Below are 72,089 nucleotides of genomic sequence, written 5' to 3' on the forward strand. Positions count from 1 at the left end.
AACTTCTTTTGATTTTGTTTTATTCATAGTTTTGCCACTTTATTTTGGTTTGATCCGTGAGTACGTATGCGAAATACTGAAATAGATGCTACTTGTGTTGCTGTGTTTTAATATTTTTATATTCTGGTCACATTTACAGGTTCAATATGTCCAACGGATACATACTCTATATGTAAGCAGTGCGGCAGATATATACTCAGATATGTACTCAGATTTGTAAGCAGTGTAGCAGATATGTACTCAGATTTATAAGCAGTGTGGCAGATATGTACTCAAATTTGTAAGCAGTGTGGCAGATATGTAATCAAATTTGTAAGCAATGTAGCAGATATGTACTCAAATTTGTGGTCCTTTATATGTTTTAGTTAAATTTGGACCTCCAGATAAATAAAATCTCGATTCGGTAGAAGTATGTTATTTCACACGTATTTAAACATTAGGGTATATTAGTCATTTCCATGTTTTCAAAGAACTTTGGACCCTAGGATAAGGGTAAAATCTGGTTGGAACCTATTATAAATAACCTTATGGGCCTAGGACCAAACAAGAAATTTTCCATGACAAAAATGATTGACAGACCGACAAATAAAAAACCGGCTCTTACAAAGCTTACGAAAGATGGACCCTTCGCTGGTCCATGTGGGTGGGGAGTGGGATCTCGGTTTATTATTTTGTTGGTCTGTATATAAGCGCTCAACAAATAAGTTTTTGATTTTTTTTAATAAGAAAAAAGAATTTATTAATAACTTTTAAGAAATGTTTACACTCAGTTCATCTCTAAGAAGGGATTTCAGCCAAGTTGGAAATGTTGTATGCCAACATTCATCATTCCTAGAAATTCTAGCCCTTTTAGATAGGCTATTAGCCACTTCATTAGATTCTCTATGCACAAATGTGCATCTCCAATCTCTAAAACTGACTAAAAGATTTCTACAATCTTGAATTACAGTATTATTAGTCCATCAGACAGTTCCTACTCTGCCATTTATGGCATTAACTACGTTGATGCAATCTCCTTCTAGGTGTAACTTGTCAACAACTGAAGCTTTTGCCCGCTTTATGGCTTCCAGTGCTGCTAGAGCTTCCGCATGTTCCTCTTCTTGAGCTATCCCCGAGATTGACTGCGCACCTCCACAATGCCCTGCATCAGAGAACAACATTAATCCTATACCCATGTGTTTGTTAACTTTCAAAAACGAAGCATCAAAATTTATTTTGTGAAACTCATTTTCTGGCAATTGCCAGGGAATCATAGTTCTATTCTGTCTAGGGCCAATCCTTCCACTCCTAGACTTCATAGAATTTAAGTTCCATTCATTTAGCTCCTTAGTCATAATTGCTACAAGTTGAGAAATTTGAACGGATGCATTATCAAATACAACTGAACACCTAAGCTTCCATATGTGCCAAATGGCAAAACTAGCAAACTTTAAAAACTTCTCTTGTTCAACTTCAGAATCATTTCTACTTTGAAACCAACTTTCTATCCACTCCTGCAGATTAGCATTAACAATTTTGCCTGCAATGTTAGTATCAAGAGCAAACCATATTCTTTTAGTAACTTCACAGTCAATGAACAGACGATTGATTGCTTCAGTTTCATGTTCACATAAAATAACTCCTGATTTCCTTAAATTAATTTCCTAAAATAACTAAAACGTGAAATATGGTGATTTATTTTAATCCCTAAACTAACTCCCTAAAATAACTCTTGACTTCATTTTAATCCCTAAATTAACTCTGTAAAATAACACTTTACTTCTTGTAGCCGAAAACAAATATAAAAACTCAATTATCACCATGGGAGATTTATGAAAACTAAAACAAGAAAATGATTATCACCATTTGAAATTTTGGAAATTTCTAGGTTTCACGTGCAATATTTGTAAAAATTTAAGTTTTCAGTAAATATTCCAATTTTCACCGGTAAATTTCAAATTTTCTCCCGTAATTAACAATATGAGATTCGTGAAAATTCCAGTTTTCACCCGTCATTATATGGGTGAAAATCGCACTTTTCATTATGTGTTGGTGAAAATTGCACTTTTCATTGAGTGGTGATCAGTGATAATCACATACTTATTGAGTTCACATGCCTAGCAAGTTTTCTCCTCACAGTAACACAATCATTCATACATTTCCAAAGAAGATGTTTAATCTTTTGTGCAATGTCTAATTTCCATAATGACTTCCAGGGAAAACTACTAGTTTCACCACTATAGAGTTCATGCATAATACATCTATAAGCAGATTTAACACTAAATTGTCCATTATAGGTTGGAGACCATCTTAAGACATCCTTACCAGAGAGAGGGATTCTGACATTACATATGTTCCTAACAGTAGTTGTGTCAAAAAGAGAATTTAAAGTATCAACATTCCACTTACCTGTTTCCTGCACAATCAGTTGGTTAACAGTTTTCATCTTACTGGAAGCAAAAGAAGCATCAAGAAGAGAATTCCTATTTGGTAACCATTTGTCTTTCCAAATATCAATAGCATTACCATCCCAAACTTCCCAACAATAGTACTTTCTAACCAGTTCTAAACCCCTACAAATGCCTTTCCAGATCCAAGACATTGACTCATTGCACTCTGCATGAATAGGATTAGTATTTAGAAAATACTTATGTTTAAGAATTTGCACCCACAAAGCATCAGGCTCATTCAACATCCTCCAAGCTAACTTAGCCAAGAGAACAATGTTGAGATGTTCAGTTTTCCTTATGTTTAAACCGCCTAGTTCTATAGATTTATTCACAGTGTCCCAGCTCCTAGGATGGTACCCCCTGCCAGAACCCTTTTTATTCCAAAAGAATTTTCTCTGAATAACATATAATATATCAGTTATTTTTTTATGGCATAAGGAAAACAGAGAGATGATGAGCAACAAGAGTCCCTAAAGTAGATTTAATTAAAACAGTTCTACCTGGTTGATTAAGGTATTTACCTTGCCAAGTTTCTAGTCTACTTTCACAAGAATCCTCAAGATGCTTAAAAGTTGCCATTTTATCTCTCTGAAGCATCAAAGTCACACCTAAATACTTATCAGCTAATCCTAAATTTTTAATTTTAAGAATAACAAGTATTTGAGACTTAATTCTAGGTTCAGTTTTGGGGCTAAAAGCAATTCATGACTTATCAAAATTTATGACTTGACCAGAAAACTTACTGAACTTCTCAAGCATCAACTCTAAATTCTTAGCTCCTTGGACTGAGGCCCTAATAAACACAAGACAATCATCATCAAAAAATAGGTGACTCACAGATGGGCTAGTTGTAGTTAAATATTATTTTTATGTCCAGCATCAATGAGCAGTTTAGATAACACATCCATACAGATAATGAAAAGGTAGGGGGACAAGGGGTCTCCCTGCCTAAGACCCCTTGTATGATAGTAAACATCTCCAGGTGCACCATTCAGTAAAATATAAGTTGAGACAGTAGAAACACATTGCTCGATAAGTTTACACCAATATTCATGGAAACCTATCTTTTTTAAAATATCAATTAAGAAATTCCATTCTATCCTATCAAAGGCCTTAGACATGTCCAGTTTAATGACCATTAACCCAGATTTAGTTCTGTTTTTCCTCGTTGTATCTACCAGTTCATGAGCTATAACAATGTTGTATGTTATTTGCCTAGAAGAAAGAAAAACATCTTGATAAGGACTAATGAGCTTATCCATTACAGTTTTAAGTCTACTAGCTAAGAGTTTAGAGATTATTTTATAACTCACATTACTTAAACTTATAGGCCTAAAATCTGCAGGTGTTTTAGGAGCATTGTTTTTAGGAATCAAAGACACAAAATTGTGATTCATCTGTTTTAGAAGATAACCAGAGTGGAAAAATCTCTTAACCATATTTGTAGTATCAACACCAACTGTATCCCACATTTGCTGGTAGAAACCAGGTGGGTAGCCATTTGGCCCTGGACTAGTCCAGGGTTGCATTTGCCAAGCTATGACTTTTATCTCTTCATCAGTAGGAGGGTGAATCAAAAAATCATCCTCAGTTGTGGTAATGCATGGCTCTAAGATATCAAGGAAACTATTGTCCCTAGGAGGATTTGTAGTTCTACTAATCTTACTAAAATGGTCTTTTAATTCATTAGCTATCATGCATTTGTCAGTCAACCAAATGCCAATGCTACTTTTCAGACAATCAATTTGAGTTCTCTTTTTCCTAAATTTAACTTTATCATGAAAATATTTTATTTTTATCATCAAAAGTCAGCACATTTTCTTTAGCTCTTTGCATATAATAGTCCTGTCTCACACTATATCAGTACTTTAAGGATTCCTCTAAGCTAGCTTTGAGGCTTACACTAGTAGAGTCTAACATGTTACTAGAGACATCTTCTATTTGTTTCTGTATTTCATTTATGTTGGACTGAAAATTACCAAAAGAATTCAGGTTCCAATTTCTAAGTGCCACCTTAACATTAGACAGACACTTGGTATGTCTGTAAGCATTAGACCCATTTTCATTGGTTTTCCAATTTGCATTTATAACATCTTTGCAAGTATCATTACTAAACCAACATCTACTGAATATAAGGGGTCTTCTAGTATCATTATCTTCCTTAGAGGTAACAAGTAAGATGGGAGCATGGTCACTAGCAACACAAGCAAGATGGTACAAAATAACATGAGAAAAAAATCAAGCCAAGCAGCATTAGCAAGAGCCCTGTCAAGTCTTTATATAATCAAAGAATTACCACTCCTATGGTTACTCCAAGTGAAAGGATTCCCTATAAAGTTCAGATCAAAAACACCTAGAGAGTCTAAGTGATCTTTAACTTCATTAAGTTGCCTTTGGGGAATTAGGTTTCCACCAACTTTCTCTTCCTGCCTAATTATAAAATTCAAATCACTTCAAATAACCCAAGGGAAATTATATCTATCAACAAGATTATCAAGGTAGTTCCACTGCCTTTCCCATCCTAGGTCATCAAGAGCACCATACATACAATTTAGCAGTGTATGACCACTTCTAGCATGCATATTAACTAGAACAGAAATGAAATTGAAATTCAAGTCAACTAATTCAATATGAATCCCATATTTCCAAAGAATAAAGAGACCACCAGAAGCACCATCTGGGTTAAAATAACGATAGTTCATGTAATTGTAAGAGTCAGTGAGTTTCTTCATTTTCACATTCATGGTTTTGGTTTCACACAAATAGATGATATCTGGGTCATTGGCTCTAATTAACTCTCCTGGATGTTGCCTAGTATATTTTTTACCAAACCCCTGGACATTCCAGGACAATATCTTCATTTTATGAAAACCAGAGTAGCAAAAGTTTCCTAAGACTGTAGACAACTCCAATGTATCAACTCTATTAGGGTTTAGACTACCAATATACCAAATAGAGTCCAAAGTATTAAAATAAAACAGATCAGAAAAATGAAGTTTTTTTGAGAAGATAATGAATAAAACCTGATTTGCGGTATTTTTTTGAGTCCCAGCAGCAGGGAGGCTGACATTTTGTTCAATTTGTTCCCATTCGTCCATCTCTGAATCCATCATGCTCATGTCTTGATCACCAGTAGTTGTGGTATGATTCTCCATAGGAATAACTTCACCAATTTCTTGACCTAGGTTTTCCTGTCTCTGGTTTTCTCTAAACAAAGGGTTATTGAATTGGGAATTTTGTTCGATAAAGGTAAGGTTATCTTTAACACCGTCATCTGTGGACCTCTTAGACCTCCTTGGGTCAAGCCCATCATCTTCAGAAAATTCAGGCCCATCATTAGAACTTTCACCCGCTGCACCCCTTTGCATAACTTCAACTTTATGTGCGTTAGCAGCACGCAAGTCTTGAAAATCTTTCTCCAGCATTCTGATAATCCACAGGTTAAAAGCAATCTCTTCGCACTTATCCTTATCATGATCTAGGACAAAGCAACTTGGACAAATATTTCTTGGTTGCTTCTTGAAATGATATTTGATCCATACTTTTTGTCTAGCAGCTGTCAAAAGCCAGTTCCCTCTTTTTAACTGTTTTCTTAAATCTACTTCAATCTTTGCATTCACCACTCTCCCCCTAACTGTGAAATTCTTGTTTTCTTCATTTGGTATATCTCTACCAATATCCAAGCACAGTTTTTTAATGATTCCTACATCAATATGCTCCAGCTTGAGCCCTCTGAACAACACCGAAAAAACTTGATGGTTGAAATCATATTCATGCAGATCAATCCTTGAGTCATAGTCACGTAAAACCACTAGAGATTTGCTCATAATCCAGGGGACCTTATTGAGACCTTCATCATGATCTTCCTTGGATTTAAACTGGAACACAAACAGGTTTCTTCCCATGGTATGAATACCCACTTTTCTATAGCTTCTCCAGACGATGTTAACCTCTCTTTGAACAACTTCATAAGTGACTTCATCAGGATCAACTATTTTTCCAATCAACGAGTTACTCCATTTGTCTGCAGCTTTGTCGATTTCCTCTATAGAAGCCAAACTTGATCTGGAACTCTCATCGATTAATGATGTTTCTCTCATCCTTTTGGTTATAGTAGCTAATTGGATTTGATTTAGTTGAGACATTTTTTCTCAAACTTAGAACTGTCGCACTGAAGGTTTATGAAAAACCAGAATGAATTAACATGTACTAATATAGTACTAGGATTTCCCTGAAGACCCGAGAACTTTCCCAACTTACTGATATTTTGTTGACTCATTCTTATGTAATCCCTAGTATTTTTAGGAGATTTGTACCACTGTAATTTAGGTAAGTAAGGATTCAAATTTTGAAAATCCTTAAAGTCCGCCTTTTTATTGTAAGAATTACCCGAATTGCCCCCACTAGTTTTGGCGAGTTTGAATGTAGATTGAAGGTAATGGTGATTGTTTTGTTTTTGGTATTGATGATTAATGAAATTGGTATAAAACACCTCTGCTTAGATTGTAGTATGAATTGAGATCATGGTAAAAAGTACCAGTGCTAAATACCTTCCACAACTACCGGTTGATTTTTCCATGGAACTTGATGATAGATAAACACCACTGTTGAGACTAGGATATTAGATCAAACTTGCACTACTGCTCCCAACCACCACTGGATCTCTACTGTTCAAACAAAGAAATACCACAAATCATACGATTAGTGAATCATATCAAAAACAACTTTCTCAAAAATATATATAAGAGATGAAATGTAAAAGAAAACCCGAATTAAGAAAATTCTGAAAAGAAAACTAAATCAGATGTAAAAATATAAACATGAATCCAAATGTAATCAAATGAATCTAAACATGAATCTAAATTAAATCAGAGTGATTAAGAAAATGGAAGATTGGATCAAAAACAACTCATGATGAAGATGAGATGAAAACAGATTGCACGCGGATTGATGTTCAGGTCGGCAGCTAGAGATACCTCATTGTTATAGGACAATCTTCAGTAACAGTGATGGGAAATGGGGATTTTTCTGCTTAAATAAATTTTTGATGACTTGTCATAAGGCTATCAATAGGTACACGATTACACAGAATTAAACTGGAACAAGGTGATTTGCGTGTATTTTGGGTCCTAACGTTAGACTCCTTAACAACTTTTGTACCTTATGGATATGGCATTTAATTGTTAAAAAAATGGTTTAGCATTGTATGAACAACAGAAAAGCAGAAACAACGACAAATAAGCAAAAAAGTAGACTAGCTATCAGCTAATTGATAGATAAAGGACGAATGGATTGGAGAAGTCCACCATGTATGAGACCCATGACGTAGTAAATATTTTGCGAGATTGTGATCTATTGAATTGGCATCTCGTTCAACATATGAGTAGATTGTCGATCAAACATCATATTTTTTTAAGGAGTGACCGACATTTCATACTTCAAAATAGTTATCAACTGGAGATACCCACCTACTATAATAATGTGCTTGAATTGCATTCTATGAGCCAATTTTAGGGCTAATATGACCCCTCGACTTTTAGCAATAAGGGGATCGTTTTGGTTAAAAATATACGAAGTTGCAGCTTGAAACATAGCAGCTGAATCCCTTGCAATGATTGCTAAGGAGGACTTAGTTATTCTTATAACTCAAAATAGAGTTGTTACATTCCAAATTTAAAATACCACAATTGATATCATTAAAAAACAAATAATATTGTTGTTGGTTTGAGGGTGAAAGGAATGTAACAAAAAAAAATGATTAGATAAGTGTAACTAGTTAACTTAACTTAGAGTTCCCATTAAATAAAAGTTCGCTTAAACGAAAAAAAACCTAAAACGAAAAGCTAAACTATTAATTAAAAACTATTCTATTGATTAGTACACATTATAATTTCAAATCGTCAAAATTTTTTCTACTAATAAGGATGATGATCTTTTTGGTTGTAAGGATAAGTGTAATATTGTGGCAGTTCAGGTGTTAAGGTGCTCGTTGTCTTTGTACTTGAGCCAAATCCCACTTTTGTAATATATCTTATAGTCTTCTTTCGTAGTAAGATTCAATTCCTGTGGGTACAAGTTAAAATATCCTTATAGATCTTATCCATCTTGAATTTTACGAATTTGTTTTTGTTGTATTTTTTATCATAGCTTGAAAAATCTGGCGTTGTGCTTGTTTATGGAGTGTATCCTCTTTTCAATATGTAATAAGTTTAGAATTGATCACTTACCTCAGGACTGATTCTTGCAGCGATGGTGTAGTGGGTGTGCTTGGTTGTTTTGTATCTCTTCGATACTCTTTTCTTATCCCAAGTGAGTTTTCAGTTTTCGGTCAAAATCATGTGGTTTTTTTAATATTGAGGGATCAACGAACAAGCTTTAGGGGTTTGAAAGAGATGTGGGATTTGTAGAAATTCATAAAATGGGGGTTATAAGAGGATCAGCTGATTGGATATTAGAGGCGAACCAAATGTCAAAGTTATTTGAAATTGCCTTCCAATTGGAGGAGTAGTATTATGAGGAGATGAATTTTAGTTAGAGATAGGGACTTGGGTTGTTATTGGGGTTGAAATTCCATTCCCTCTATAGCTGCATGTTCCTAAATTACATTGTCATTGTTTCTTTGCATTTCAAGTTTAACATTGTGGAGAAAAACTTAGTTGTATTTTTTTGAATATACGTTTTTATCCATTAGAACATGTTAGAGCGAATGCTTGGTTGAACCCACAGGCATTGGTATGTCAAGTATGTTGTCAAATTTTGGCGCCAAAACTTTCTTGATTTATAGCCTATTGAAATCAGCTTCGGTCTAGATTAAATTAGGCAGTGGAAGTCTTAGGATTATCCAAGTTACTTTCGTGGATTGAGGATCACACGAAGATATCCTTTTGAAGAACTTCATCAAAAATTAGTAACAAAGACTGATTTTCCTGTCTATCTATTTATCGTCGCAAACTTAAAGAATTAAGATTAATCAAATTTCAAAGAAAGTTGTAATCACACATTAACTTCTTGGCTAAATGTCCCGTGATGTTTCGATGATAAGAAAACTTTTTGAAACTAGGAACTGAGTAAATATTCTCTCATGAGTTTTGAACGTATAAGTTCGTGAACCTACTTGCAAAGTGTGCAAACCTATTCAAGTAATTTTCTTCAAATTTCAATTTTGTTTTCATTGATTTCTGAAACTAAGTATTGAGTTCGTGAACTCATAAAAGAGCGAAAGGTTCTTGAACTTAGGCTTTTCCTTGAGGTCGTGAACCTAGAGAAGAGAAAAAGTTTTTTGAACCTAAAAACTTACTTGAGTTCGTGAACCTAATGGAAAGAGAATGATTCCTGAACCCCAAACTTAGTTGAGTTCGTGAACCTAACTTATTGAGTCATAAACCTAACTATAATGAACAGATTCAATAACTTGGTTTTGGTTCATTTCTTCTTCTTTGTTTTTGTAGAAAATGTTTTGTACATTAAAGGTTGATATTTTTTATATTTTTCGTTCATCATATGTTATTTTTCTTTCCAAAAATTGATCTAACTAGTGAACTAGTTTCCGGATCTTGATTTCGGTAGTTGCCAAAAAGTATTCACATTGTTTATTTTTTGAAGTTTAAATTTGTTTTCCGAAGTAATTTTCTAACGGGAATTAGTTGATACTAAATTAATCTAATATCTCAAATTGTGGAAAGAACCTCAATGCAATTCAAGTTCTAACAAAAAAAATAATTTGTTTGTATCTAATTAGGAAAGAACCTAGACTTAGAATTTTGAGAATTACTTAGGTTGCAAGAAATTATTACTAACATCTTAATTAACCTGGAGATAGATGCCAAAATATAGTATCTATCAAATACTGACAACTATAAGGCCATAGAGATAAGTGTTGAGATATATCCCAGGTTGAGATCTAGTAAACGAGTTTCAAGTACGTAAATACCTGAAGGTTACCACATAATCACTATCTGACCTGAGACTAATGAAAATGAGAGGGTACCAAGTACACCACCAACTTTTTCGTTCGACAACCGGTATGGACAAAACATAATACAGTTGCAAGTGGATTTAAATCAAGATCCTTGAACAATATATATAGAGAGAGTTTTTCTCTTTCGCTTCCACAATTGATATGTTTAGACTGATAAGGCCATGAACCTAATTGTGTATAAGAGTTCTAAGACGATCTCACAAATCAATATAATCGTATCCAAATCAAGAGGATCTGAATTCTGACAAGTATGAAACTTTATTAGAGCATTGCTCGGTGGAACTCGCAAGCGTTGCTGTCTCAAGTTTGTTTGTCAATTTTAGTTGATCCAAACTATATACTTGATTTCTAGTCTACTTATAGTTATGTCTCGGATTAGGATAGAATGTGTAGTTGAGCTTTAGACTTCACGACGTTCACCAATTAAAGACGAATATCTACTGAGGAGCTTGGAGGAACTTCATCAACAAAAGGTATGTGGAGACTAATACATTGTGGTGTTCAAAGCTGGACTAGGTCCTGGGGTTTTATGCATTTGCGGTTTCCTCGTTAACAAAATTTCTCGTGTTTGTGTTATTTCTTTTCCGTATTATATTTTTTTATATAATTGAAATATCACAGGTTGTGTCAGTTGATAAATCCGATCTTGTTTGTTGGTGTTGATGGTGGATTTTCATTTAAGTCTAAAATTGTAAAAAGCCAAAAAATTATGCGCCGACATCCTGCAAAGGATAGAGCCACTGATAAGTGATGAATACTTCTCCACTTTACTAATTCATCCAGGTTGGAGCATGTAGCAACAATCTCTTATACCCTGTGAATTTATAGCGTTATCAATTAATACATGACTAGCCTTGTATTTCCTGTTCCGCTGAACTCTCATTATTAGTGCGGCATGACGACTGAGTGTTGCTCTCAGCAGAGTAACATGAATCTCAAAACGTTGATAATGAGGTATGCACAAAATACTCGTCCAAGCTACATCTCTCGGTGTGTTATACTAGCCCGATTAAACATATTTGAATCTGGACTGTCCATATCAGTCTCAGAAACAATCACGGCCACACAAGTCGTCCGCACGATTTAACCAGCCTAGACGATCCTCAGCAGGAGCAGGCTACTACATTAATGACCACCAGCAGGCCCACTTATGCTCTGGTCGGTCGAATACCTACCATGCCTCCCAAACTACCACCGAACACCATCCTGAAGTTGGATGTCCAGACTGGTATGGAGCAGCTTGGAGGAATCGTACAAACAAAGGCCGCTTATGGCAGTATCAAGTTCATCATTTCCGTCCAACTTCACCGACGTGGTTGGACGGCGTGGATCAGCCCAAAGCCGGTCGAACAAGCGCCGTGGTGTACACCGGCGGAACTTCTTCCTACCTGCATGACCGACTCTTCCTTAACCTGACCAGATTGCAATATACGTTTGTCCGAATTTGTGTCAGCGTGAAGAATTGAGGGTCGCAGGAAATTCCACTAAAGGTCCCAAATTGATCACGACCATCCAATTTCACCGGCATGATTGGATGGCTTAGATCGGAACCATACCCACCAGGCAGGTATTGGCGCGTTCACCACCGGCCCAACGTGGGCCCCACATGGTCGGCCTCCCCAAAAGAGAAGCGTGTCTTGCCAATTCGTCCAGCCAAAGCAGCGTGGACGTGAAACACTAATTAGGGTTTGCAACACATCACATGTGTTGCAAATCAGTCTCAACCATCCATCTTCGCAGGCATAGATGGAGGGTGTAGATGTAGATTCAAAGGGCCCATAGCATGTCAACACAATCACCGTGGGCCCTCCTACATACATGACTAGTCGGTCAAGACCAACTATGGTTGGTTGTCTCGATTCGTGCGCCCAAACTAGGCATGGCTACGCGTTTTCAACTGCAAATCGATCTCGACCACTCAACTTTTCCGGACAAATTGAGTGGCTTAGATCACATCTTCACAAGACAGTAAGGTACGGACGTGTACACTGGCCTGCCGACTGCACGCCTGACTGATCGGCCAAGACCGACCATGGTTGGTCGTCTCGAAACGCACGCCCGAAGTAGGAACGACGTGAAGTCTTCAATTCCTTTGTGGCATGGGATTTCTGTCGCAAATCAATCTCAGCCGCTCCTCTTTGCCAGACAAATTGAGTGGCTTAGATCGCATCTCCATGGGACAGTGAGGTACAGACACCTACACCAGCATGTCGTCTACACGCATGCCTAATCGTCCCTGCCAAAAACGTGTCCCATGCTTGGATTCGACCAAGCTAAAGGTTGGTGTTCTAGCACCTCTTAAACTCTTATCCGACGGTCGCAAATGTGGGTCGCAAGCCATCTCGTCCGTCCAACTTCACCAGCTTGGACGGTAAGCCTAAGACAGGAGTTAGGCAACCAGTGAGGCATCACCACAATCACCGTCCACCACTCTTCCACACAAAGTGATCGGCCAAGTCAGGACTTACCTGTACAACCTCCAAACGATCACTCGAAGATGGCTGGACGTGATGCTATTTTAAGATGCTTAATCCGCGACTTATTCCGTTAAGCCTTAAAACAACGATACTTCACACATGGTGAATATATTAGATGCATTACCTGCATAAAATACACACGATACTTCACAAGTATCGACTTCCTAAATAACTTAGTTATTTAATCTAGCATCACATGCTACTTTTTGTGGGTCCCACGATCCACACATTCGAGACATCAAACATGTCACAAACTGGGGGATACTTACTGGGGTATTGGTCTGGCGGTTTACAGCGTGCAGCGCACAACACGCCATCAAAAGAACGTGTCAGAAAGACATGGACGGTTAGTGATGATGAGAGAAGTGGGCAAGATTGATCGTGTGACACTAACACACGAAACTCCACTACTCCATCACTCCACTTTCTCCACTTCCCATGAGAGACGTGGGTTAGGATCAATGACTTGTATAAATAGGTTCTCCTCCTTATTTCCAAGACAGAACAAGACAACAGAAACCAAGTGTTGATACAACCGTATCCAAACACCAGAACTGATAGCTTACATTCTGCAAGCCAGTTCAGCTTTCTGATACAAGTCATACACAACCAACACCTCCACAATATCAACACCTTCTTCGCTTCCCTCCCTAAGATCAACCCCATCTCCTTCACTTTGTGACCGAAGCAAGTCTGGAACGGCCATTTCTTGGTTTAGGCCGGAGTTGTACAGATTGATTTCTCGAATCACAAGCACTCCCGTGCAGTGCATTTGTTTAGGGTTTAGATTCATTTCTTATCCACACACCCCAAATTACCAAAACCAGCAGAAATAGTTTCCACCCATAAACAGTTGGATATAACTTGATTGAGACTTGGGAATTGGTCTTTGGTACCGTCCAAGTTATTTCTCATATCAATCAGGCTCACAGATTTCTATCTGTTCGATTTGCTGACTGTGTTGATAAAAAGAGATAACGCTATTTGATATATTTCTTGATTAAGTCTCACTTTTAAGTTGGTGGTCTCAGAATTATATTGGAGTTTAGTCCATATAGATTGCCGAACGAATTATTGGGTGTGGTTGTTATACCCCCGCTTTTTCAATTGGTATCAGAGTCGGCAAACACACTAAGACCTAATAAGTCTATGTTTGACGCAATCTGATTTTTATGGACGAGTCTATCTCTAATAACGTACTAGTTTAGAAATTACCAGATGTTTTTCAAAGCTTAAATTCATCTGAGAGAACTGTCACATCTAGGTGAATATCTAAACATCCTCGTGATGTAGAAACTGTTGATAACTGGGAAACGCGCTAGAAGAACAGTTGGATGAACTTTCTGACAAAGGTGACACAAATATTGATAGAGATTTTGATGAGGAAATCTTAGAGTAGGTTAAGTTATTGAAACCGGTGGAAAATTTGACGACTTCTTCTACCACTCCTTTTCTAACCCATATCTGTTGAGAAAATAAGAAATTGAGAATGAAAAGCGAGGGTACCCAAATATACCTCAAGCTAAAACTTTTCCTTCCTATAAGTCCTTTCTCCGAAAGTGATTTTCTATGGACTGAATCGAGACAATACAACTAATCGGTTCACACTTCGTGTGATCGTCTATGGATACGAGATCGAGACAATACAACAACGAAGTATGTTTACTTGATACAAGGGTTCAGACTTAACCAAACACAATAGGATTTCTTATCAAGTAAATAGGAATTAACGTTTGTGTAATTTACTTTAATTATAATAAAACAATTATAATCCGGAAGATAAAAGTAAATGACACAACAAGATTTTGTTGACGAGGAAAACCGCAAATGCAGAAAAACCCCGGGACCTTGTCCAGAATTGAATACTCGCAGGATTAAGCCGCTATACAAAATAAACCAACTTCGTGTAGTTGAGACCAAGCAACTAAACCTATAGTTCACCTAGTTCCGTCTGTATTCCCACGGCTCCAACTTATAAATAAGTCACGTACTTCGAATAATTCCTTTGGTTCGTATTCCAAACAGTTAAGGAACAACAAATTTGTTTGGTATCAACTCTCTTCAACCAAGTGATATGAGTCGGACAAAGGCTCTTCTGTTTATCTTAACATAAACTCCTTCGTCAGGTTCTTAGATCTATCTTATGTTCAATTACCCAAAGTAATCATAAGATTTTGCAATCAATACCTTTAATCCCAAGGAACCTTATTGATTCCGTTCTACTCAACTATTCTATCCAATCTACCACAAGGATAAACCGATTATAGTGAGATCCTCTTTTTACCAAAACAAGTATTGTGCACGCACAAATATTTATATAACCAAGTCAAAAATCTTCTGTCTCTTCTTTGTCTTCAAATCTTCTTAGATCTTAAATAAACACCTGTGCACAACTACTTGAATCTCTTGTGATCAGTCACACACAAAACGGAGTCTGTTAACAATGGATTATCACAAGATCTTCTTTTGAACTAACAACAGTCTAAAGATCCCTGTCGAAACTTGTCATGTACCGGTATTGGAAGGAGGTTCCCTTATCACATTTGAGTTAGTTATTAGTTGTTATTAGTTTTTTTTGCTTTTATCAATTATAAGGGTGCTTATAACACTTGTGATCTTGACCTAGCTATATAAGGCTAGTAAGTCTTTGTAAGGGAATTATCCAATTTATGAATTAATGAAATAGAATTTAGTTTAGATCTCTTCTCCCTCTTAGGCTGGTTCTCTGAATCAGATTTCTCTATTCTTCAAAAAGGGGTTTATATCAAATCATGGATCCAACCTTGTCATGTATAACTAGGTACATGACAATTGATATCAAGATCTGTTTCGATCCATGAGGGATTCGATGGCAAGGTTCGAGGAAATCACATCAAAATTGGAAGAATTGAATACGAAATTGGTAGAAGTGCAGAAGCAACGTGATGATTTAGCATCAACGATGCTTACCAAAGAAGGTTTTTATTCAACAATGGAGAAATATTTTGGTAAGAAAAACTGCAGTCATGAAGATCCCGTAGGAGCTTCAAAGATTACTTCGAAGTCATCGGATGAAGAAGATCCTACTAAATCAATTGGAATCGAAGACCTAATTCCTTCTTATGTTGCTCTACCCTGTGATTCTGAAGACTTCAGTGTTGTTACATCGGAAGAAGCAAAATCAATTCCTAATTCTGTTTAGCTCAATTCTTCTTCTCAAGTCCTCAATAGGGTTGAATCTCAGAAATTTAACTCAATTTCCGCTGGCGTTGTTAAAGAAAATGATGGTTCATTCGATTGTGTGAATTGTCCATTTAGTGAAACTGCAAAAACAGATGTTAAGGACTCCACATTGATAAATCAAACCTCAATTGGTGAGTGTTTAAACATTATTCTCAATTCTTCTTGTGTCATATTCGATCGTGGAAAAGAGTTTAAAATATGACAGGGACTTCTCGTTTTGCTATGTGTGATTCTTTGTTTTGGTATGTTTTGGATGAATTCTTTGAAGAAGATGTTCAGGAGTCGAATTTTGAACTTGGGTACTGGTCATATTCATGGTTTAGAGATCGAATTGCTTCTATGTTAGATAATGGTGGAGTTGCTCGTACTGCTTGGCAGATATTTGTTAAAATTCTTCAAAGGGATATTTTGTGTTTGAAGAGCGAAAATGTTGTCAGCCACCAATTGTGTAGTAAGAAATATTTTTACTCTTGTTTCAACTTTCCTAGCAGAGTATTTGATCGTGGAAAATACAAGGATGGTTCATTTGATAGTGTGAATTCTCTATTTAATGAAGCTACGAAGGCCACTGCGAATGCTTTCATCAAGATAAGTCAGGTTAAAATTATTGAGGTTAGTTGTGAGGAACTTAAAATCTTAAAGGAGTGTATCATCATTATTCACAACAAATTACTTGGTAAGGAATGTTTTACCCTTATTTTTATCTATGTTTGAATTTTATTTGATCGTTGCAAGGAAAATGAAACAAATGAGGGGTGTTATTTTTATGATAGATATAATTCTAAATTCTGCCTTACTTGTTGTTCGGTTGTTCGTAAGGGGTTGTTATTCATGGATGCTTACTGTGATGAATTAGTTTATGAGCTAATTCCGAAGCTTGGATATACTGCTTAGATTTGCTAATTGAGTATTCAACTGTGTGTTTGCTTGTTCAAAATGGTGATAATCTGTTTTCCAATTACAATGGAAAGTGTGTTATTGCACTTACTTTCAAACTGGGATACCCGTTAAAGCTGCTACGGAAGAGCTCGATTACATTCATGCTGGTTACATGGGTTGAGACTGGTGTTGTTTGTAAGTTGTTATATAAAATACTACAACAGGGTACAGTTTTATGGTCCAGATTGATACTTCATGTGACAGGTAATAAAGAAGCTAGTATTGTAAGGGAATTCTTTGATCAACTACATCACCATAAATGGAGTTTTTGTGATTCTCTAATCTTACAGTTGGGAGGTGGTTCACAAATATCTTTGACGGTCTGTGTTGTTGTGAAGCAGTATAATGATGTATCACAGATCCTCTCAAAGAGACTTACCTGTAAGTCTGTGTTTCTTCTCTTAATGCCAACAAATTTTGCCATGAGTTTTTGCAGTTTGTGATCAAATTATGCTTGCTTAATCTCAGGTTGTGCAGTATAGCAAGTGACATTGTTTTTACTTTGTTTTTCACCGAGATACCAGAAGAACTTAGCTCTATAGTTTGTGGTAGTAATGATGGTTTTTCTGGCTGGGACGAGTTTCTTGTAAAGGTGGTGAATATCACAGAACTGCTCGTCATGGTTGATGGTGGTGTGCACATTTATGGATACTTGAGGTGGAAATTCAGATTGTTTATACCTGAGTTATGGAGTGTGCGAAGTGTTACAATGAAAACTCACTTCTCACTTTTCAGCTTTGACGAAAAATTGACTGCTCATTCTATGAGCCCCGTGGTTACTCTGGTTTACATAGAAGTTGGTTGGAACAGTGGTGATAATAATACTCGTGCACCTGGAAGTGAGAATTTTTCCAGCATAGGGTTGTTGTCTTTGTGTTATGCTCGCCTTATATCCTGGTGCCCCTATCATCCTTTATCGCGGGTATATCCACCACCAAGGGGTTGTATCCAGTTGGGATTTTACAAGGGTTGGGGAGCATTCAGTTCAGGCTCATGGTGTTTATAGCTCTAACTGTGCTTATGTTTGGGTTATTCTTGCAATGGAAACATGAAGCAATTGGCGGTATTGATCTCCGTTATGTGATGATCAGCATTCCCAGTCAAGTTGGAGATGTTAACGAGTCTGCACCAATATTATATCTCACTGCAGCTGCGACTTTCATGTTTCTCATTGTATTCAACTATGTGCGGAGGATCCAAACTGAAGTTTTCAAGCACCCTAAAGTTTACTGTAGCTTTACTTCCATGTGTGTTATTCCTTGTCAAATTTTTGTAGCTACAAAGCTAAGGGGGCAACTAAAACATTTCTTGACATACAAAGTCGAGATGGACGCTGCAAGTGGTGTTTCTATTGGCGCCTACTCAACAGGGAGTTACGAGAATAAAGGGCACATTCACCTTGGGAAAATGAACAGACAAGAATCAACTCTATTGGTTCACCTTGAGGGAATAATTTCAACTATCAGACTCAAAGGTCAACCAAGAGGGCAGTGGGCAGCTGGGCCTGTTATACATGTGTTTATGGGCCTCACATGGATTTTCAGTGGTATTGTAGATTCTGGCCTTCTAGTGGGTGACTCTCCATTTTGGAAGTGGTTCATTTATCTCACATCTTTGAGGACAAGGATGTTTTCAAGAAGGGTGGAATGTCATGTACCGGCATTGGAAGGAGGTGCCCTTATCACATTTGAGTTAGTTATTAGTTGTTAGTAGTACTTTAGCTTTTATCAATTATAAGGGTGCTTATAACACTTGTGATCTTGACCTAGCTATATAAGGCTAGTAAGTCTTTGTAAGGGAATTATCCAATTTATGAATTAATGAAATAGAATTTAGTTTAGATCTCTTCTCCCTCTTAGGCTGGTTCTCTGAATCAGATTTCTCTATTCTTCAAAAGGGGTTTATATCAAATCCTGGATCCAACCTTGTCATGTATAACCAGGTACATGACAAAACTTCGAACTAGTTTGAGTGAATCTTATATCAGAAGAGAAGATTCTCAAGCATAAACAAACTAGGTGCAATAAAAGTTCAACCACCGTTAGTCAATCAAATCAATCGAAAACAAAAGATAAACCGCAATTATCTAGTTTCCCACCAACGGTACTCGTAGAGCTTCTCAATCCCAAAGAAGTCTTTAAATTGAGAGACCGTAAGAGGTTTCGCCTAATTAGGTTACTCTCCTCTCCGAATAGGCGGCTTCACCAGTAACAGTACAACAGAGGAAGTTTACTGTCACGAAGGATTAGTTTGCTAGAAATGCAAACTTCAAGTATTTATAGACAAGGAAGTTTGGACACCAAAGAATTTCCAAAATTCAAAATATTCTCAAGGTATTTAATAATAATTTCCATATTCGGTTTTCATAATTCCTGAGAATGCTCTGTCCAAAAATATTGACCGAAAATCTCCTTGGAAAATATTTAACTAGCAAATGCACATTACTAATTCTTATTTTCCATATATAATTAAAAACCTTAATTAAAAGATTCTTAACTTATTTAATTTCAATCCTGGGATTTACTTCCTTCCTAGCTGTTAAGGAATATCTTTGAACAATAAAAGATACGCATAAATGCACGTGTTCAAAGTGTGTCGACATCCTTACTTTGTAAGTCCTCTTTCATACTTACACACTTGAGACCGATTTACCACGCTTCCAAACAAGTTTAGAATTGGTTCATCTGACTTTCAAGAGCTATGTGATTGATTAAGAACTCTCAATCACAAATCATGGGTTTAACGGTTATACCAAAACAAGTTTTGGTTCTACCTCCATGTGAGTACTGTGCATAGTCACACTAGCTTTCAAAAATTCGGTTGTCTAGGTACTAGGATCGGTTCCCCACATATATATGGTATCTAACTTATATGTGGTGCACATGTCCATAGGATAGGTTCCCCTTTGCCTAAGAACGTGTTTCACATGTCCATAGGATCAGTTCCCCTTTCTGCAATAAACCTTGATGCACCCCATACAAGGATCGATTCCCCTTTGTGATGTGTTGCACCTCTTACTAGGATCGGTTCCCCTTTACCTAGTTTTAGGTCTTACAAACTACACAAACTCGATCATACCATCAGGTGATTACTTAAGATCCGTTTCACTAATAAAAGTCATACAAATACAAAAGTCAGGCCTCATGTGAATAGTTTTACCAAGAACACAAACAAGTCATGAACGGTTATACTAATCACACATATTGGTCGTTCATAAGATATGCAATGAAGAACAATCCCAATAACGCCTGGGGATTTCCTTTTCGATTCACAAACAAAGTTCATGAACTTACTTCCTTAAAACACATGTAAAAACATTATTTCCTAGGATGAAATCCTCACCTCATACCCATACATAATCACAATAGCATTCAAACGATTATGTCGATGTCTTATCTACAAAGTTTAATGGTTAAGCAATAAACCTCGTATTGTATTCCTTAATACTATGTCTATCTAGAGTGTTCATGCTTCACAGTTTTGTTTTCAATATGCACGACTTGAAAGATACGTTAGGGAATGAAACAATTCAAGTCAAATATCACTAACCTCAAGTGGAAGGATGATGTTGTGGTTGTAGCTCCTTACTTCTTCACTTCTTCAAGTCTTCGCAATATTTGTAATGTCTCAAATCCTAATACTTTCAATCTAACCTATACGAAGTTGACTCTAGTATATTTAATCAAGCGACTCTTAAATGAATTTTGGTTTACTAAAATATGACAACCAAACTTGACATACCAATGTTTGGTGGGTTCAACCGAGCTATGCTCTAAAAATCTCGCCTTTTGTCAATTTTAGTGACAAAACTCTTACAATCATATGGATAAACAAATTACAAGAATTTATTACACATACTCTTGATTCCCGAATTCAACAACACATAACCTGCATACATTCAATCCTTAAAAATGCAACAGCTGTTGACATTATAATAACAAAGCTCATACTCCCCCTAAAGGAGATAAGTAGATTTTCAATCCTTCACGTCTTTGTTATACCAAATCATATGATATGTTACTCCCTCTTAGTCTATGCTTTTCCTCATTCGTTAGATAAACATTCAAGCACCAATGTCCTTCTTCCCTAGTGATACCAATCAATATAAATTGACACCAGCATCACTTGTTTACTCCATATATTTCTCCCCCTTTTTGTCACAAAATGACAAAGAAACGAAAAAATAAAGGACAACACGAAAAGGATCTTAAAAATCTCAAAATAGACTTGTAACCTGTTGAGTCAAGCACGATGGTTCCATACATCATTTTTGATAACCAATATCAAAACCGAAACTACAAAGTAATTATGTTTTGATATGTTATCATGGAAATAATTGCCCTAAGCAATTTTCCCAACTAGTTTAGCAAACCAAAAATCAACTAAGCATATTAGCTCCTTTGCTAAACCGATTGTACAAATACAATCGCTTCATTCGATAAGGCCAAAATAAAGATAACTTTATTTTTCTCATCAGGTTCTAATTATCCATATAACTTAGACCTTTAGATTTTAAACAAGCCAAATACTAGGTTAATTAACTAGCATTTCTTGTTATGGCATTCGATTAGACTTGAATAACCGAAACCTCCACTTTGATAAGTCTAACTAAGATCAGAATTAACTTAGTTTATCCGGAATCGAATTGGACTAAACAACTCATCCCGTAAACATATTCTTATGTCAAGCCATAAATAATTCATACAAACCAAAACAAATCAACTTGCATAATTATTCACCTCAACCGGAAGCAATTGAAACAACATAAACATTAAAGCACCGCAATTGCACCGTAAATTTTGTAAACCTAAATAATTGATACCACACAACAAAGTAAGATAACAATAGTTTTTCTTAACCGGAACCAATTGAATCACACACACATCCATACACACATAATGGAATAAAAACATCAATTATACCGAAATTTTGTTAAGAAAAAGCAAAAAGATATAAGCAATAACATTAGGCTTTTCTTAAACAGGAATACAATTAACTAACAAGATTGTTACCTCAACTTCACATCCAACTTCTCCAATATGATCGCATCTTCTTCTTCTAGGGAGAATTGATATCGAAATACCATTATGTTGTCATCCTTATACAAAACAAAAGAATAACAACAACCAACCTTTACCAGAGAAAGGTTGAAAACCGGTTTTTAACTATTGCAAGCAAAAGTTGAAAACCCATGAAACACATATGCTTTTATGCTAAACCAAAACCGAGTCAACGTATTGTGACTTTTTCACATATTGTTTCTATCAGAACCCCTCATGATCCTTTCATAAAGCCTGAAAAAGGGGGGGGGGGTATAACAACCACACCCAATATTTCGCTTAGCAATCTGTATGAACAAACTCCAATATACTTTCAAGAGAATCAATAAGACTCAATCTTAATAAAGTATATCAAAGAGTTATATCTCTCTTTCTCGATTCAATTCTTACTCAAGCAAATAGAAATCTGCGAGTCTAATTGAACACAAGAGAAATTACTTGAACAGTACCAAAGACCAATGTTCAAGGATCAATCAATTTCAATCAACAACCAAAGGTCGAATTTCCAATTGATTGATCCAAACGCACAACCTGTGATATTTCAATTATATAACAAAATATAATGCGGAATATAAATAATACAGACACCAGAATTTTGTTAATGAGGAAAGCGCAAATGCAGAAAACCCTGGGACCTAGTCCAGATTGAACACCATACTATATTAAGCCGCTAAAGACACTAGCCTACTACAAACTAACTTCGGTCTGGACTGTAGTTGAACCCCAATCAATCTCACACTGATTCAAGGTACAGTTGCGCTCCTTACGTCTCTGATCCCAGCAGGATACTACACACTTGATTCCCTTAGCTGATCTCACCCACAACTAAGAGTTGCTACGACCCAAAGTCGAAGACTTTAATAAACAAATCTGTATCACACAGAAAAGTCTATAAAATAGATAAATCTGTCTCCCACAGATAAACCTACAAGTTTTTGTTCCGTCTTTTGATAAATCAAGGTGAACATGAACTAATTGATAACCCGAACTTATATTCCCTAAGAACAGCCTAGTATTATCAATCACCTCATAATAATCTTAATCGACGCGGCGAAAGAAGATATTGTGGAATAACAAACGATAAGACGAATATGTTTGTGACTACTTTTCTATCTTGCCTATTGGAGATAAAGATCTCAATCCAATCGTTACGATTGTACTCAACACGATAGAATCAGCAAGATCAGATCACACAACTACGAGAAAGTAGTATCGGTCTGGCTTCACAATCCTAATGAAGTCTTTAAGTCCTTAACCTGGTTTAAGAAGAAAACCTAAGGTTAAAGGAGAATCGACTCTAACTAGTACAACTAGTATCACACGGAAGGTGTGGGGATTAGGTTTCCCAATTTCTAGAGTTCTCCCTTATATAGTCTTTCAAATCATGGTTTGCAATCAATGTTAGCTTGGTAACAAAGCATTCAATATTCACCGTTAGATGAAAACCTGATTAGATTCAAGCTAATATCTTTCAACCGTTAGATCGAAAACTTAGCCTGTTACACACAAATAAAATGTACTATTTTGGGTTTATGTAACCGTACCCAAACATGAACATTTGTTGGTTCAACAGTAGTTAACCAAATGGTTAGCCATATGAGCACTTTCATATCAACCAGGTTCTTCTTCACCATAACTAGTTCAAATGAACTAGTTAGAGAGTTGTTCAATTGCAAGGAAATCTTATGTAACTACACAAGACACAATCGAAGTAAAAACGATTTGATTCACTCGAATCGGTTCATGAACTATATAGCCACGCTTTGCATTTAGCATTCCTTAGTTAATATGAATAAGTTCACAAACAATCGTTTTTAGATATAACCAACTCAAGTTCGCAAATTTAGTTCGCGGACTTAAGTTCCCGGAAGGAGTTCACAAACTCCAGCAGATATTCTCCGTTCGAGAACTTCCGCCAGTTCGCGGACTTAGCTCACGCCACTATTCCGGTTAAAGGAAAAAGGACTTATACATATATGTGTTACCACACAATGCTTATATCCATCATTGGTTATATGATCTAAACTCTCATTTCAATCATTGGAATATTCTCATAGTACGTTATATAGTTGTTATTCACAAACCATTTTTCGTCAGAGCAATTTTCAAAGTGATTGAAACATAACATGACTTTCGTCACTAGGTAAAGATGAACTTGGACAAAGCAAAAGCTTACCAACACATATTTAGAGAAATAGATAGGCGAGATAAACTCGACTCGAAATAGAAAATGTGTATAATCAAAGTGTATATAGCAAAACGACTTTTGTCTCAGAATAGGAGATAGAGTAGATAGAATTTTGAGTGACAGATAAGTTCAAGTCTCCACATACCTTTTAGTCGATGAAGATCCACCGGTTCCTTGAGTAGTCCTTCGTCTTGTATGATGATTTCCATGGAGTTCTTGAGCTCAACTACACTTTCTATCCTAGTCCAAGACTTAGCTATAGTAGACTAGAAATCAAGACTTATAGTTTTGATCACTAACATTGACAAACATGCTTGAGATAGAAACGCATGCGAGTTCGACCAAACAATGCTCTAACAAAGCCTACCAACATGGGCTAGAACTTAATCCTGCTAAATCAAAAAGTCACCCAAACCATAAGGGTTCATATTATGAGATCGAATATCAAGGTAATAAAACCGAAATCAAACATCTCATAAACATACATAGCAATAAATAAAGCATTAAAGTACAGGCTATGTAAATCAAAAACTATCACAAGAAAAATTATAAATCAAATAACTTTATTCATAATAGACTCAATACAATTAATGAAAGAAATCAAAAATTGCAGCCTATTTTTCTATCTCAGTTCTCGTGACGATTGCTTTCAAAAACTGGATTCAAATTCTTCTGAGCACTTTTCTTATCATTAGATAATTTGTTCATTTCAGATAATTGAGAATGAAGGTCCGCTAGTACTTCTTTTGAATCCTTTATCATCAACTCATGATATCTAATGCAACCTTTAACAGAAAGGATCTGTTTTCTCAGAGAATCTTGAGAGTTATCATCATGAGTTTCAGTCATAACAGATGCACAGAGTGCTAAATCATCAAGGGATGACCCTTCCTTTCATGATTTCTCCACTGAAACACAAGTAGTCTTCTTTCGGACAAGAAGAAGATATATAAGTTTGGAGAAAATCAAGGAATAATTCGATTTATGGAAACCGAGACTGTTTTTCCCAAAAACAAAAGATATCTTTTTATTTTTCTCAAAAGGAGCATACATGGTCGACTTGCCCAGATTTATGCTTCCTCACAATCAAAAATTTTGGGAAACAAGTGAGAATGCATAATTCAACAAAATCAATGAGTGTTGAGGTGGGAATTATTCTCACGATAGTTAACAAGGACATCCTTGGGATGACTTATAAACACAATAGACTGTGTTTCCTTCTGTTCTTTCTTTCTCTTGTAATTGCAAGAGTTTGTAGTTTTCTTTTGAGATATGATAAACCTACCAGTCTTCGCCCTTGCGAAGAGATTTGATAAGTTTATTTCCGAGAAGGACTGTAGTGAGATTACTTTCTCCACATGAAGGACTTATCATGTTATCAGAAAAACTAGCTTTTGATTCTCTTGGCTCTTTACCCAATTTTTCTTGTTCAGACTTCACCATGCGGGTTTTATCTGAAAGGAATTTCAAAAGGTTTTCAATTACCAGACATAACCTTTTATTTTCATTGATCTCCAACTCAAGTTGTAGGAGTTGATTAGACTCACAGGATTCATCACTGTTTGAGTTGGCAAGCAGTGCATTACAATTAGATATTTATTCATTGGATTCTTCCTCTGGAATATCATTAAGAGTGGAGACGTATGCCTTGTTGCACTTATAAATTCTTCTGCTGGGACAGTATTTTTTCATATGTACGAATCTACGACACTTGAAGCATTGTACTTCCTCGTTGCCCTTTTTATGGCAAAACGATAGTGTATCAGGAACACGTTTATCAATGGATAAAATGTCCTTTATTCGTTGTGCTAGAAGCACAAGAGTTGAGTCAAGCTCTTTTTCAACATATACCTTGTATTCCTGACAACGATTCTTAGTTTGATTTTTCAACAAAATTTCTTTATCAAAGATCTTTAACTTTCCTACAAGAGAGCTTCGAGAAAGTATAGAGAAATCATTTCCTTCTATTATGGCATGTTTCTTAGACTCGTATCTGGATGGTAACGATCTGAGAATTTTGCATACTATATCCTTTTCAGGTATGACCATTCCAAGGGAAAAAGACGCAATAACAATCTCAGAAAGTTTAGAGTTAAACTCCTCGAAGGTATCGTTATCACCCATCTTGATATCTTCCCATTCAGATGAAAGGGAAAGAAGTCTAGCTTCTTTTTCAGAATCATCTCCTTCGAATACAGTATCAAGACTATCCCATGCTTCTTTAGAAGTCCTGCAACTCAACACATGATGTAAAAGATCATGGATAACTGCATGTATGATGGCGTTCAAACCAACATAATTCTGCATTGCACGAATTCTTTCTTCGTGAGTGTAGTCCGCTAAGCGTTTAAACTCAGTTTCTGAATAATGTTGATATCCGTCTTCGATTAATAACCAAGTATTGAAATCTCGGGATTGAAGAAAGGCTTGCATAACATATTTCCACAACGGGTAGTTAGTCTCATTAAATCTTGGTGGTACGTTAATTAAATCACATAATAGATTCATTCTTATAGGATGGATCGCACCAAACACAGATTGTTAGATCTTTTCGTGTTTGCCTGCTCTGATACCAATTGAAAAGGCAAGGGTACCCAAATATACCTCAAGCTAAAACTTTTCCTTCCTATAAGTCCTTTCTCCGAAAGTGATTGTCTATGGACTGAGTCGAGACGATACAACTAATCGGTTCACACTTCGTGTGATCGTCTATGGATACGAGATCGAGACAATACAACAACGAAGTATGTTCACTTGATACAAGGGTTCGGACTTAACCAAACACAATAGGATTGCTTATCAAGTAAATAGGAATTAACGTTTGTGTAATTTACTTTAATTATAATAAAACAATTATAATGCGGAAAATAAAAGTAAATGACACAACAAGATTTTGTTAACGAGGAAAACCGCAAATGTAGAAAAACCCCGGGACCTTGTCCAGAATTGAATACTCTCAGGATTAATCCGCGATACAAAATAAACCAACTTCGTATAGTTGAGACCAAGCAACTAAACCTATAGTTCACCTAGTTCCGTCTGTATTCCCACGCCTCCAACTTATAAATAAGTCACGTACTTGGAAAAATTCCTTTGGTTCGTATTCCAAACAGTAAAGGAACAACAAATATGTTTGGTATCAACTCTCTTTAACCAAGTGATATGAGTCAGACAAAGGCTCTTCTGTTTATCTTAACATAAAATCCTTCGTCAGGTTCTTAGATCTATCTTATGTTCAATTACCCAAAGTAATCATAAGATTTTGCAATCAATACCTTTAATACCAAGGAACCGTATTGATGATGATCTACTCAACTATTCTATCCAATCTACCGCAAGGATAAACCGATTATAGTGAGATCCTCTTTTTACCAAAACAAGTATTGTGCACACCAAAGATTTATATAACCAAGTTAGAAATCTTTTGTCTCTTCTTTGTCTTCAAATCTTCTTAGATCTTCAATAAACACCTGCACACAACTACTTGAATCTCTTGTGATCAATCACACACAAAACGGAGTATGTTAATAATGGATTATCACATGATCGTCTTTAGAACTAACAACAGTCAAAAGATCCCTGTCGAAACTTCGAACTAGTTTGAGTGAATCTTATATCAAAAGAGAAGATTCTCAAGCATAAACAAACTAGGTGCAATCAAAGTTCAACCACCGTTAGTCAGTCAAATCAATCGAAAACAAAAGATAAACCACAATTATCTAGTTTCCCACCAACGGTACTCGTAGAGCTTCTCAATCCCAAAGAAGTCTTTAAATTGAGCGGCCATAAGAGATTTCGCCTAATTAGGTTACTCTCCTCTCCGAATAGGCGGCTTCACCAGTAACAGTACAACAGAGGAAGTTTACTGTCACGAAGGATTAGTTTGCTAGAAATGCAAACTTCAAGTATTTATAGACAAGGAAGTTTGGACACCAAGGAATTTCCAAAACTGAAAATATTCTCAAGATATTTAATAATAATTTCCATATTCGGTTTTGATAATTCCTGAGAATGCTCTGTCCAAAAATATTGATCGAAAATCTCCTTGGAAAATATTTAACTAGCAAATGCACATTACAAATTCTTATTTTCTATATATAATTAAAAACCTTAATTAAAAGATTCTTAACTTATTTAATTTCGACCCTGGGATTTACTTCCTTCTTAGTTGTTAAGAAATATCTTTGAACAATTAAATATACGCATAAATGCACGTGTTCAAAGTGTGTCGACATCCTTACTTTGTAAGTCCTCTTTCATACTTACACACTTGAAACCGATTTACCACGCTTCCAAACAAGTTTAGAATTGGTTCATCTAACTTTCAAGAGATATGCGATTGATTAAGAACTCTCAATCACAAATCATGGGTTTAACGGTTCTACCAAAACAAGTTTCGGTTCTACCTCCATGTGAGTACTGTGCATAGTCACACTAGCTTTCCAAAATTCGGTTGACTAGGTACTAGGATCGGTTCCCAACATATATATGTTATCTAACTCATATGTGGTGCACATGTCCATAGGATCGGTTCCCCTTTGCCTAAAAACGTGTTGCACATGTCCATAGGATTGGTTCCCCTTTCTGCTATAAACCTTGCTGCACCCCATACAAGGATCGATTCCCCTTTGTGATGTGTTGCACCTCTTACTAGGATCGGTTCCCCTTTACCCAGTGTTAGGTCTTACAAATTACACAAACTCGATCATACCATCAGGTGATTACTTAAGATCGGTTTCACTAATAAAAGTCATGCCAATACAAAAGTCAGGCCTCATGTGAATAATTTTACCAAGAACACAAACAAGTCATGAGCGGTTATACTAATCACACATATTGGTTGTTCATAAGATATGCAATGAAGAACAATCCCAATAACGCATGACGATTTCCTTTTCGATTCACAAACAAAGTTCATGAACTTACTTCCTTAAAACACATGTAAAAACATTGTTTCCTAGGATGAAATCCTCACCTCATACCCATACATAATCACAATAGCATTCAAACGATTATGTCAATGTCTTATCTACAAAGTTTAATGGTTAAGCAATAAACCTCGTATTGTATTCCTTAATACTATGTCTATCTAGAGTGTTCATGCTTCACAGTTTTGTTTTCAATATGCATGACTTGAAAGATACGTTAGGGAATGAAACATTTCAAGTCAAATATCACTAACCTCAAGTGGAAGGATGATGTTGTGGTTGTAGCTCCTTACTTCTTCACTTCTTCAAGTCTTCGCAATACTTGTAATGTCTCAAATCCTAATACTTTCAAGCTAACCTATACGAAGTTGACTCTAGTACATTTAATCAAGTGACTCTTAAATGAGTTATGGTTCACTAAAATATGACAATGAAACTTGACATACCAACACTTGGTGGGTTCAACCGAGTTATGCTCTAACAGAGAAGAATTTACTCAGGTCTTTATTAATTCTTGGAATAACATTAACGATTTGATGCTCAGAGATCGTGTGAATGACCTAAGTTTCAACAACTGAAGCAAGGATTAACTCCCAGCAAATAAGTTCTGATGACAGGGAAAACGCTTGTCTCGCTCGAGAAAACCCCTTGAGGCTGATTTAGCTGGTGCTCTTGATAAAATCAATATGTTGGAAGAGGACTTGAAAAAGTTCAATACTATCTCAAACAAATTAACCACTGTGCTAGGAGAAAGTAAAAATCATCGTGATACTCGAGGGTTGGGCTATAAGGGAATATATGCTCCAAGTTATAGCAAATAGGTAAAATTTTCCAAGGCTAATGACTCTTTTCAACAAAAGGTTTCCACTTATGGCAAAAGTGAAATTCCTTCACCAACAGTTAAGGTTCGAAAGAGTAAAGTATATCAACCTTCAAAACCAGCACACATGAATCCAGGTAAGAACGTTCCTTATATTTGTCATTATTGAGGAAACAAAGGTCACCTAGAAAGGAGATGTCGTTTTCGTATAAGGAATGAAAAACTTCATGATATTCTTGTTTGGGTGTCAAAAGAAGTGCTTAAGCCTAGATCATATGTTAAGGATAACACCCTTGACATTACAGGTTGTGAACGTCCAACCTTTAGGCAAAGGAATCAGTATTGTGATAAACCTAGATTTTCCTATAAACGTCATACAAAGTCTTTTCACAATTGTAATGATTATCAAAATGATATATTTGTAAAGACAAAGACAAGATCCGATGCTCCCAATTGGAGAAATACTAACTTGCAAAAGAATAGTCAATCCAATTCTCTTCTGAGAATTCTAGAAGAGAGTAATGGGAAGAAATTTCCGGTTGTTCCTAAACGCACTCAGAAGTGGGTACCTAAGAAATTCAATGATGCTTTGAGTGTGAAAAGTGAAAAAGCGGGGTCCAACAACCACACCTAATATTTTTCTTAGCAATTTGTATGGACTAACTCCAATATTCTTTCAAGAGAATTAACAAGACAGTCAGACTCAATCTTAAGAAAAGTATATCCAAGAGTTATAGCTCAATTTCTCAATTAAATATGCAATCAAGCAAATAGGAATTTGCGAGCCCGATTGAATATAAGAAATAACTTGGACGGTATCAAAAACCAATATCCAAGTGTCAATCAATTAATCAACAACCCAAAGGTCGGATTCACAAAATGATTGAACTTACGCACAACCTGTGATATTTCAATTATATAAACAAATATAATGCAGAAAATAAATAACACATACACAAGAAATTTTGTTAACGAGGAAACCGCAAATGCAAAAAAACCCCGGGACTTAGTCCAGATTTGAACACCACACTTATTAAGCCGCTACAGACACTAGCCTTCTTCAAGTTAACTTCAGACGAGAATGTAGTTGAGCCCTAACCAATCTTACAATGATCAAGGTACATTCGCGTTCCTTATGCCTCTGAATCCCAGCAGGACTCCGCGCACTTGATTCCCCTTAGTTGATCTCACCCACAACTAAGAGTTGCTATGACCCAAAGTCGAAGACTTGATAAACCAATATGTCCCACACAAAAAAGTCTATTGAATAGATAAATCTGCCTCCCACAAAAATACCTAAGAGTTTTGTTCCATCTTTTGAAAAATCAAGGTGAACAGGAACCAATTGATACATCGGACTTATATTCCCGAAGAACAGCCTAGTAATATCAATCACCTCACAATAATTTTAATTGTATGGTAGCGAAACAAGATATTGTGGAATCACAAACGATGAGACAAAGATGTTTGTGACTGCTTTTTATCTTTCCTATCAGAGATTAAATCTCGAGCAAATCTTAGAGAAGATAATACTCAATACTATAGAAAACAACAAGATCAGAACACGCAACTACAGAGAAATAGTTGGGTCTGGCTTTACAATCCCAATGAAGTCTTTAAGTCGTTAACCTACAGGGTTTTGGAAAAACCTAAGGTTAAAGGAGAATCGACTCTAGTCGCAACTAGTACCACACATGAGGTGTGGGGATTAGGTTTCCCAGTTGCTAGAGTTCTCCCTTATATAGTCTTCAAATCATGGTTTGCAATCAATGTTACCTTGGTAACAAAGCATTCAATATTCACTGTTATATGAAAACCTGATTAGACTCAAGCTAATATCTTTCAACAGTTAGATCGAACTTAGATTGTTACACACAAATGAAAAGTGACTTCATTTAGATATGAGTAACCGTACCTAAACGTGTGCACCTTGTTGGCTCAACATAGTTAACCGAAGTTAGCCATATGAACACTTTCATATCAACCTTATTCATCTTAACCATAACTAGTTCAAATGACTCAAATGAAACTAGTTATAGAGTTGTTCAATTGTTTATATTCTCATAGAAGTATACAAGACACAATTGAAGCAAAATCGATTTTGATTCACTCGAATCAATTCATGAACATTATAGCCACGGTTTGCAAAAGATTAAATTCCTTAATATATAAATGTATTAGTTCATGAACAAACCGATTTTAGAACATAACCTACTCAAGTATGCGAACGGGTATGCATACCTAAGTTGCCGGACTAAGTTTGGGTTCGCCAGTATGCGAACGGGTAAGCATACCTTCCAAACTCAGTTAAATCCCGGAACTTGAAACTCACGCCAGTAAGCTTACCGGTATGTATACTAAGTTCCCAGATTTTCATTAACCAACCAGTACGCATACGTGTATGCATACTACGGTTCCCGGACTTGGAATATCTTGCAACAGTTAGCATACAAGTACGCATACTGTGTTATATCCAATCATGGTTATTTGTTCTAAACTCCCGTTTCAATCATTGAAACATTATTAGAAGACGACAATAGCTATCTCACACAAACTATTAGCTTCTAAGCAATTTTCAAGTGATCGAATGATCAATACGAAACATTCTGAGTCTACATCAAATGACTGTCTCACACAAATCATGTAAGATGTTACAAGGAGATTTTCACATGATCATCTTTTGACTTTCGTCAAGAATATAAGATGAACTTGGTTAAAGCGAAAGCTTACCAACACATAATTTGAGAAATATGTAAGCGAGTTAAACTCAGCTCGAAATATCAAATGTGTATAATCGAAGTCTATATAGCTATACGACTTTTGTGTCAAATAAGAGATAGAGTAGATATACTTTTGAGTGATTGATAAGTTCAAGTCTCCACATACCTTTTGTTGATGAAGTTCCACAAGCTCCCCTTAATAGTTCTTCGTCTTCAATCGATGAACGTCGTGAAGTCTAATTCTCAACAACACTTTCTATCCTAATCCGAGACTTATCTATAAGTAGACTAGAAATCAAGACTTATAGTTTTGACAACTAAACTTGACAACAAGCTTAAGATAACAATGCTTGCGAGTTTGACCGAGCAGTGCTCTAACAATCTCCCCCTTTGTCAATTTCAGTGACAAAACTATCAATACATATGGATCACAAAATAAATAAACTTTGTAGCTTCTCATCCAAATGCTTGATTTCCTTGGTTCTTTAACATTACTCGAAATATTTGTCACTTCCAAGTACTCCAGTGATTCTGAACGTGTTCAACTCAACATCATAGTTGTTGAAGATCTGAAGCTATAACAATGAGAAAACAGTAGGTCCCAATCATTGTTATACAATGTCATAGTATTATTACACAACATCAAAGTCCAATTGTATCACAACTTTGACAACAATACTATGGTGATATGTATCACTCCCCCTTAGTCAATACTTCATCTCACATGAAAACCACTCCCCCTTACATAATGATCCGTAAACCATATGTATTTGTAGTGTGAACTACACATTGATTCTCCCCATTTTGTCAATATAAATTGGCAAAGGTACGAAAACTAGTGGGATCATAATGAAATTATCATAGAGATACTTCATGACTAAAAGAGAACATATCAACTTTGTTTCGATGATTTCACATATTCGAAACTTGGTGTATTCATCAAGGAGTTTATAAAGATACAAGAAAACTCCTACAATATTCCACAGCCGCACTCCCCACAAAGATTTGGTAATTAAGCACAAGTTCAATTAAGAACTCTCCCCCATAAATGTTATTCCAAAAGAAAAACAAGAGCGACCTTACTTTTACATGAAAAGAAGGATTTTTTTTGACATTAACAAATTACATAAAACATAAAACTCAATTAAATTAACCATAAGAGAACCCATAACTAATTTAATCGGAAATGCTCAACATAAGAAAACTTACGGAGCCGCACAGTAGTTTTACATAAAAGTGGATCAGGGAAATATCAATACTGCGGAATATTCTAAGAGTCAATCTATTTTTCATCAATATTTGCATAAAGACATATAATAAACTTAATCTTTGTAATCAAAAGTTCATCCTATCTTCCATCAAAATTTACATAATGACATAATAGGCTTAACTTTTGACATATATCGGACAATCATAGTTCACGGACACAAACACACATATCCCGTAACAATTTTTGCAATATATAAAACCAATAAAGATTAATACTGCAAAATCATCTTCCAAATAAACTTTAGAATTTAAATAAATGAATCTAAAAATATTGCAAGATGAAAATTGTTGGCAATAGCTATGTGTACTCACAATAATTGCTATCCCAAACCCTAGTTATCCTTCTTAAAAACACAAGAACAAAATTCTCATAAGAAGTTTCCTAGATAAAATAAAACAACTCTAAAAACAAAAACCGATCACAAGCTAAATCAAGGTTCATGTTCGGAAGCTTCACGGGTTTCAAGGCCTTTGAGCTTGTGATTGACAACTTCAACCGCTTCTTCGGAGACGATATTCTCAATGAGAAGAACCTTCACATGTGTCTTCATGAGAGAAAGGTCAGAATTAACCTTTTTCAACTCAGTTCGTAACACATCAAGACCCTTCATGGTGTCAACAAACTGTAGTTTTTCTTCCTCAAAGTGTCTAATAAAATAAAGAACCACTTCAGCAGAAATCTCTTCATCATCCTTAATGTCTGAATAAGTATCAGGTGATTGAGAAGAGAGCTCGTCAACTTTTACAAGAGTTCATCAGGTGATTGAGAAGAGAGCTCGTCAACTTTTACAAGAGTTCTTTTCTTCATCCCTTTAGACTCGAAACCAATACCTTTATCAAGAAGACATCTTGCAAAATCACAGGTGCGAGAAGGTGAAGACATTCTTGACAGAAAAGAAAATATCATAGAGTACGCGTATGTGACTCAATAGGTTTGATATTTAAATGGTTTCCTAGGGATGCCGAGCTTTAGGGTTTCTAAAGATAGTTCGTGACAAGTAAATGGGTACCCGTATGAACACAACCCGAACCCAAAAGAGAAACTAAACTTAAACCCGTAATTTAACCTTTTACAAGGTAAACAAGGACATCGAAATTTTGCTACGTGAAGATATTCATTCGCAATTTTTGGCTCAATAAATTTTATATTTCTAAAGAGAGAAACAAATTTAGAGCAAAGAATAGCAGGCAACTTTGTTGCAACAAAACAACAAAAAAAAAGATTTTCACGAAATAAAAATCGAAGAAATTCACTAGACACAACCAATACTTAGGTAAATCTTGTCTGTAAACAATAGTTTAGCTATGGACGATAAGAAAATAGCTCAACTAAGCAAAAAGCATTTTACCAATAAGTATACCTGATCATATCTCACTCAACCAGGATTTTTTGTGAGTGAGGTTTCAACCTTGTGATCAATTAGCACAAGTATGAGCCCTAAGCTCATTAAATGAATGATGTTCGCGATTGAGTCTCTTTTTCCTTCCAATTGTTGGAGAGAACCCTCTTTGATGTGAAAATTTATCATAAAATTTGTTGTCATCAAAATATGAGACTAAGTTCGAATCTTTACCAGAAGAAGTTTGCATGAAGTATTTTGACATCCTGTTGATAAGATCCTTGTATCCTTCAATTATCAGATTAAGGTTGTCCTTCATATTTCCACAATTGCTTCCATCAACATGTACCTTTTCCACATCTTGAACATCATTATTCACATTAGGTTGAGAAGAACCTTTCTGAAATCTCCTTGAACGATTTGTATTAATGCTACAATTAGTTTGAACGTTCGATGAGCATATTGAACTGACTTTCCTGGAAGAATTCACAGGGTGAGTATTAAAAACAATAGGTTTACACATCCGAAAGTCAGTTACACCTTTGAGTATTAAATCTAAGGTATGATGAAGTCGACCAAATTACTTGTCATTCAGCTTCAGTTTGATCTTCCGTTGAACATGTCCTTTTGAATTACAAAAAAGACATACTTTCTGATCACCGGAGTGATTAGAGAGTGAAGCATTAGAAACATCGTTAGAAAATTTCTTCCTTCCATGAGAAGTGGTAAATCCATGATTAGTGAAAGAACCAAGCACTTCTTTATCAATAGGAAGGGTTTGCAGTTTAACTTCTGAAGTTGTTTGCATTTGAGAAACATGATTAGAATTAGTTACGTTTTTAAATATGACAGCAGACTAAGTAGTATTTGGTATGACAGACTCCCCAGAACGACTTTTTTCTTGAATAGAGAGATTACTAAATAGCCATTCAATTTCACAGGCATCTTCTTTGAGTTTAGCCTCCTCAAGAAGAACCCTTAGTTGGGAATCATGATCTTTTATCATACCAACCATTGTATTAACCTTGTGTTTCAGTCTGTTGATTTCAACTGCCTGGATTCAAACAAGTTTTAGATTCACTACACTCTCTCGGGTTGCTTCCCTTTCTACTTCAGAATCAAATTCATCGGTAAGAAGATCAGGGTAACACATATCAATACTTCTCTGTTTCGTAGGAACAAAAGGTTCATCTATATGTGAGATTGACAAGTCTTTCTCTTCAATAAACAAAACTCTTTGTTAGAGCATTGCTCGGTCGAACTCGCAAGCGTTGCTATCTCAAGCTTGTTTGTCAAATTTAGTTGTCAAAACTATATGTCTTGATTTCTAGTCTACTTATAGCTAAGTCTCGGACTAGGATAGTTAAGTGTAGTTGAGATCCAGACTCCATGACGATCATCTTGCGAAGACGAAAAACTACTCAAGGAACCAATGAAACTTCATCCGAATGTGGAGACTTGAACATCTATCACTCAAAAGTCTATCTACTCTATCTCCTACTCTTGAGACAAAAGTCGTATAAGTATGATAGTTTTCATACATACACATTTGCTATCTCGAGCCGAGATTATCCCGCCTATCTATTTATCGAAATATGTGTTGGTAAGCTTTCGCTTTAACCATTTTCATCTTCACCCGTGACAAAAGTCATGATGACGTTTAAATCTCTTGAAAATTGCTTTGATGAAGATAGTTGTGGATAACGACTATTATAACATTATAGAAGAATGTTTCAATGATTGGAATGTAGAGTTGAGATTATGTAACCATCTATGGATATAAGCATATATAGTGTGTTCGCACATTAGTGTATAAATCCATGTACCGGAAACCAATTGTGTGCATATGTGTGCATACGAAATTGGTAAAGGAGACAGGTTGGGTACGCGTACCCGTACGCGTACTGGCGGAACTTTTCCTCCCGGAAAATTCTGCTAAGTTTGTAGTTTACAAACTAGTAAACCAGTCACCTTAGGTACGCGTATCCGTACGCGTACTGGCAGAACTTTTCTACCCAAAAAATTCTGTTGAGTTTGGAAACCAAAACCAACTCAATCCGGTTGCTAAGGTACGCACACCCGTACGCGTACCCAAGATGGTTATTTTCTCAAATCGGTAGTTCATGAACTTAAACAATAAATTATAATGAATGTAATCTTTGCAAACCATGGCTATATTGTTCATGAATTGATTCAAATGAATCAAGCCGATTTTGTTTCAATTGTGTCTATGTATAAAGACTTAAGCAATTGAACAACTCTTCAACTAGTTCTTTTGAAGTCATTTGAACTAGATATGAAGAAGATGAATAAGGTTAATATGGAAGTGCTCTTATGGCTAACCATTGGTTAACTATTTGTGAACCGACTAAGTGTACACGTTTAGGTACGGTTACTCAAACCTAAATGAAATACATTTCATTTGTGTATGACAAGCTAAGTTTCGATCTAACAGTTGAAAGATATTAGCTTGTATCTAATCAGGTTTTCATCTAACGTTGAATATTGAGTGCTTTGTTACTAAGCTAACATTGATTGCAAACCCTGATTTGAAAACTATATAAAGGAAAAATCTAGCAACTGGAAAAACTAATCCCCACACCTCCTGTATGATACTAGTTGGTTTAGCTAGAGTCAATTCTCCTTTAACCTTAGGTTTCTTCCCGAGACCCTGTAGGTTAACGACTTAAAGACTTCATTGGGATTGTGAATCCAGACGAAACTACTTCTCTTGTAGTTGAGCAATCTGATCTTTCCATTTCTATCGTACGAGTTCAATTGAAAGAATTGACTTGAGATTATATCTCCGATAAGGCAAGATAAAAAGAAATCACAAACATCTTCGTCTCATCGTTTGTGATTCCACAATATCTTGTTTCGTTACCATACGATTAAGATTATTGTGAGGTGATTGATAATTCTAGGCTGTTCTTCGGGAATATAAGAGCACACAAATGAAAACCTGATTAGATTCAAGCTAATATCTTTCAAACGTTAGATCGAAAACTTAGCTTGTTACACACAAATGAAATACACGTTTTAGGTTTGTGTAACCGTACCCAAACATGTACATTTGTTTGTTCAATAATAGTTAACCAAATGATTAGCCATATGAGCACTTTCATATTAACCATATTATTCTTCACCATAACTAGTTCAAATGACTCAAATGAACTAGTTAGAGAGTTGTTCAATTGTTTAAATCTTATAGAAGTATACAAGACACAATCGAAGCAAAAACGATTTGATTCACTCAAATCGATTCATGAACTTTATAGCCACGGTTTGCAAACTTGCATTCCTTAGTTAATATAAGTATAAGTTCACGAGTAATCGTTTTTAGATATTACCAACCTAAGTACGCGGACTTGGTACGCGGACTTAAGTACCTGGAATAAGCTTGTAATTTACAAACTTCAGCAGATTTTCTCGGGAAGAGAACCTCTGACAGTACGCGGACTGGGTTCGCGGACTCTTGTTCTGGTTTTCCTGAGCAGCAAAGTAAGCATACTTTGGTTCAAGGGATAAGGACTTATACATGTATGTGTTATCACACAATGCTTATATCCAACAATGGTTATATAATCTAAACTCTCATTTCATTCATTGAAACATTCTTAGAGGAAGTTATATAGTTGTTATTCACAAACCATTTTTCGTCAAAGCCATTTTCAATTGATTGAAACATAACATGACTTTTTTCACTAGGTAAAGATGAACTTGGTCAAAACGAAAGCTTACCAACACATATTTCGAGAAATAGATAGGCGAGATAAACTCGGCTCGAAATAACAAATGTGTATAATCAAAGTATATACAACAAAACGACTTTTGTCTCATGATAAGATATAAAGTAGATAGACTTTTGAGTGATAGATAAGTTAAAGTCTCCACATACCTTTTAGTCGATGAAGTTCCACCAGTTCCTTGAGTAGCTCTTCGTCTTGTATGATGATCGCCATGGAGTTATTGAGCTCAACTACACTTTCTATCCTAGTCCGAGACTTGGCTATAGTAGACTAGAAATCAAGACTTATAGTTTTGATCACTAACATTGACAAACATGCTTTAGATAGCAACGCATGCGAGTTCGACCGAGCAGTGCTCTAACAATCTTCCCCTTTGTCAATTTTAGTGACAAAACTATCAAAACATATGGAATACAAAAATAAATAAATAAACTTTTGTAGCTACTATTCCACATGCCTAATATTCAACATTACTCGAAATCTTCGTCACTTCCAAGTATTCCAATGACTCCAAAGGTTGTAAGTTTAGCATCATCGTTGTTGAAAATCCGTATCTATAACAATGAGAAAACAAGAATTCTCAATCATTGTTATAAAGTGTCATAGTATTATTATACATCATCAAAGTTCAATTGTATCACAACTTCGACAACAATACTATGGTGATATGTATTACTCCCCCTTAGTCAATACTCCATCTCACATGGAAACCATTCCCCCTTACATAATAATCCGAAAACCATATGTATTTGTAGTGTGAACTACACATTAATTCTCCCCCTTTTTGTCAATAAAATTGGCAAAGGTACGAAAACGGGATCCTAATGAAAATTTCCATAGAGACATTTCATGACCAAAACAAAGCACATATCAACTTATTTAGATGCAATCATATAGCTGAAGCTAAATGCTTTCATCAAGGAGTTTATAAAGATACAAGATAACTCTTATAATATTCCACAGCCGCACTCCCCACAAAGATTTGGTAATTGAGAACAAGTTCAATTAAGAACTCTCCCCCATAAAATTTCATTCCCGAAAGAACAACAAGAGTGACCTTAATTTCATAAGAAAAGAAGGATTTCTTTGGACACAACAAATCACATACGAATATGAATTTGAATCCAAAAATAATACTCAATTAAACTAACCACAAGAGAACCAGTGATTAATTCAATCGGAATACACAACTAAATTACCACAAGATGTGATCAATTCAATTGGTCATTCTCAACATAAGAGAACTTACGGAGCCGCACAGTATATACATAAAATATGGATCAGGGAAGATCAATACTGCGGAATAGACAAGGATTCATTCTATTTTCCATCACTATTTGCACAATGACATACAATAGACATAATCCTCGTAAAAAAAAGTTCATCCTATCTTCTACCAATATTTGCATAATGACATAATAGGCTTCAAACTTTTGTGATGTCAAAAGCTCATTCATTCTTTTATCAATACATGCATATCGACGTATGAAATACTTAACTTTTGACAAGGTATGGGACAATCATAGTTCACGGACGCAAACACACATATCCCATAAAAAATTGCAATATATAAAACCATAAAGATTAATACTGCAAAAATCATCTTCCAAAAATTTTTAGAATTTAAACAAATAAACCTAAAAACATGAAGATGAAAATGTTGGACATAGCTATGTGTAATCACAATAATGGCTATTCCAAACTCTAGTTATTCTTCAAAACAAAAAAGAAGATTCACTAGATGTTAAGACCTTTGAAGAATTATTTATCGTCCCCGAACTCCTTGTCGTCAACATTCATTGGGACATAAGGTTCATGAAGATAGGAGTTAATATCAATAAACCTTCTTGACTGATATCGAACCAGGGCCTTCTGAATCTCATAAGTCTTAAACACAAAAGCCTTTATTTGTTAAATCTCCTTTTGCATCTCCGTTAACACTTCAAGAACATCAGAAAACTTCTGAGAATTTGAAGGAACGTCTCTTGGCTTCCTTACATTCCTTCTTTTTCTTTTCAAAGTTGGAGGCAACGGATATTTCTCTTTTTCCTTCATGATTGATGGCTTGACAATCATATCAACATCTTTTCCATCAGAAGACATAATGCTTGGAGTATCCATAAACGTATGGGTTTGTGAAAGGAAATCACAATCTCAACAAGTAGTCTTAAGATAAAAGAAGTTTTAGGGAAGGAAAAAGGAATGTAGGGTTAACCTTTAACAGGTTCGTGCATGCACAATTATGAACCCTAAAGAGAGTAGAATTTTCGAGAATGACCCTCCTTTATTGATAGACAGGGAATCCCAAAAAAAACAAAATTAAGAAAAGAAGAACCCAAACTTTTCCTAAAGCCTGAGAGGTACACAATCTTTTCTCTTTTGATCAGGCACATGAGACAAGATTTACAAATCAACACAATCAAGTTGTGTTGCAGCGAACAACAATTTGTCCATCATGTTCCTCTTCAGAGGAATCCACAGACCTCTGTCTATCAAAACAATTTGACCATATTTTCTTATCTAATGGTCTTCTTTTGTCTTTGGAAACTAACTTCTTAGACGAAGATAAAATCTTACATACCTCAGCAGTCTTCTGCGCGAGTTTAAGCTTGTTTTCTAATCGATTTACTCTTCGTTGAGGTTTGTTGACATGTCTCAATTTGTGTTTATACTTGTAACACTTTGATAGTTCATGACCCTTGAGTGAACAATATGAGCATGTCAGTATTGAATATAGTTCAGGCATCTGAGATGTGCAGGCTGCTAGACACATAGTGGTACCTGAAACATCATACACAGAGTTTCCAATAGAAAGGTCAATTTTATATTCCAGATGGTTGGGTTTTCTTATGAAAGAATATCAAGATTGATGTGTGTATTGCTACAATTATCAAACTCAATATTTTCACAAAGAAGTGCAACGCTCGATTTTTCATCTTCATTAGAATCATAGCTGTCAGACATTTCATCAAGTGTTGCAACAAGATCTTTTTTCCCAGTGTATTTCTTTCGATTTGGACACTCATTTGCAAAATGACCAAAACCTTTACACTTAAAGCACCGAGGCATATCCTCGTCATCAGTTTCATCAATATCCCTATTTTTAGGAGGAACACAATTACGAGGTTTATCTGATGACTTGGATGTATCTCTGGAAAACCGTTTACTTCTCTTCAAAAGAACTAAACTATCTTGTGATCAACGAGACTGACTTGTCAAGATCTTCATCTGATGAACCGGTCTCAGAAAGATCATCTTCAGAGATATAGAAACTTTTACTTTTATCAAGTAACTTAATGTTCTTTAGTGCTTTGAAAGCAACATCCTTACTAGCCTTGGACGTATGCTCATGATCAAAGATCTTTAGCTTCCCAACCAAAGTATTTCTGGAAAGCGTTGCGAGATTATTTCCTTCAACGATGGCATGCTTCTTAGAATCGTATCTAGATGGCAGTGATCTGAGAATTTTCATCACAATTTTCTTTTCAGGAATAGTCTTATCCAATGCAAAAGATACATTAAAAATTTCAGACACTTTGTGATTAAACTCATCAAACGTTTCTTCATCTGCCATACGAAGGTTTTCCCAGTCAGAACTAAGGTTTTGAAGCCTAGCTTCTTTCTCATTAGTATTTCCTTCAAATACGGTTTCTAAGATATCCCAAGCTTCCTTAGACTTTGTGCACATAGTCACATGGTACTAAGGGTCTGGGTAATGGCATGTATGATAGCATTTAAGCCGTCAGAATTATGCTTTGCAACAAGAATTTATTTTGGACTATATCTATCTATATCCTTTAGTATAGATACATTGCCTTCTGTATTAACCAGAGGATCATAGACATTAAAAACACGTACCCGTGTTTGAAAGTCACGAGCTTGAAGAAATGCACGCATAGCAATTTTCCACCATAGGTAGTTTGAGCCATCGAAGACTGGTGGTACGTTTATGGAGATAAAATTCATGTCCATAGAGTTAGATCACTAAACACAGACTTGTAATGTCTTTAAACGTGTTTGCCTGCTCTGATACCAATTGAAAATGCGGGGGGTACAACAACCACACCCAATATATCGATTAGCAATATGTATGGACTAAATCTAATATACTTTCAAGAGAATCAACTAGACTCAATCTTAATAAAGTATATCAAAGACTTATATCTCCCTTTCTTGATTCAATACCTACTCAAGCAAATAGAAATCTGCGAGTCTAATTGAATACAAGAGAAATCACTTGAACGGTACCAAAGACCAATGTTCAAGTGTCAATCAATTTCAATCAACAACCAAAGGTTGGATTTCCCAATTGATTGATTCAAACGCACAACCTGTGATATTTCAATTATAAAGATAAACAATATAATGCGGAAAAGAAATAACACGGACACCCGAAGTTTTGTTAACGAGGAAACCGCAAATGCAGAAAAACCCCGGGACCTAGTCCAGATTGAACACACACTGTATTAAGCCGCTACAGACACTAGCCTATTACAAACTAACTTCGGTCTGGACTGTAGTTGAACCCCAATCAAGCTCACACTGATCCAAGGTACAGTTATGCTCCTACGTCTCTGATCCAAGCAGGATACTAGCACTTGATTCCCTTAGCTGATCTCACCCACAACTAAGAGTTGCTACGACCCAAAGTCGAAGACTTTAATAAACAAATTTGTATCACACAGAAAAGTCTACGGTAATAAATAAATCTGTCTCCCACAGAAATACCTACGAGTTTTTTTTTCTGTTTTTTGATAAATCAAGTTGAACATGAACCAATTTATAACACGGACTTATATTCCCGAAATACAGCCTAGTATTATCAATCATCCCAAAATATTCTTAATCGACACAACGAAAAAAGATATTGTGGAATCACAAACGATGATACGAAGATGTTTGTGACTACTTTTATATCTGGCCTATTGGAGATATCAACCTCAAGCCAATCGTTACGATTGTACTCAATACGATAGAATCAACAAGATCAGATCAGACAACTACAAGAAAGTAGTATCGGCCTGGCTTCACAATCCCAATGAAGTTATCAAGTCGTTAACCTACATGGTCTCGGTAGAAACCTAAGATTAAAGGAGAATCGACTCTAGCTAATACAACTAGTATCACACAGGAGGTGTGGGGATTGGGTTTCCCAGTTGCTAGAGTTCTCCCTTATATAGTTTTTCGAATCAGGATTTGCAATCAATGTTAGCTTAGTAACAAAGCATTCAATATTCACCATTAAATGAAAACCTGATTAGATTCAAGCTAATATCTTTCAATCATTAGATCGAAAACTTAGCTTGTTACACACAAATGAGATGCATGTTTTAGGTTTGTGTAACCATACCCAAACATGTACATTTGTTGGTTCAACAATAGTTAACCAAATGGTTAGCCATATGAGCACCTTCATATTAACCATATTCTTCTTCACCATAACTAGTTCAAATGACTCAAATGAACTAGTTAAAGATTTGTTCAGTTGCTTAGATCTTATAGAAGTATACAACACACAATCGAAGCAAAAACGATTTGATTCACTCGAATCGATTCATGAACTTTATAGCCACGGTTTGCAAACTTGCATTCCTTAGTTTGCAAACTTGCAAACTTGTACGCGGACTTAAGTACCCGGAATAAGCTTGTAACAAGTTTACAAACTCCAGGAGTTTCTCGGGAAGAGAACCTCCGACAGTACGCGGACTGGGTTCGCGGACTCTTGTTCCGGTTTTCCTGAGCAGCAAAGTAAGCATACTTTGGTTCAAGGAATAAGGACTTATACATGCATGTGTTACCACACAATGCTTATATCCAACAATGTTTATATAATCTAAACTCTCATTTCAATCATTGAAACATTCTTAGAGGACGTTATATAGTTGTTATTCACAAACCATTTTTCGTCAAAGCCATTTTCAATTGATTGCATGACTTTCGTCACTAGGTAAAGATGAACTTGGTCAAAGCGAAAGCTTACCAACACATATTTCGAGAAATAGATAGGCGAGATAAACTCGGTTCGGAATAGAAAATGTGTATAATCAAAGTCTATACAGCAAAACGATTTTTGTCTCGAGATAGGAGATCAAATAGATAGACTTTTGAGTGATAGATAAGTTCAAGTCTCTATATACCCTTTAGTCAATGAAGTTCCACCAGTTCCTTGAGTAACTCTTCGTCTTATATGGTGATATCCATGGAGTTCTTGAGCTCAACTACACTTTCTATCCTAGTCCGAGACTTAGCTATCGTAGACTAGAAATCAAGACTTATAGTTTTGATCACTAATATTGACAAACATGCTTGAGATAACAACGCATGTGAGTTCGACCGAGCAGTGCTCTAACAGCTAGTGTCTGTAGCGGCTTAATACAATGTGATGTTCAATCTGGACTAAGTCCCAGGGTTTTTCTGCATTTGCGGTTTCCTCGTTAACAAAACTTCTGGTGTCTGTGTTATTTCTATTCCGCATCATATTTTTTTATATAATTGAAATATCACAGGTTGTGCGTTGTACCGACCAATTGTGAAAACCAACCTTTGGTTGTTGATTGGAAATTGATTGATCCTTGGATATTGGTCGTTGGTACCATCCAGGTTTATATTTCTTGTATTTAATAAAGACTCGCAGATTTCTATTTGCTTGAGTATAGATTAAATCAAGAGACCGAGATATTAACTCCTTGATATACTTTTTATTAAGATTGAGTCTGACTGTCTAGTTGATTCTCTTAAAAGTATATTAGAGTTAGTCCATACAGATTTCTAATCAAAATATTAGGTGAGGTTGTTAGACCCCCGTATTTTCAATTGGTTGCAGATCATGCAATCACGTTCAAGACCTCAAAAGTCTGTGTTTGTAGCGATCCGACTCTCTGGACAGAGGTGTTATCTCAATTAACGTACCACCAGTCTTCGATGGCTCAAACTACTTATGGTGGAAAATTGTTATGCGAGCTTTTCTTCAATCGCGTGATCTTCAATCATGGGTATATGTAGTTAATGGCTATGATGCTCCTGTTGTGGCAATAGCTAACGCTACTGTTCCAAAGAATATTGGCGAATACGATGCTGCAGAGATACTTACTGCAAAGCAAAACTCTGACGGTTTAAATGCCATCATACATGCCATTATCCCTAATCTTCAACACCATATGTCTAATTGCACTCGGTCTAAAGATGCTTGGGATATTTTAGAAACCATATTTGAAGGGAATACCAGTGAAAAGGAAGCCAGGATTCAAAACCTAAATTCCGATTGGGAAAACCTTCGAATGGCAGATGAAGATTCATTTGATGAGTTTAATCACAAAGTGTCTGAAATTGTTAATGCATCTTTTACATTGGGTAAGACTATTCCTGAAAAGGACATTATGATGAAAATTCTCAGATCGCTGCCATCTAGATAAGATTCTAAGAAGCATGCCATCGTTGAGGGAAATAACCTTGATACCAATGAAGTATTAAAGAAGATAGTACTCAATCACAATAGAAAACAACAAGATCAGAACACGCAAATACAGAGAAAATAGTTGGGTCTGGCTTCACAATCCCAATGAAGTCTTCAAGTCGTTAACCTACAGGATTTTGGAAAAACCTAAGGTTAGGGGAGAATCGACTCTAGTCGCAACTAGTATCACATATGAGGTGTGGGGATTAGGTTTCCCAGTTGATAGAGTTATCTCTTATATAGTCTTTAAATCAGGGTTTGCAATCAATGTTACCTTGGTAACAAAGCATTCAATATTCATCGTTAGATAAAAACCTGGTTAGACTCAAGCTAATATCTTTCAACCGTTATATCGAACTTAGCTTGTTACACACAAATGAAAAAGTGACTTCATTTAGATATGAGTAACCGTACCTAAACGTGTTCACCTTGTTGGCTCAACAATAATTAACCGAAGTTAGCCATATGACCACTTTCATATCAACCTTATTCATCTTAACCATAACTAGTTCAAATGACTCAAATGAAACTAGTTCTAGGGTTGTTCAATTGTTTATATTCTCATAGAAGTATACAAGACACAATTGAAGCAAAACCGATTTTGATTCACTTGAATCAATTCATGAACATTATAGCCACGGTTTGCAAAAGATTTCATTCCTTAAGATATAAATGTATTAGTTCATGAACAAACCGATTTTAGAACATAACCTACACAAGTATGCGAACAGGTACGCATACCTTCCAAGCTCAGTTAAATCTCGGAACTTGAAACTCACGCCAGTACGCATACCGGTATGCATACTAAGTTCCCAGACTTTCACTAACCAACCAGTACGTATACGGGTATACGTACTATGGTTCCCGTACTTGGAATATCTTTCAATAATTAGCATACAAGTATGCATACTGTGTTATATCCAATCATGGTTATTTGTTCTAAACTCCCATTTCAATCATTGAAACATTCCTAGATGACGACAATAGCTGTACTACACAAACTATTAGCTTCGAAGCAATTTTCAAGTGATCAAATGATCAATACGAAACATTCCAAGTCTACATAAAATGACCGTCTCACACAAATCATGTAAGATGTTACAAGGTGATTTTCACATGATCATCTTTTGACTTTCGTCAAGAATATGAGATGAACTTGGTTAAAGCGAAAGCTTACAAACGCATATTTCAAGAAATATGTAAGCGAGTTAAACTCAGCTTAAAATATCAAATGTGTATAATCGAAGTCTATATAGCTATACGACTTTTGTCTCAATTAGGAGATAGTGTAGATAGACTTTTGAGTGATAGATGAGTTTAAGTCTCCACATACCTTTTGTTGATGAAGTTCCACAAGCTCCCCTTAGTAGTTCTTCGTCTTCAATCGATGAACGCCGTGAAGTCTAATGCTCAACTACACTTTATATCCTAATCCGAGACTTAGCTATAAGTAGACTAGAAATCAAGACTTATAGTTTTGACAATTAAACTTGACAACAAGCTTGAGAAAGCAACGCTTGCGAGTTTGACCGAGCAGTGCTCTCGCAGAAAATTCCATGACTATGGAGAAGGTAGTATCCATGATGTTGGAAGTTAAAAAGTTCTTTGGAAAGTTCGATTTGAATATGAAAGGTTCTAAAAGAGATCTCTTTCATGATAATCCAAAAGCGAAACACAAGAACTGGTGGAAGAAGAAACAGAATAAGCCAAAAACTGTAGAAAATTACATAGTTGCGGAAAAGTCTGTTTCAGTCGCTTGTGGTGAGCATGATATTGTTCACCTCAACACAACTTGATTGTGTTGTAAGTGCATCCTCACCAAGGAATGCTCTGTTATGTATACGGTGAGGTTTTGAATCTTTGGTAATTCTGTAAAATTCGATTGGATTCCTCTAAAAAGGTATGTCCATAAAATTGAGAAAGATTTATGTTTTTATTATTTGCTTAAAGTACTTATAATGATACATGTACCTTGTGTATCGTTCATGTCTACCTAACTTGATTTGTGTTTAAGGTTCTTAAATGTTTAGGTTTGAAAATAGTAGTTCAGGATGCTTGGGCTTCATGGTACACATACCAGGTATGCATACCATTATTTAAAAATTAAAATTCATGGACTTCAGTTCGCGAACACCGTTTGCGAACAACTCCAGTTCACGAAATTCAGTTTGTGAACACCGTTTGCGAACTGGCCAGTAAACGTCAGTTTTTGACAACTTGTTTTGGCCGTAACTTCTTCGTCCGAACTCGGAATGACCTCATTATTTTTGCATTATCTTCCTATTTGAATTCTATTCAAAATGGTGATGAGAAATCCTGAATTTGGATGAGTTAAGATTGGTCTTTATCTCGTCTCTTTTTTTTGAGTGTTTTGCTCCGTTTCGTCGCACTTGTACCACTTCTGTTGGACTTGGGCAGTTGGATTCTTGGAGTACTTATCTTCTAAGCTCATTTGTAGCTTTTGTAAGAATGTTGTTGGTGAATCACAAAGAAAAAATTTCAAGAATGGACAATAGTACGCATTACTCTAGGATTCTTAAATGTTCACAATCCTCTTATGTGAACTACGGTGCATGGTTGTTAATGACTTTGTATTTTTTTCTTTGTTAATAAAATATATTTGTACGCCTTTGGTAGCCATTATTGGTGTAAATCCATGCGAAAAATATTGATTCTATCTTCTAAGGGAAAACCATCTTGTATGTTCTTTACGAGTTTGTTTGTCTCTTCGTTTTGTTGTCTAGGAAACTTTTTAAGAGAATTTATTCTTGTGTTTGAAAAGGATAAATAGGGTTCGGTGTAGCAATTATTGTGATTACACATAGCTATTTCCAATGGCTTTCATCTTACAATGTTTTTAGATTTTATTTATTTAAATTCTAAAGTTCTTTGGAAGATGATCTTGCAGTATTTAATATTGTTGGTTTTATATATTGCAAATGTCTTATGAGATATGTGTGTGTTTACGTTCGTGAACTTTGCTAATATCTCATATATGCTCAAAATTTAAGTTTATTATGTATTTATGCAAATATTGATAAAGGATAGAATGAACTTGTTGAGAAAATTCTGCAGTATTAATCTTTCCCTGATCCACTTTTATGTGAAAGTATTGTATGGCTCGGTAAGTTTTCTTATGTTGACTGCTTCCGATTAAATTAATCAATAGTCTCCTTGTGGTTAATTTATTATGGATACAAATCCATGTGATTTGTTAATGTCCAAAGAAATCTTTCTTTTCTTGTAAAAGTAAGGCCGCTCATGTTGTTCTCTTGGGAATGACATCAAATGGGGGAGAGTTCTTAATTTAACTCGTGCTTAATTGTCGTATCTTTGTGGGGAGTGCGGATGTGGAATAATGTAGGAGTTATCTTGTATCTTTATAAACTCCTTGATGAATACACTAAGTTTCGACTATGTGAAATCATCGAAACAAAGTTGATATGTTCTATTTTAGTCATTAATTGTATCTTTGAGAATTTCATTATGATCCCATAGTTTTCGTACCTTTTCCAATTTATATTGACAAAAAGGGGGAGAATTATGTGGTAGTTCAGACTACATACATATGGTTTACAGATCATTATGTAAGGGGGAGTGGTTTTTGATGGATTTTCAAAGTTGTTGTTGTAGTAAATAAATTCGAACTCTAAGACTTGTGAAGATTAAATTTAAATATTTAATGAAAATAAAATATAAACAAAAGCGAGAGTTACTGGGACTAGGATTCCGCCGAATTCATAACATAAGGCTCAGTTATTTATTCTCAATAATTATCGCTTAATAAATAAAATAACACTGACTCTTATTTTGCCAAGGTAGATTCTCAAAATATTAGTTATAAATCGTAAGCATGGGACATCAAACATTTAAGCAAGCATGACCCATCAAATAAAAAAATATCTAATTAATTCAAATCATAATTCTATTTTAATTAGTGCAAAAGCAAAATAGAAAATAAAATAAATTCACCCATGTATGAAATTCGGATTCCTCCGTTGACCCAGCATCGGGGTTTTGCTTCTCATGATGAAAACACACTCAAAAATATAATTCATAGCTCAAATGGTGTTTTTAATGAAGAAAACTAATAATACAATGAATCTGCAACGCTGTATTGGCGTTACAGAAGTCACCGTTACAAGAGTTGTTGCAAATTCAAAGTAAACGTGCCAAACTGACTGTTACGAGTACTATAAACGACAGTTCTCTGCGACAGTCAGTGGATGTTATATATTCTTCTTCTTCTTCTCTGCAGCAGCAGAGAAATCTGCTATGCAACCCTCTGTTCTTCACCCCTATCACTCGATAGCCCCTCTACAATTACTGTAACACCTTTTTATACCCAGTAGCACCGAATAAACCCTGTTTAATGCACGAATATTCTCTCTTTAATTCCTTATTCTCTACGGGAATAGTTTTCCTTTTTTAACTCATACACGTTCATGCAGCTGTTGAATTCTTCTTTTTTTATCTCATTCGTGTGGTCATCTTCAATCTAGAACACTCCATCACGCTTCCAGTTACTACAAACATACGAATTCTTCCCCAAAATAAACAACAACATCTCGATATTTTTTCTAACTCCCTGTTTTCTTTCAGTGCACGTGATAGCTTAATTTTATTGATACCAAATCGTTTACCTATCCTGTTTTTTTTTGTAACAGAGAGATGCCAATCCATTAAGCCGAGAAAATCTCACCAGAAATCTTCAAAAATCTCTTCAAAATCGCGGAATATTCTCCTCTCCATTTTCTAACCCGAGAAAATAATCTTCCCTGTTTTATCTCCTCTATGCTCCTGTGATCTGTTAACTATCCTTTTATATCTCCTCCATTTTCAAATTGTCTCTAAACACGTTCGAGGGGGAGTCAACATCTCAGCAGCCACATGAAATCAAAACCCTGGAATATCTCTTCACGTACTTGCCTGTTTTATAAAAACTACGTGGACCGCTCAATTCCTTCGTAACAAAGCCCATTACCAGTCCTGGTCGATCACAACAGGGTCCCACATTTCCAAATCCGTGAAAAATTCCAACAGAAACTCAACAGAATCTGATCCAGAAAGTTACGCTGTAAAATCATTTTTGAATAACATTTTCCCGCCAAAAATGCTTCTTCACGAGGATGAATATGGACAAATCTTAGCCAAACCCGGCGTGTGAATAGCAGTGGGTGTCTTGGGGTGCAAATAGTAGCTAGTGTGCCCCTTAGTAATTGGGTTCCCCTTAGCCAAAACTGGGGTTCGTTTAGCAAATGTCCTCTAGGGTGTAAAACATCATTTTTCGAGCAACATTCTCCATGAGAGCTTATTTCCTTGAAAAGACTTAAAACAAGATTATTAGTGATAAAATAAGTCCTAGCTAATGTACTTATGGGTGAAAATGCGTCGCACTTTCGTGCTTATCAGTTTTCATTGTACGATGGAAGTATTGACTAAGGGGGAGTGATACATATCACCATAGTATTATTTCAAAGTTGTGATGCAATTGGACTTTGATTCAATATAATAATACCATGACAAAGTATAACAATGATTGAGAACATTTGTTTTCTTATTGTTATGGCTACGGATCTTCAACAACAATGATGCTGAGTGGAATATGTTCAGAATCGCCGGAGTACTTGGAGTAGCGAAGAATTCAAGGAATGTTGAAGAACCAAGGAAATCAAGCATGATGGATGAGAAGCTACAAAGTTTATTTATTTTTTAATCCATACGTATTGATAGTTTTGTCATTAAAATTGACAAAAGGGGAGATTGTTAGAGTACTGCTCGGTCGAACTCGCAAGCGTTGCTATCTCAAGCTTGTTTGTCAAGTTTAGTTGATCAAAACTATATACTTGATTTCTAATCTACTTATAGCTGTGTCTCGGATTAGGATAGAATGTGTAGTTGAGCTTTAGACTTCACGACGTTCACCAATTAAAGACGAAGATCTACTAAGGAGCTTGGAGGAACTTCATCAACAAAAAGTATGTGGAGACTAAAACTTATCTATCACTCAGAAGTATATTATATTTTATCTTCTAAAGAGACTAAGTCGTATAGCTATATAGACTTTTACATTATACACATTTGATATTTTGAGCTGAGTTTATCTCGCTTATCTATTTCTCGAAATATGTGCTGAAAGCTTTTTGCTTTAACTATGTTCATCATACTCTTGACGAGTTTAGTTGGAAACAATATATTTGTTGGAAACTAAATATTAAAAGATGATCATGTGAAAATTACCTTGAACATCTTACATGATTTGTGTGAGACATTCATTTGACGTTAGCTTGGGAAGTTTCGTATTGATCATTCAATAACTTGAAAATTACTTGAAGCTAATGGTATGTACGACATTACCATTGTCGTCTTCTAAGGATGTTTCAATGATTGAAATGAGAGTTTAGAACAATTACCCATGTCTGGATACAACATGGTATGCATACCTAGTATGTGAATTGTATTGTGATGATTCAGGTCAGTAACTCTTGTTTGTGTACCTAGTATGCAAACAGATTTACCTGAGAAGGTCCGGAACTCTTGTTTGCGTACCTAGTATGCAAACAGGTTTACCTGAGTTGGGTCCAGAACGGTTGTTCGCGAACGGGTTTACAAACTGCTTGACTAGGCCAAGGTCCGGAGCTGCTGTTCGCGTACCTAGTTTGCGAACACAGCGGTTAAGTTCTAAAACCGGTTATGTATGATTCTTATACTCATGAACTAGAACATTTATGATTTAAGGAATGCAAATTAACTTTGAAAACCGTGGCTTAGTGTTCATGAATTGATTCTTGTATAAGTATTTTGTACGATTACGAGTCAATCCGATTGATTGATCATCATATTTGATCTAGATATGTTAGATGAATATGGTTAAGACAAAAGTGTTCATATGGCTAACTTCAGTTAACTATTATTGAGCCAACTCAATATACACGTTTAGGTATGGTTATCCATATATTAATATAAGTATATTTCATTTGTGTGTAACAAGCTAAAAACATCTAACGATGGAGATTGATTGCTTAATTTATAAGCAGACTTAGCTTGAATCTTAAATCAGGATTCATCTAACGGTGAATATTGAATGCTTTGTTACTAAGGTATCTTAGCTTTGATTGTAAGCAACCCTGAATTGAAAGGCTATATAAGGGAGAACTCTAGCAACTGGAAAACCTAATCCCGACACTTTTCTGTGTCCTAGTTGCAAACTAGAGTCGATTCTCCTTTAACCTAGGTTTTTCCAAAACCATTATTAGGTTAACGATTTGAAGACTTCATTTGCGATTCGTGAAGCCAGATCCAACTATTTTCTCTGTAGTTGCGTATTCTGACCTTACTTGTTCTATCGTATTGAGTTTTATCTTCTCTAAGATTTACTCGATATTTATCTCAGATAGGTAAGATATAAAAAGTAATCATAACAGTTCTTCGTCTCAGACTCTTGTGATTCCGTAATAACTTCTTCTGTTAACCAGTTAGGTTATTGTGAGGTGATTGATATTTCTAGGATGCTCTTCGGGAGTATAAGACCGGATTATCAGTTGGTCTCTGTTCACCTTGATTTTTATATCAAAAGATGAAACAAAAACCGAATAAAGAATAAACATATCTGTGGGAGACAAATTTGTTTATAAGTCTTCGACTTTAGGTCGTAACAACTCTTAGTTGTGGGTGAGATCAGCAAAAGGAATCAAGGGAGCAAAATCCGGCGTGGTTCTAGAGGCGTAAGGAATGCAACTGTACCTTAATCGGTGTGAGAATTGGTTAGGGCTCAACTACATTCCAGTCCGAAATTAACTTGTAGTAGGCTAGTATCTGTAGCGGCTTAATACAGTGTGGAGTTAAAATATGGACTAGGTCCTGGGGTTTTTCTGCATTTGCGGTTTCCTCGTTAACGAAATTTCTGGTTTCTATGTTTTTTCTTTTCCGCATTATATTTGTTTATATAATTGAAATATCACAGGTTGTGCGTAGTTCAATCAATTGATAAATCCGACCTTATTTGTTGGATATAACTTGATTGACACTTGGGCATTGGTCTTTCGTACCGTCCAAGTTATTTCTCATATCAATCAGGATCACGGATTTCTATCTGTTCGATTTGCTGATTGTGTTGAGAAAAAAAAATAAAGCTCTTTGATATATTTCTTGATTGAGTTTCACTTTTAAGTTGGTGCTCTCGGAATTATATTGGAGTTTAGTCCATACAGATTGTCGAACGAATTATTGGGTGTGGTTGTTATACCCCCGTTTTTTCAAACTTGTAATCTATCTTTCAAGATACGAATTCAACAAAAACAAGTCTCGTTATTGATCACGATTAATAAGAACTTAAACTACCTAGATTGAATATGTATCACTTGTGTTATTCCTATTATAAAAATAAAATAATATAACGCAGAATAGGAAAAACAAAAGACACCGGAAGTTTTGTTAACGAGGAAAACTGCACCTGCAGAAAAAACTCGGAATCTCGTCCAGCTTTGAACACCAAAATTTAATAAAAGCGTACTATCAGACTTCGAACTGGAATGTACTTGAGACCGAATTAACCCTCTAACCAATTCAGCTACAGTCGTGCTCCTTTTGTCTCTTGAACCTCACAAGGCTCTACGCAATTGATTTGCTTAGTTGATGTCCCTTACAGCGTAAGAGTTGCTTCAACCTAACTGATAACTTTTGATACCAATCTGCCTCTAACAGATAAGCGTATTTGATTTCCCTTTTGATCTTTCAATCTAGGTTTGAAAATCTGCTTTACGAATTCGGAACACTTGCATTCAATTAGCTGAGAAGCCCAAATTACTAACTACCTTTCAAGAACAATCCGAAAAAATCGAAGAAGATTTTAGATATCTATATTGAGGAATCACAAAGTCCGATGAAGAAAACTTTGCGATTTCTATCTATCTCGTTTTTGATTGGGGATTGACGAAAACCTCGATAATCAATAAGAACAAGATCAGCATATACAAACTATCAAGGTAAAAATAGTCGTACCTGGCTTCACGAATCCCTAAGTGAAGTCTTTAAGTCGTTGTTGATGGTGGATTTTCGTTTAAGGCTAAAATTGTAAAAGCCGAAATTATGTACTAACATCCTGCAAAGGATAAAGCCACTGATAAAATAGAGAATACTTCTCCATTGAAAACTTATAGCATTATCAATTAATGCATGACCAACCTTGTATTTCCTGTACTGCTTCACTCTTATCATTATTGGTACGGCATGACGACTGAGTGTTGCTCTCAGCAGAGCAACACGAATCTCCAAGCATTAAATAAGGAGGCATGTACGAAATACCCGTATAGGCTATAACTCTCGAAGTGTTATACTAGCCCAATCGAGCATCTGGACTGTCCGTATCAGTCTCAGAAACGATCACGACCATCCAACTTCACCAGCATGATTGGATGGCTTAGATCAGATCCATAACCCCCAGGCAGGTGTTGGAGTATTCACCACCGACCCAATGTGGGCCCCGCATGGTCGGCATCCCCAAAAGGGTAACATAGCTTTCTAATACGTCCAGCCAAAGAAACGCGGACGTGAAACCCTAAATTAGGGTTTGTGACGCATTACATGTGTCGCAAATCGGTCTCAACCATCCATCTTCGCAGGCATAGATGAAGGGTGTAGATATGGATTCAAAGGGTTCAGAGCATGTCAACACAAACACCGTGGGCCCGCCTACATACATGAACAATCGGTCAGGACCAACTATGGTTGGTCGTCCCAATTCGTGCGCCCAAACAAGGCATGACGCACGGCCGACAAAACCCTAACTAGGGCTTGTGTTGCGATCACGTGCGTCCATCCTCCTGCCCGGATGAAGGGTTTAGGAGTAGACTAAGCAGGTTCGGTGAGCATCAACATGATCACTGTGGACCCATCTATCTCCACACCCGATCGACCAAAGCTTATCATGCCTGGTTGCCTCGACTCACACGCCCAAACTAGGCGTGGTCACACCTCCCAATTGCAAACTAATCTCGACCACTCAACTTTGCCGGACAAATTGAGTAACTTAGATCACGTTTATATGGGATAGTAAAGTATAGGCGTGTACACCAGCCCGCCGTCTGCACGCCGGACTGATCGGCCAAGACCGACCAAGCTTGGTCGTCTCGAAACGCGCGCCCGAAATAGGCTTATCGCGCGGCCTTTGCGGCACAAAATTTCTGTCACAAATCGATCCTAGCCGCTCATCTTTACCGGACAGAATGAGCGGTCCAGATCACGCATTCATGGGGCAGCAAGGTATATGCGCCTATACCGGCATGCCGTTTACACGCATGCACAATCGACCTGGCCAAAATTGCGTCCCGAGCTTGGTTTCGACCAAGCTGAAGAGTGATGCTTGTGCACCTCTTCACAAACCCTAATTCCACTAATGGTTGCAGATGAGTGTCTCAAAGATCATCTCGTCCGTTCAACTTCACCTGCTTGGTTATACAACCCTGGTCAGGATTTAACTGGTCAATAAGGTGTCGTGGTGATTATCATCCGCCACTCTACCACACCATGTGGTCGGCCAAGTCAGGACTTGCTTGCAGCCTCCAAACCATCACATGAAGTAGGCTGGACATGAAGCTATTTTAAGACGCTCAAACAGCGATGCTTCATACATGCGGAGTATATTTGATGCATTACTTGCATAGAATACACACGATACTTCACAAGTATCGACTTCCTAAATAACTTAGTTATTTAATATAGCATCACATGCTGCTTTCTGTGGGTCCCACGATCCACACACTCGAGACATCAATCATGTCACAAACAGGGGGATACATACTGGGGTATTGGTCTGGCGGTTTACAGCGTGCAGCGCACAACGCGCCATCACAAGAACGTGTCAGGAAGTCATGGACGGATAGTGATGATTGGAGAAGTGGGCAAGACTGATCGTGTAACACTAACACACGCAACTCCACTACTCCATCACTCCACTTTCTCCACTACCCATGAGAGACGTGGGTTAGGCTCAATGACTTGTATAAATAGTTTCTCCTCCCTATTTTCAAACAAGACAACACAAGACAACAGAAACCAAGTGTTGACACAACCGTATTCAAACACCGGAACTGATAGCTTACATCCTGCAAGCCAGTTCAGCTTTCTGATACAAGTCATACATAGCCAACACCTTCACAATCTCAACACCTTCTTCGCTTCCCTCCCTAAGATCAACCCCATCTCCTTCACTTTGTGACCGAGGCAAGTCTGGAACGGCCATTTCTTGGTTTAGGCCAGGATTGTACAGATTGATTTCTCGAATCACAAGCACTCCCATGCAGTGCATTTTTTTAGGATTTAGATTCATTTCTCATTCACACACCCCAAATTACCAAAACCGGGCAGTAATAGTTTTCACCCATAAACAATTGGCGACAAGAATGGGAGGTTAATCTCTCGGTTGTAAAGTCAATTTCTTCAAAATCCGATTCAAATTCATCAATTTCGAAGGGGTAGATCTTAGATTCAATTTAATCATTAACCTGTTTCAAGATGGTAGAACTTAGGTCGGGATCAGCAATCAATCCTGATGGAGCTAGTGCGGATAACACTCTTGGTATCGATGTACCTGTAAGTGGAGCTACTGTGGTCAATACATCTCGTGGAACCGTCTCTTCTACCACCAACGCCACCGGAGCAGGAGATATTCCAGTAATTGTAACGCCTCCTATCACCAGAGCCAGAGCAGCCGCGAACCCTGAAATCTCTTCAAGTGTAACACCTTCGGCGATTACCAGAACAACAACTTCCATTCCTTCATCAGGACGGGGAGCCGGAGGAGCAAGAGGAGGACCATCTCCAATTACCATCGCAGACTTGATGGAGAGGCATGAAGCTCTTGCTAAGACTCAAACGGATATGGCTGCAACTCAGAAACAGGTACTCACTTTCCTCAAAACCTTAACTGAACGATTGCCACAAGACTCACGGAAACCCCTGGAGCCAACAAGGGATTCCTTCACGTCCAGAACAGGCGTTTCCACTCAGACCCACATGAATGAAGAAACTCGTGTTGTTCCTGAACGCCCAAGGGAGATGGACCGGTCTCCCAACTTCATCACACGTGAAGACCTTGAACGACTTCTCCAAAACCGAGGCAAAGGAAGCATGATGGAGGTGCACCAACATCAGCCGCCGTACCCTCAAGATGTACAACGAATTCCTCTCCCAAGAGGATACACCTCTCCTCAGTTCTCTCTCTATGATGGTACTGGTAACGCTCATGAACACATCTCTCGATTTTTGGAATCATTAGGAGAACATGAATACAATCGTGTTCTCCGCCTGAAAGAATTCTCGAAGTCACTTACGGGAAGGGCGTACACCTGGTACAACAACATCGCGCCTAACAGCATATCCAATTGGGACGGGATGGTCAGTGCTTTCTATAAAAAGTACTTCTTCGTGTCCGAGCAGATCACCTTTTCAGACCTGGGGAGAATCTCTCAGCGGAACAACGAACATCCGAACGATTTGTTAAAAGGTTCAGAACTCAAGCACTAGATTGTCATGATCCGAATATCACTGAACGACAGTTGGTGGAGCTTGCATCAACGGGATGATACCTATATACCGCGCCCTACTGGAGAATGGGCTTTCAGACGTTCTCCGAACTCCATGAAGCTGCCAAGCGTTCAGCCACAACTGCCCCAGCGTTACTAGAGAGAACCAGGGTTGTTCGAAACGAAGACCTACGTGAGAGTCGAGGAAGCAGGCGCCTCACCAACAAACAATACAACACTGGTCCTTCTGTGAGCGTGGTAGGCGAAGGAGGAAAAAGGAAATTCAGCAACGGAACGACAACCCAAGCGTGCGGCTCCGGCACAGACGACCTCGTCTCAAAAGGAGTAGGCAAGACTCCTGCACAAGACACCGAAGATGCAGGCTTCCCATTCCCCATGAGTGAAGTGATAGAACTCTTGGAGGCATGGATTCAAGACGACGCTATCAAGCTGCCTCCTATCAGACGCCCGCCAACCGAGAAAGATATGGCGGATCCCAAGTACTGCCGCTACCATAGGTTTGTCCATCATCCGACTAAAGACTGCAACATACTAAATCAAATCTTCAAAGAAAAGATAGAGGCAGGAGAACTCCAGCTTGGAAACGAAGGTGTTCATAGAGATCCTCTCCCTGTCAGGAACTTCATGATTTCCAGGGATTCTGTTCGCAAGACTGTACAATCTATCATGGAACATTTATGCGAGATCTTGTACTTCTCCAAAGCACAGTGTCAGGACATATTTGCATCCCTCAACCGCGTTGTCTCAGGCAGGCGCTTGTATCTGGAAAAGGAAGCGGTCTCGAAACCTCAGTCCTTACTAGAAGATGCAAGCCAGGGAAACTGGGGACTCTTAACCGTTGCTCGTTTGAGGGATGTCGAGGTCGATAGCACATTGATCGATACGACCTCTGAATTCAACATTATCACTCTCCAGACCTTGAAAGCAGCAAAGATTTCAAAGCAGGAAGCTAATCACAACCCAACTGTGATTAAGACTCCAGAAGGAAAACTTGGAGACGCATATGGATACATCGATCTTGAAGTTAAATTGGGTGACGCCCTAACTCAAGCAAAGTTCTACATAGTCAAGGAGCATCCTAATTACGACATGATCCTAGGACACTCTTGGATACACGACAACAAGGCAACACTGGAAGTTTGTCCTCTACCGGCTTCGGTACCCGAAAGGATATCCAACAAGCCGTCTGGACCTGGGGACTGTCTGTTGCCGCACCACCTAAAACTTTCCCACATGATACAACTTCCTGGAGAGAGCCCGTCAGCGTACATTAAAAGGTTCCGAGCCTAAGTAAGCCTCATCACACAATCCTTTTTGCAACCAATCACTCCTCACTCTCACAAGCACTGGGGATTGGTTCCGACTAACAAACCAACCCGGGCTAAGAGATGTGAATGGGAGGTCGACCCCTTCAAGCGTTTTATCAAGAGCTTAGAGGATGTCTCGATCAAAGACGATAAAGCCAAGGTCCAGGCATCTGCACGACCAAACCCATTTGGAATTGGAGATCTGGTGACGAAAACGACTACATTCAAGGTTGGGAGCATGACAGTGAAAGTAACAATCCACCTGGCTCACCCACTGAAAGAGAGGATGAACCATACCTGGTAGCAGAAGTTATCCTAGGAGGATACTGCAAGATCATCAACGCAGACAAACTGGAAGGCGTAACGATTCACTCGCGATGGCTCAAACCCTACCGTACTTAAGACGTTGTGCTACCACTTTCCAGCGTCCTCCACACTTTAAAACGCTGTGATGTTTTCTCCAGCGTGTCTTTTTACAATTACCTTCTCATTTCATATTTGTAATTCCTCCAGAAAATGATTGCAATACTTGCATTCATAATTAGGGTTTCAATTTTCAATTTCTAATTAATTGAAGTATTATTTCCATCCAATAACTTCTTTACCCATAAAGGAAGACACAAAGTCCTGAGTCAGCCTAAACCCATTAGAGCAAAACAGAGAAGGAAACCCTAAGCAAACATTTCGTAAGAAGTCAAGGAAATAGAATATGTACGGAAAAGGAAGATGCTTTGAGCCATTCACCCAGCAAGACCAGGGAGATATCACGTCAGGAGCACATGCAGGTCCGTGGTATTCCATTATGACATTATTTCTTTTATCATAAAGAATCACATACATATGAAGGCACACCATTGCGCCTGAAAAGGTTCAGATATAATCTTAACAAAGGATTATAACATAAAAACCTTTATTCAAGCAAGCAAACAAAAGATCCTGGACTCAGCCGCCACTGAGTACAAGGAAAATGTTTATGAATTACGGGAATGTATTTAACGAGAAAGAAAAACAAAAGCCTAGCCGTCAACAAGGTCGACCGCGTCAGAACCACAACTAGGTCCTGCTTCAACGCCATCATCATCGTGAGCCGTTATTGCTTCTTCCTTCGGATCTGCCTCAGCTTCCGCTTCAGATGTTTCTACAACAGCACTCTCCACCCCAACATCGTTAGCGGGAACGGCTTCCATGTCTTCCTCAAAGTCCACAACAACGTTAGGGATTGTATTGACTGCTTTCAGACGCTCAGGTTCATCTGTGTCAGAATCAAGGATTATCACACCGTCGTGGATTGGATAATCACATTTATCTTCACTAAGAGGTCGTTTGTGTTCAACCCTCCGCTTCTTTAACCGTGCTTCAAACCACTCTGCCCTTGTGCTCACTGAGGATTGCAACGCTTCATCACGCCTCCATTGCTCCTCCATGTCGATTGCAGCTGAAAGGGAACAAATACGTCCACTGACAATACGCAGGTACAGAATGGACATCCCCTGTATAACACGACCAACTTCGCGAAGTGCGCATCAGCTCCGGGCTTGTCGACTTCGAAACTTTTTCTGGAGAAGTTACAGAATGGTCATCGCCCACCGCTTCCATGATAAGCTGCAAAGAAGAAGAAGTTATGAGCACATAAAAAATGTGTATATCATCATCAATCAATCATAAGATCAGATACGTCCCCTGACAATATGCAGGTGCAGAATGGACATCCCCTGTATAACACGACCAACTTCGCGAAGTGCGCATCAGCTCCGGGATTGTCGACTTCAAAACTTTTTCTGGAGAAGTTACAGAATGGTCATCGCCCACCGCTTCCATGATAAGCTGCAAAGAAGAAGAAGTTATGAGCACATAAAAAATGTGTATATCATCATCAATCAATCATAAGATCAGATACGTCCCCTAACAATATGCAGGTGCAGAATGGACATCCCCTGTATAACACGACCAACTTCGCGAAGTGCGCATCAGCTCCGGGATTGTCGACTTCAAAACTTTTTCTGGAGAAGTTACAGAATGGTCATCTCCCACCGCTTCCATGATAAGCTGCAAAGAAGAAGAAGTTATAAGCACATAAAAAATCTGTATATCATCATCAATCAATCATAAGATCAGATAAGTGCGGAGAAATACCTGGATATACGACTATGGATGAGAAGAATCCTTGGAATTTATATCTTGCAAGTCAACAGAATCCCAGGAGAAAAGAAGTTTTTACTGACCACCTATGAAGGCTACTGATTCGGGGTAATGATCAACGAGGCTTATCGGATATATCTGGGAAAAGATGCCATGCAACGGAGGACAGTACACCCAGTTCAAGAAGTGGGCCAAGCTCTGTCCATATGTACATGGAGGAAACCAAAAGCGACACACCTGACCAAGTCCTGCCTCCTTCATGGCTCTAATCAAGACTTCCAGGACATCACCTGACGATCTATTCGGTAAATACGTATTTACTTTACTTTAGCTTAATTGTTTCAGCATACAAAATCGTCACCATATCATGCCTACCGCACAATAGTGTAACCATTACGTGCTAGGCAGGGGACTTAATGTTGATGGTGGATTTTCGTTTAAGGATAAAATTGTAAAAGCCGAAATTATGCGCTAACATCCTGCAAAGGATAAATCCACTGATAAAATAGAGAATACTTCTCCATTGAAAACTTATAGCATTATCAATTAATGCATGACCATCCTTGTATTTCCTGTACTGCTTCACTCTTATCATTATTGGTGCGGCATGACGACTGAGTGTTGCTCTCAGCAGAGCAACATGAATATCCAAGCATTAAATAAGGAGGCATGTACGAAATACTCGTACAGGCTATAACTCTCGAAGTGTTATACTAGCCCGATCGAGCATCTGGACTGTCCCTATCAGTCTCAGAAACGATCACGACCATCCAACTTCACCAGCATGATTGGATGGCTTAGATCGTATCCATAACTCCCAGACAGGTGTTGGAGTATTCACCACCGACCTAATGCGGTCCTCGCATGGTTGGCCTCCCCAAAAGGGTAGCATAGCTTGATAATACGTCCAGCCAAAGCAGCGCGGACGTGAAACCCTAAATTAGGGTTTGTGGCACATTACATGTGTCGCAAATCGGTTTCAACCATCCATCTTCGCAGGCATAGATGGAGGGTGTAGATAGGCCCAGAGCATGTCAACAAAAACACCGTGGGCCCGCTTACATACATGACCAATCGGTCAGGACCAACTATGGTTGTCCCAATTCGTGCGCCCAAACAAGGCATGACGCACGGCCGGCAAAACCCTAATTAGGGCTTGTGTTGCGATCACGAGCGTCCATCTTCTCCTGCTCGGATGAAGGGTTTAAGAGTAGACTAAGCAGGTCCGGTGAGTATCAACATGATCACTATGGACCCATCTATCTCCACACCCGATCGTCCAAATCTTATCATGCCTGGTTGCCTCGATTCGCACGCCCAAAGTAGGCGTGGTCACACCTCCCAATTGCAAACTAATCTCGACCACTCAAATTTGACGGACAAATTGAGTGGCTTAGATCACGTTTCTATAGGATAGTAAAGTATAAGCGTGTACACTAGCCCACCGTCTGCACGCCGGACTGATCGGCCAAGACCGACCAAGATTGGTCGTCCCGAAATGCGCGCCCTAAGTAGGCTTGTCGCGCGGCCTTTGCGGCAAAAAATTTCTGTCACAAATCGATCCTAGACGCTCCTCTTTACCGGACATATTGAGCGGTCCAGATCACACATTCATGGGGCAGCAAGGTATAGGCGCCTATACCGGCATGCCGTTTACACGCATGCACAATCGGCCTGGCCAAAATTGCGTCCCGAGCTTGGTTTCGACCAAGCTGAAGAGTGATGATTGCGCACCTCTTCACAAACCCTAATTCCACTAACGGTCGCAGATGAGTGTCTCAAAGATCATCTCGTCCGTTCAACTTCACCTGCTTGGTTATAAAACCCTGGTCAGGAGTTAACTGGTCAATGAGGTGTCGTGGTGATTATCATCCGCCACTCTACCACACCATGTGGTCGGCCAAGTCAGGACTTACTTGCGCAGCCTCTAAACCATCACATGAAGTAGGCTGGACATGAAGCTATTTTAAGAAGCTCAAACAACGATGCTTCATACATGCTGAGTATATTCGATGCATTACTTGCATAGAATACACACGATACTTCACAAGTATCGACTTCCTAAATAACTTAGTTATTTAATCTAGCATCACATGCTGCTTTCTGTGGGTCCCATGATCCACACACTCGAGACATCAATCATGTCACAAACTTGGGGATACATACTGAGGTATTGGTCTGGCGGTTTACAGCGTGCAGCGCACAACGCGCCATCACAAGTACTTGTCAGGAAGTCATGGACGGATAGTGATGATGGGAGAAGTGGGCAAGACTGATCGTGTAACACTAACACACGCAACTCCACTACTCCATTACTCCACTTTCTTCACTTCCCATGAGAGACGTGGGTTAGGCTCAATGACTTGTATAAATAGGTTCTCCTCCCTATTTTCAAACAAGACAACACAAGAAAACAGAAACCAAGTGTCGATACAACCATATTCAAACACCGGAACTGATAGCTTACATCCTGCAAGCCAATTCAGCTTTCTGATACAAGTCATACATAGCCAACACCTTCACAATCTCAACACCTTCTTCGCTTCCCTCCCTAAGATCAACCCCATCTCCTTCACTTTGTGACCGAGGCAAGTCTGGAACGACCATTTCTTGGTTTAGGCCAGAATTGTACAGATTAATTTCTCGAATCACAAGCACTCCCGTGCAGTGCATTTGTTTAGGGTTTAGATTCATTTCTCATTCACACACCCCAAATTACCAAAACCGGGCAGAATTAGTTTTCACCCATAAACAGTCGTAAACCTAACTATGTTCATTAGAGGAAACCTATGTCAATAGAGGACGGCTCTAGCGTACAACTAGGACGTAAAGTGTCAGGGATTGGAATTCCCAGTTGCTTCAGTCTCTCTATTTATTGATTTTCAATACTATAGGTAGCTTTGAATTCAAGCTAAATTAACTTGGGATTCAAGCAAACACTTTCTCAGTTTAGATGAAACTTTTGTTAGGAGTTCATGTAAGCATGTGTGAAGTTTTTATTGAAATTACATAGAAGAATATATACTATGGTCTAAGGTTCTCGGACCGTTTATGAACGTATAAGTATAATCGTGTTCATTTAACACTCAAAACTTAAATCATTACTTATAAAACCAAAGTGATTTAGTGATCAAATATGTATTAGAAGTGTTCATTAGAGTTGTAACAATGCAAAACGTATTTGCGAAAATAGTTTATGAGCATCTACTTAATTCGTACTGGGTAGGTATGTGTATGGGTACAGGTACCTACGAACCAATTCTCCAATTCAGGGATCTAGGGTACACGTACCGGGTCTTCATAGCCTAAGTTATTCACGAACTCATGCCCTTGGGGTACGCGTACTGGGTATGCTATCTCCCTTGTTTATACGAATTGAGAACCTAAAGGTACACATACCTACCTATGTTCCGGAACTTCAGTTGACTAGGATACGCGTACTTGGTATGCTTACCTACCTGTGTCCAGAATCTAAATAGTTCTTATAACTTTCTTTCAATGATTTGAAACATTCCCAATTGTTATAGATATAAAATATCATTGCTGGGGCCATTCAAATAATCAACTTGAAACAAAAATAGTTCTTGAACAATATATGTTCTTAAGTAAGATTGCTTAGGATCTATAAAAATCAATGCTTGAATCATATTTCGAGATATTCGACAAGACAAGCATGACTCAAAACTTCTTCTTTGCAATATGAAATATGCTAGAAATCATACGACATAGTATCATAAAGATAGAATGGTAATTTCGTGTGTTAGATCATAGCTCGGTTGAACCCACCAAGCGTTGGTATGTCAAGTTTGGTTGTCATATTTTAGTGAGCCAAAACTCATTTAGAGAGTCGCTTGATTATGTACTAGAGTCAACTTCGTATAGGTTAGCTTGAAAGTATTAGGATATGAGACATTATAAGTATTACGTGAAGACTTGAAGAAGTGAAGAAGTAAGGAGCTACAACGACAACATGATCCTTACACTTGAGGTTAGTAATATTTGACTTGAACTGTTTCATTCCCTAACGTATCTTTCAAGTCGTGCATATTGAAAACATAACTGCGAAGCATGAATGATTATACTCTAGTTATACATAGTATTAACGAACACAATACGAAGTATAACGCTTATCTTTTGAACTTTATATATAAGTGTTGATGGTGGTTTTTAGCTTAGGGTTAAAATCGTAAATCCGCACATCTGACATGACGTCAATATGACCATTAACACATTTATTGAATCGATCAGCATGCCTACGTAAGAATTACGGGGGTACCTTTTTTTTACATGGGTCATGTTCCACGGCAGAACCCTTAACATTGAATGACATCATCTATGCCAAACCCTAATTCTCATGCTACCGCGCCAAGGCATGCCAACCGTGCCAGCCGCACCACTGTGCCAATGGCATGCCATGCCAGCCACGTCTTCGCGCCAAGGCATGCCAACCATGCCAGCCGCTCCACTGTGCCAATGGCATGCCATGCCAGCCACGTCTCCGCGCCAAGGCATGCCAACCATGCCAGCCGCACCACTATGTCAATGACATGCCATGCCAGCCACGTCTCCGCGCCAAGGTATGTGAACCATGCCAGCCGCACCACTGTTCCAATGGCATGCCATGCCAACCACATCTTCGCGCCAAGGCATGCCAACCATGCCATCCGCACCACTGTACCGATGGCAAAACATGCCAGCCACATCTCTGCGCCAAGGCATGCCAACCATGCTAGCCGCACTATTGTGCCGATGGAAAACCATGCCAGCCACGTCTACCGCGCCAAGGCATGCCAACCATGCTAGCCGCACCATGAGACAATGGCATGCCAAATCCTTGGCCCCACCATGCCAAGCCAACCACACCTTGCCTTGGCCCCACCATGTCAATCCAACCGCACCTTTCCTTGGCCCCAACCATGATAGCCGCACCATGCGCCAATGGCATGCCAAACCCTTGGACCCACCATGCCAAGCCAACCGCACCTTGCCTTGACCCCACTATTCCAAGCCGTCCGCGCCATTTGCCTTGGCCCCACCATGCCGGCCTTCCCTATACGGCTACAAAAACGAAGGCGTGCGACGATCAACAGTCACCCTTCAATCCTAGATGAAAATCCTATCCGTCCAAGGACGCCAAACAACACATGGTAACCTTTGGCCCAAAACCTTAGTTTTGGCCACGCCAAACCGCGCAAGGCATGTGTTTACAGGTGAAAACTATTTCTGCTGGTTTTGGCAATTTGGGGTGTGTGGATGAGAAATGGATCTAACCCCTAAACAAATGAACTGCACGGGAGTGCGTTTGATTCGAGAGATCAATCTGTACAATTCTGGCCTAAACCAAGAAATGGCCGTTCCAGACTTGCTTCGGTCACAAAATGAAGGAGATGGGGTTGATCTTAGGGAGTGAAGCGAAGAAGGTGTTGAGATCGTGAAGGTGTTGGTTGTTTTTGACTTGTATCAGAATACCGAACTGGCTTGCAATAATGTAAGCAAAGCTCTGTGTGTTTGAATACGTTGTATCAACACTTGGTTTCTGTCTTGTCTGTTTTTTGGAAATAGGGAGGAGAACCTATTTATACAAGTCATTGAGCCTAACCCTCATCTCTCGTGGGAAGTGGAGTGATAGAGTAGTGGAGTCGTGTTAGTGTCACACGATCAGTCTTTTCCCACTTCTCCCATCATTACTAACCGTCCATGTCTTGCTAACACGTTCTTGTGATGGCGCGTTGCACGATGCACGCTTTAAACCGCCAAACCAATACCCCGGTATGTATCCCTCAGTTTGTGACATGCTTGATGTCTCGATTGTGTGGATCGTGGGACCCACAGAAGGTAGCATACGATGCTAGGTTAAATAACTAAGTTATTTGGGAAACCGATATTTATAAAAAAATGTGTATTTTATGCATGTAATACATCGAATATATTCAATATGCATGAAGCATCGCTGTTTTAAAGCTTATCGGAGTAAGCCGCAGATTAAGCGTCTCAAAAAAGTTGCACGCATAGCTACCTTCAAGTGATCGTTTGGAGGCTGCGTAGGAAATCCCTCCCTTGGCCGATCACATGATGTGGTAGAGTGATGGATGGTGATCACCACGACACCTTACTGGCCAACTAACTCCTAGCCTGGGCTGCCTAACCAAGATGGTAGATTTGGACGGACGAGATGATATATGACGCTCATCTGCGAACGTTGATGAAGTTTTAGGGTTTTAAAGAGGTGTGCAAGCATCACTCTTCATCTTGGTCGAATCCAAGCATGGGAGACGTTTTTGGCAGGACCGACCGGGCATGCGTGTAGACGGCTTTCCGGTGTACACATTTGTACCTCACTGTCCCATAAAGATGTGATCTAAGCCACTCAATTTGTCCGGAAAAGTTGAGTGGTTGAGATCGGTTTGCGAAAGAAATCCGTTGCCGCAAAGGAGTTGGAAGACACGCGACATGCCTACTTCGGGCGCGCATTTCGAGACGTTCAGCCATGATTGGCCTTGGTCGATCGGTCATGCGTGTAGATGGGCCCACAGTGATCATGTTGACATGCTCGAGACCTTTTAAGTCTACATCTACACCCTCCATCCATGCTTGCGAAGATGGACGCTCGTGATCAATTAACGACACATGTAACATGCCGCAAACCCTAATTAGGGTTTTGGATCGGTCGTGTGTACACGACTTTAACCTAACGGTTTGGCAAGCTATGCTTCTCCTTTTGGGAGGCCGACCATGTGGGGCCCACATTAAGCCGGTGGTGAGCATGTGTGTACCTGTCCCACGGTCATAGGCTTGATCTAAGCCATCCAATCATGTAGGTGAAGTTGGATGATCGTGATCAATTTAAGACACTAGTGGACTTTACTGTGACCCTTAAAGCATCACGCCGGTCGAACTTCGAGCAAGCGTTTGCTCATCCGTAGCTAGGTCGTGAGGAGGTCGGTCAAGTAAGTAGAAAGGGGGCCCGCCGGTGTGCAGGACAATGCTTGTCCAACTGGTCATGGGACGACCTACGCCGTCCAACCATGCGGGCGAAGTTGGACGACCGTGATCTGTTTTGAGACCGACATTGGAAGTCTTGTGCGTACAAGCTTTTCCAAGCTGCTCCACACCAGCCCAACCATCCTACTTTAGGATGGCGTTCGGTGGTTGTTTGGAGGGAATGGCATGTGTTCGACCAGGGCATAAACGGGCCTGCTGGTGGTCATACCATGCTCCTGCTGAGTATCGTCTAGGCTGGTTGAATCATGCGGCCAACTTGCGTGGTCGTGATTGTTTCTGAGACTGACACGGGCAGTCCAGATATGCTCAATCGGGCTAGTATAACATACCGAGAGATCTCAATCGGTCTAGTATAACATACTGAGAGATATATGCTCAATCAGGCTAGTATAACACACCTAGAGATGTATGTAGCATGTACGGGTATCTCGTGCATGCCTCACTATTGGTACTTGGAGGTTCGCGTTACTCTGCTGAGAGCAACACTCAGTCGTCATGCCACACCAATAATGAGAGTTCTGTGGGAACAACACAGGAAATACAAGGCTAATCATGCATTATAAATAATGCTAAAAATTCACAAGGTTTTTTGGATTGTTGCTACATGCTCCATCCTGGATGAATTTTGTGTATTTAATTCACAGAATACTGGGATTGTTGCACATGCTCCATTCTAGGTGAATTGGTAAAATGAAGAAGTATTCATCACTTATCAATGGCTTTATCCTTTGCAGGATGTCAGCGCATAAATTTGGTTTTACAATTTTAGCCCTGAACTAAAATCCACCATCAACATTAAGTCCCATGCCTAGCACATAATGGTTACATCATTGTAGGGTAGGCATGAGATGGTGACAGTATGCACGTAAGAAGACAAGATAAAGGAAGTTTACCTGGAGGTACTCTGGCCAGCCGTGTTAGCAATCATCCGTGTGAGTATGTCAGGTGTGACCACGACCTTGGTGGGACCGGTTTCCTCCTTCGGGTATTTGATCCAAGAAGGGAATAAAACTTGTAGGCTCCTCTTCCCATAGAAAACCGTGCATGTAACCCCGGACGAATGTGGACCCAACCATGTATATGCTTCGACCAAACGTCACGTTGTTGCACCTGTTTGATAGGCATGTTGGCCCGCCTACTTCGCTCAACCGTGGGACTCATCATGCGCCTGCTTGATCGAACGTGGGCTTGTTGTGTCTGCTTCGGTTAAACGTGGGTCCAATGCATGCCTGCTTCGGTCGAACGTGGGACCCGATGTGAGCATGCTTGCTTCGAACATGGGCAGTTGTGCATGCTTCGATCAAACACGGGTCCACGGTGTACATGTTTCAAACGTCGGACCTGTCATGTGCCTGCTTTTCCCGTACGGTTTATGTGCTTGCTTGAGTGTCATCCTTGCTACTCGACCAAACACCGACCCTGTTATCTTGACCAGACACAGGCCTTGTTGCCTTGACCAAACACCGGCCTTGCTGCTTGCTTCGCTCGAACGTGGGACCCACCGCGTGCTTGCTTTGCTCAAAAATGAACCTTGTGTTCTCAAATGTGATTGTGGGTCCTGCAAAGAGCGTTGAAGCAGCTTCTGGAACGAGCAGACTCGGAGAGAGCGCTGAAGCAGGCTTCTGAAGCGAACGTGGAGGCGGCTCCTGGAGAGAAGAAGTATTCTGAAGCGAACGTGGAGGCGGCTCCTGGAGAGAAGCGTTGAAGCAACTTCTGCTGGAGAGAGTGTTCAAGCGGCCTCTTCTTCAGTTTGGTTTCCCCTTGCGAATTACATGCTTCTTGATCGACCATCTCTCTTGTGTTGAAGAAGTTCTTGACTGACGGCGAAGGAATTTCATGCCGAGCCTCAGTCCCCAAACGTGGTCTAACTGGCTCCATCTTGTATACCCGATGAGTCTTTTGTATGTAGTGGTCGTTGATATGGTGAATCTCTGGAAGGTATCAATCGACGAGGGTTCTTGGCAGCAGCTATGATCAGAAGAGACTGGCAGGGAGAGGCGTGGTGGCAATTTTCACGAACTTGGCACCCTCTTATGTCCCAGGTGCAATCTCCTTTGGTAATGCAACTACTTCTTCCACGGGAGACAAAATCTGAAAGCGTCTCTCATTGATGTTGTTGCCGTCGAGCCAGACATGGAATATCTTGGACGTTGTTTCATCATTGTGGAAGTTGTGCATGTGGTACTGGAGTTGGAGTTGGCGATTTTGGACGCGCAGGATGTTGCATCTCGGTGGTTTTCCTCTTGCTGCTTCAGCGAAATTGCTTACAGAAGGTCGAAGGTTGTATTGCCTGTTGGTGAGATACATGCTTCCACGAACATCATGAGGCTCTTCATTACTGACAGGCTTGTTCTTTCTAGTAGGGCAGGTCGCAACTGAGTGTTTAGCAGCTTCACGGATGTCTGAAAGTGCAGGTTCTTCGGCAAAGCACGATTGACATGTACCGTCCTATTGATGCACAATTACACCACTTGTTGTTAAGTCACATCCGGATCGTGACCCTCCAGTTCCTGAATCCGGGACCTAT

General features: G+C 38.1%; 1 protein-coding gene across 1 annotated transcript; it reads right to left on the minus strand.

The window, feature by feature from the left end:
• Positions 1–962: 962 nt before the first annotated feature.
• On the minus strand, positions 963–4,126 carry LOC113312820. The gene is made up of 5 exons (XM_026561557.1): positions 3,330–4,126; positions 3,173–3,222; positions 2,922–3,058; positions 2,080–2,824; positions 963–1,519 (listed from the first exon to the last, which is right to left on the minus strand). Exons 1-5 carry the CDS (start codon positions 4,124–4,126, stop codon positions 963–965), a joined length of 2,286 nt encoding a protein of 761 aa, XP_026417342.1.
• Between the last annotated feature and the right edge of the window lie 67,963 nt (positions 4,127–72,089).

Source organism: Papaver somniferum, chromosome 9, assembly GCF_003573695.1.
Source record: "Papaver somniferum cultivar HN1 chromosome 9, ASM357369v1, whole genome shotgun sequence".
NCBI classification, from domain to species: Eukaryota; Viridiplantae; Streptophyta; class Magnoliopsida; order Ranunculales; family Papaveraceae; genus Papaver; species Papaver somniferum.

Bases quoted from the DNA above. Each gene is read 5' to 3' on its own strand.
- LOC113312820 (XM_026561557.1), bottom strand. From the start codon at position 4,126: ATGATAGCTAATGAATTAAAAGACCATTTTAGTAAGATTAGTAGAACT. The intron at 3,223-3,329 runs GTTATCTAAACT...TGTGTTTATTAG, and splicing joins TTCATTATCTGTATGGATGT to GGCCTCAGTCCAAGGAGCTA. The intron at 3,059-3,172 runs GTAAGTTTTCTG...TTAAAAATTTAG, and splicing joins GTTGATGCTTGAGAAGTTCA to GATTAGCTGATAAGTATTTA.